This window comes from Peromyscus eremicus, chromosome 15 (genome assembly GCF_949786415.1).
Source record: "Peromyscus eremicus chromosome 15, PerEre_H2_v1, whole genome shotgun sequence".
Classification (NCBI taxonomy): Eukaryota; Metazoa; Chordata; class Mammalia; order Rodentia; family Cricetidae; genus Peromyscus; species Peromyscus eremicus.
Window position 1 is genome coordinate 60,598,716 of NC_081431.1, and position 70,641 is coordinate 60,669,356.

Here is a 70,641-nt window from a genome sequence, read left to right on the forward strand (position 1 = left end):
CTTCCACCTGCTGCTGGAGGAGGCAGATGCTTTTAGCAGCCAGCATCTGAACAGCTTTCCTCCTATCTACCCAAGATTTCTCTCCAGGCAGAGCAGACGTTGCTAGCTGGTGGATGACAACAATATTTTCGATGGTGGATTCATTTGAATAAGATCCTATTTACTTGTTTCCCATAATCTTACGTATTTTAAACTCTAGACTTTTTAGGATAAGAATAAAACTGTCTGTTTAAGCAAGCCTTAGTAGAGTTTGGTGTTCCTTGCAATTTGCACAGTATATACAATATGCAATATTTCTGTGGGCGGGGCAGTGGTGGCACATGCCTTTGATCCCAGCACTAGGAAGGCAGAGGCAGGTGGATCTCTGTGAGTTTGAGGCCAGCCTGATTTACAGAGTGAGTTCCAGGATGGGCTCCAAAGCTACACAGAGAAACCCTGTCTCGGAAAACAAACAAACAAACTACACACACACACACACACACACACACACACACACACACACACACACACATTGGGGCATGTACCAGTTAGTTTTTGTCAACTTGACACAGACTAGAATCACCTGTGAAGCAGGACTCTCAGCTGAGGAACTACCTCCATCAGATTGGCCCGTGGGCATATCTGTGGGACATTTTCTTGGTTTATGATTGATGTGGGAGGGCTCAGCACAGTGTGGCCAGGACCACCCCTGTGCAGGTGGCCCTGGGTTAAATAAGAAAGCAGACTGAGCAAGCCAGTGAACAGCACTCCTCCATGGCCTCTGCTGCAGTTCCTGCCTCCAGGTTCCTGCTTGAGAGTTTCTGCCCTGACTTCCCTTGGTGATGGACTGTGATGGGGGAAATGTGAGCCAAATTAACTCTCTCCTCCCCAGGTTGGCTTTGGTCGGTGTTTTACCACAGCAATAGAAAGCCAGCTAAGGGAGTGGGGTACAGAATCTCACTATGTTGCCCAGGTTGGCCCAGGAGCTGAGACTGCATGCACACCCCACACACCTGGTTAGTATAGCTTTTGAAAACCATATTTTCAAAAGAGAGATGGCCAGCCCTGCCTATCCTTTCTTCTGCCTCGCTACTGGCTGTTCACCTCTTTATGAGACCATCAGGTGTTTTAGACAGGCACAGTAACACAGCTTCACAGAGTGCAACATAAACAAAAGCAACACCCCTTAAAATAATATTCCCCAACAGGCTCATGAGGCTCCTCTCTGAGCTCACAGAAGAAACAATCACTGGAGAGGGGAGCCTCTCTGGTGGTGCTGCCGGCATGCTCTACAGGAAGCCCAGAAACACAGCTTTCTCCAGCCCTCCTCCATGCTCCGAAAGGAGAGCTTCACTCATGCACCCAGAAATTATCACAATAAACCCAGAGATTCACCAAGCTGGACTAGAGTCCGACATTTTTTTTTTCTTTTCAGTCTGTCTTCAGTGTCCTATCTGGGGCAAACAGACACTTGTTTACGTCTTCCCAGGAAAAGTCACAGAGTACCAACAGAAATCGGAAAATTCATCCTCTTCCCCAAAGGATGAAAACCAGAGATAAAGTCAGGTGCCATCACGGAGCAAGAACCTGTCTGAGTCTGAGGGACTGCAGTCGAGGAGGGGCAGACTTGTGCCTCAAGGTCACTGTCATCACCATGCCAAACTGGAAATGTCAGCACTGACTGGAGAGTTGGACACATTTTATTGAGAATATAATTTTCTCTTTGTTTCTATGTTCTGTACTAGCAAGTGATCTGATACAAGAATGTGAAGCCTCTTTGTTTGGGGAAAACGGGGGGGGGGGAGAAGAGGTGTGCAGGGAGGAAACAGGGTAAGGAGAGAGGGAGGGAGGGAGGCCCAGGCACTTTACAGAAGAGCTCTCTGCTCTGATGTGTTAGCACATTTAATGATGGCTTACTTGACTTACAGACCATCATGCACACAGCCCTTGCTCCTCTACCTAGCTGAACCCACACGCGGCCTGGAGAGCCAGTACAGGGCAGGGAGCGCACGGGGCAGAGGGGTGCGGGGGCTGCCTGGCTGTAGCCATGGCCCTTCTGCTTTGCCCCGAAAGGGTTTAACGCAAGAGTGGCTTCTTTTCCACGGTTATATAGACGAACAACACAATGATGAAAATGCCAAGGATGGCCAGCTTCAAGCTCCATGGGATGCTGTTCCCAGGGTTCTGGCACGGGATGCTGTTCCCAGGGTTCCGGCACGGGATGCTGTTCCCAGGGTTCTGGCACAGGAACCTGGTCCCTGGGCTCTGGTTCCCTTGGCAGGAATCCTCTTTGGTAAAGCACCCATGCTGGATCCTCGGAATTAGTCTTGCAGCACACCTGTGGAAACATTTCAGAGGCACCTAGGATTGTAATCAGCTGCTTCTTGATCGTCTTTTAGAGTAAATGTGTGCAACCCGGTGGCCCGTGGGAACAGCCCTCAACCCACTGAAAACCTGTGCTAATGTCCTCATCCATCAACCCATGTCAGCCCAGAGGAGGGCTCTCAGTGCTACAGGGCATTTCCTTCCACTTTCACTGGCCTTTGAACTACTCCGTGCTGGCAAAGTCTGGCTCCAGGAACTTAGCGACTCCGAATCCCCCAATGGGAAGCTGTACACATGACAGGGAGTCAGAACAGGCCCTGACCTCCTTTCTGCACAGACTCAGCACCACCTCCCAGGGTGCACATGGAAGTGCTTTTCAATCTTCCTTAAACTTGACATTTAAAGCAGCGAGAGGGTTTAGCGTTAAGTACCTGCTGGACCACCTGTGTGACCTTTGACCTTACGTTCCGGCTACTCTAGTCCTGCAAGACCAGCTAATGTTTTCTCAGAAGTTAGAGAACTTCAGCCAGGGAAGGCAGAAAGGTCAGAAGTCAAAAGTCATCCTTTGCTAAAGAGCAAATTCAAAGCAGTCTGTGATAATATGACCATGTCTTAAACACGCCCTAGCCCCCCATAAAATAGTTATGGAATTTTGTAGAGCATTAAGGGAGTTGTGTGGTTGAGTCATTGGTTGGTATTTGGAGACTGAACCCAGGGCCTCATGCTCTCTCACTGAACCACACCTAAGACCCCACTTCTGAGTAATAAACTCACCTGTGGTCTAACTTTTATCACAGCCATGGCCCTTTTAAAATATGAGCTCTTATCCAGTTTCCAAAACACAACCAGCAACAAATCTCTCCCGATGAGCACAAATGAGGCCTTGGGTTCTGGTCTGGGTTCCTTGAGACTTTTGACATCCCATCAACACACTCCCCCTTCCAACACCTGTTTTCTCATCTCCAAATACGAATGATGATGAGATATAGACTTTGGCTTTGAAATTATGTGGTCTCAAGTCTGTCTTCTCTCTCAGAAGGTTCTCTTCAGGTTCAAACCCTTCACAGACCTCTGAATAATGAATCCCACCCGCCAATGATATCTAGGTCTTTTTATGCTACCGAAGGTTTTACCTGAGGCTGGGAATGCAGTTCAGGGTAGAGCTCTTGGCTAGCATGCCCAAGACCCTAGGACACAGGATTATCAGGCTTTACCTGACTCCCTTGGTGGGTTTCTGGCTCAGGTAGATGTCTAAGGTCCCTCTTTTACTAGGAGAAGCCTCGGGTTTCTGTTATAAAAAGAAAATGCCAACAATAATTTATTTGCAATGTCTTATAACTTGGTTTTTGTTCTGGAAAAAAAAAAATCAACCTGAAAACTGGCCCAAGTTTGAGGCACACCGGGTAGTTTAATACTTGAGTTTGTCTTTCCTCAGTGGTCAGCAAAAGCACCCAGTGCCACGAAGTGATATTTTACTCCAGTGACTGGCAGGGGGTCAACAGACACCTGGATGGCTGGGGTCACGTGGTGAAAACAGCGTTCGGTTACTAAGCATGAACTCCGTTTTGTCTTTTTTTTTTTTAACTGATTTTTTACTTGGAAATTGTTTTCTCTTTCTTTCTTCCACTTAAAAAATAAACGCGTCATTTCCATGTAAATAATAGTTGTTGAAATAAATGTCTGTGAACAAGTACTAGAAAACGTAGGGAATGAACCATTTCTCTTTGCGAGAACATAACTTGGAACAACCGTGTTTTCTTTTTTCAAAGACTTATTTTATTTCTATTTATGTGTGTGTATGTCTATCTGTATGTCTGTCTGTCTTGTTTGTACAGGTGCCCAGGGAGGCTTGAAGAGGGTGACAGATGCCCTGGAGCTGGAGTTACAGGTGGTTGTAAGCTGCCAGACATAGTGCTCTGGGTATTGAACTCAGGGTCTCTGTAAGATCAAGATGCACTCTTAAATGCTGAGCCTTGTTCCAGCCCCTGTCTTTTCTTTTAATAATAATAATAATAATAATAATAATAATAATAATAATAATAAAACTTTGGGGACTGGAGAGCTAGCTCGGCAGTTAGGAGCAGTTACTGCTCTTGCAGAGGACCTGAGTTAGGTTCCTAGCACCCACATGAGGTGCCCATAAACTTACATAGGCACACACACATACACGTAAATAAAAATAAGCAAAAAGTAAATCGTTTTCAAAATTAAAAATACATCTTTTATGGTATTGTACTTTTGGGTGTCTGTCTGTGTGGTGTAAATTCCTGTATTTGCATATTTGGATGCCTGTGTGGAGATGCACGTGCAAACGCGTGTTAGAGGTTGATGCTGCCTGGAGCTGCCATCAGCTGCCTCCCTCAGCTGCTCTCCACCTGTGTACTGAGGTCCGGTCTCTCACCTGAAGCCACAGCTCACTGATTCAGCTGTCTGGCCAGCCAGTTTGCTCCAGGGATCACGGGTCTCTGCTTCCTGGGAGCTGAGGTTTCAGGTACATGTGAGCACACCCTCCCAGTGTTCACTATTTATGTGGGTGCTGGAGATCCGACCTCTGCTCCTCACACTTTTATTGCGAATGCATTACCCACTAAGCCATCTTTTCAGCCCATATTGTTCAATAAAATGAAAAGCCATAGCCTTTGGTTTCTTGTCTGTGAGACAGAGTTGTCAAGATGAAGAAGGTGTTAGCATACACAGATGACTAAAACCCCTCCGGGCATGGAGAAAATATTCAGTAAGTATTAATAGTAACGATTGTGTTAGTTATTATTAATTCTGAAACAGAAATACACAGAGGTCCTTGGGAGCAACAGAGACGGTCTCATCTCAGGTGTGCATAATTCAGGGACTGAAGTTTCTGGATGTTCACTAAAGCCTCCACTGAGGCAGGTTCCAGGTCCTTGTTGAGAAAATTCGAAGAGTGAAATACAGTACAACAAAGGGTGAATTTCTAAAATCTTTGATTATAGAGAGAGCTTAAAGACCAGCATAATTCCTTACTACATCCTAAATCTTATCCTTATACTCACAGGTAAGTGTAGCTACCTCCCTCATCAAAAGTTCTCTTACGGCAAATGGAGACATCACAGAAAACCAAGCCGGGCGCGACGCAGAGATCAACAGGCTGTGGGGAGCCCAACCTCATCAGATACTCTTGTACCACAGTTCCTGCATCGATGGCCGAAGGAACATCTCAGAAGAGATGGGTGGAAAGCTGGTAAGGGCCAGAATACCAGGAAGTCTGCCGGGAAACAGTCTCTCATAGAAATGGCCACAAAAACAAGGCCGGAACATAGGAACATTAACAGGGCACACTAACACGAAGGAGGGAAAATCCTACAGGTCCCACCCCTGGACGAGGAGCTACAGACAACAGCTGGGGGCTGAGGAAGGAAGACTGAGCCTAGCTCATGGTGAGCACCCCAATTGGTTATCCAATCAAAGTAAGCCCCCAAACCATATACACACAAACAACAAAAATGGACTTAGCAGGTTGTATTTATATATTTTCCCACACATATACATATAGGTATATTAGTAACAATAATAATTAGGGAAGAAGAGGCTATCGATTTGAAAGTGGTGGGGAGACACGGAAGGGTTGGAGAGAAAGGACGTGGGAGGGACCGGAGGAAGAAAAGGGAAGGAGAAAAGAACCGTCATTATATTTTAATTTAAAAAGTCAAATTTTAAGAGAAGAGTTTACTGCAGAAAGAGGAGCTCAGGAAAGGAAGCCGGCAGAGTCAGATGAGCACCCTACGGGAGGGGCCCTGAACGGAGCTGGGCTGTGCAGGGCTTTCCCTCGGTGATCACAAGTGGCTCACACACTGCTCACCACAGGAGAGTGCTCACACTTTGAAGTCCCTGCTCAGTAGGCATTGACCTTGGCTGCCCTGCTAGCCGCTAGCCTTGGCCAGCGTTGCTGGTCCCTGCCCTTGCCAGGGTCTGCCAGCCATCAGCTCACTGAGATGTAGCTGCAGCTCTTCTTGGTGAGCTCATATTTGGCTCCTTGTCTAGGGGTCTGGGGCAGCCTCCTTCCTGCAATAATAGTTGGAGGCTTTTCCCAAGCTGTTTCACCTACAGTTAAGAACACATGAAAAGGCAGCAGACTCCTCCATGTGTTCCTTGTGGGACATCGTGAGTGCTGGTGGCCTGCAGACACTGGCTTTGGTGGCCTGCAGACACTGGCTTTGTTTGGTCTGAGTTCTGGCTTCCTCCTACTGGTCACCTAAGTTACCTCCCACTCAGCTGCAAACCCTTTCATTTGTTATCCTTACTGCTTTCTTTCTTTTTCTTTCTTTCTTTTTCTTTCTTTCTTTCTTTCTTTCTTTCTTTCTTTCTTTCTTTCTTTCTTCCTTCCTTCCTTCCTTCCTTCCTTCCTTCCTTCCTTCCTTCCTTTTCTTTTTGTTTGTTTGTTTGTTTTTCGAGATAGGGTTTCTCTGTGTAGTTTTAGTGCCTGTCCTGGATCTCGCTCTGTAGACCAGGCTGGCCTCGAACTCACAGAGATCCGCCTGGCTCTGCCTCCCGAGTGCTGAGATTAAAGGTGTGCGCCACCACTACCCGGCCCTTACTGTTTTCAAACTGATTTTTTAAACCTTAACATCTGTTTTCACTGTAATAATTTCATGTTACTGGTTTTCTTTTTTTTTTTTCTTTTTTTTTTTTTTTTTCTTTTCCCTCCCCATGTGGTGCTGGGGATCAAACTCTAGTTTTTCCTCAGTTGTCCATTCATACTTATTATCCAACCCTCAGAGGATGTCCAGGCCTCTCGTTAACTACCATTCACCAAGCTCTAGGCCCCAGACACCACTGACTCACAGAGGTCTAGTAGAAGGACTACGTCCCCTTTTCCTGGTAAGGCTGTTGGTCCATTTTGGAGATTGAGACACAGAAAGGTTAAGAACCTTGACTGGAGCCACATAGTCTCATCAACTGAGAATCCTGTGTTCAAACCCTGTAGCAGCCTCCTCTGTACCTCTCGCTTTCTAAAACGAATTTCTGTAGGAATCTTAATTACTCTCACGCATGCACATCCCTCCTTGACTCTGTTTTGTGGCCCTAACCTATATACATCATAGTGTACTTAACTGGACATTTTATTTATCTACTCAGAAAACACTTGCTGTGTTTTTAAGAAGACTTATTTCTTTATCTTTCCATTCATTTAATGTGTATATATACATTCCTGAGTGTGTGAATACACACCATGTTTGTGCCTTGCCCAAGGAGGCCAGAAGAAGGTATTGGATCCTCTGGAACTAGAGATGGTTGTCAGCCACCATGTGGGTGCTTGGAACTGAACCCAGGTCTCCTGGAAGAGAAGCAAGTGCTCTTCACCACCTATCTGTTCTGTTTTGCTGACATGTCAGGAGGTCTGTGGATACTGAGACCACACACTCGCCAAGCCACAGACAGCTAAGCATGGAAAGTCACTCTGTAAGCACTCCATTAATTGGATCTTGGTCAGTTGACTCTCACAGCATTATGTCCTGTTTCTCTTGACCCCCTGGAATCCTGGGACTTGAACAAGAAAACAAGGCAACCAGCCAATCACTGAAGAGAGGACTGGCTGCCTCAATAGAACAAAAACCCAAGGCTGACCAAGGGGACATCTGACCATAAAACCAGAGAGGCTGGACCTGGGTATGTGTGGCATGTGGGACGACACAGAGGACAGTGACATCTTGAGGTTTCCATAGCAAAACTCTGGTCTCTGAATGCTCTCATGATGCTCACTGGAACACCAAACCTGGTGACTGGACTGTCACGGACCCATCGGCAGATCCAAGGGATTTGGCCTGGTAGAGCAAAAAGGTATGAACACCGGCCTATTTCTGACCAGAGCCATGGGAAGGCTGCGGTCTGTCTGTCCCTGCCTTCTTTGTCCTTCCTAGAGAGGATCTCTCACCAGGGGCCCAGGGGCCCAAACAGGGCCTGCAACTGTGCCCCTCTCTGCTCACGGGCCTGCTGGTCCCAGCCAGCTCCTAAACACAGGTTCTCAGGCACAGTCCTCCTCCAAGGTCCCCACAGCCACGTCTGCTCAGCAAGAGCATTTTGTGCTGTTCTCAAGGGTGCTGGAAGATCTTTTTGTTGAGTGAATTCCATTTTTAAAAGCCTTTGACTTAGAGAAAAATTTAAACATACACAAAAGTAGACAATAGTGTAGCGAGCCTCCGCACGTCTGCCGCACACCGCTTTTTTTCTTCAAGATAGAAATAGGAATGTTAAATAAAGCACTTAAGATAGAAGTCTATTGCAAAATAAAATTACAGGATTTCACGGCTCTCAGGCAATCAAATACTCCCTCCTCTTTCTTCCTGTCCTAAGTAGTTTTAGCTCCTTTATTCCTTTTTTTTCCCTTTTTTGTTGAGACGACATCTTGCAATGTGGGCCAGGATGGCTGAATCCCTGGACTTGAGCCATTCTTATGCCTTAATATCTGACAAGCTGGGCTACAGGTGTGGAACATGCACTTGTCTACCCTAGTTTTTGTTTGTTTTGAGACAGGGCCCCTTTATGTAGCCCTGGCTGTCCTGAAACTCACCATGTCCTTGAATTCACAGAGATCCTCCTGCCTCTGCCTCCTGAGTACTGGTCTACCCTATTTTTAAATAAATTGTCTATACAGATATATGTGTGTATATATATGTACCTCATTCACATATAGAATTCTTATGTAGTATGTAAAGGGTGTACTTTTTTTCTAATATAGAGTAATTATGGCCTGTCCACTTGAATGTGTATCATCAGAACTGCTAAAATACCAATAATGTTGTAAAGACTGTATCTCAGGAAAAGGGTTACCAATATGTCAACTGGCAAACAGTAGAAAATCTTATACACACAGCAACATCAGCTGTCCACACACTGGATCTTCACACAAATAAATCTAGAAGGAAATAACAAAAACAAAACTAAACCAGGTTTTGCAACAACTGGTATCTGTGGATGATTTATATTTCATCTTTTCTTTTCCCCCTGAGACAGGGTTTCTTTGTATAATCCTGGCTGTTCTGGAACTCACTCTGTAGACCAGACTGTCCTGGAACTCAGAGATCCACCTGCCTCTGCCTCCTGAGTGCTGGGATTAAAGACATGCACCACCACCACCCGGCTTTATATTTCATCTTTTTAAAAATTCCTTTAATGTTATAATCTGATCTCCTCCATAAACATCATTTACAATGGAACAAAAACAGACTGGAGTTCATTATAATAATGAGCGAGCCAGGATAGACACCCCGGCAAGATGGAATGTCCTCGCTTCCTTTGCAATTTTTATTTTTGTTTGAGACAAAGTCCCATATGTCTCTGCTTCCATTTCCACATGTGTGGACAAGCTTAATAGAAGCCCCTTCCTCATAAGCTAGCTTTGAGATTGAGCTTATTTCCATAGCTAGTATTACAAAGAGAATGCATGGCTTATTGTATCAGCACATCTCTGACGTCTTGTATTTATCACGACAGCCATGGCCTGCACTGGGCTCCTGATAAGCAGAGATGTGGTCCCGTATTTGAGACATATCCTTGGCTGGCCTGGAACACACTATGTAGGCCAGGCTGTCCTCAAACTCAGAAAGTGCTGCAGTTAAAGGCATGCACCACCCTGCCCAGCATATCTATGCCTCTTTTTCCCCATGTGCTGTGGGATGTCCTGTATGTTGTGAATATATGTTGCTATGATTGATTGATAAATAAAATACTGATTGGCCAGTAGCCAGGCAGGAAGTGTAGGATAGGCGGGACAAACAGAGAAGAGAGGCTGGGAGGTGGAAGTCTAGGGGAGACGCCAGCCTGCCGCCCAGGGAGCAACATGTAAAGGCAACAGGTAAAGCCACGGAACACGTGGCGACATATAGATAAACAGAAATGGGCTGAGTTAAGTGTAAGAGCTAGTCAGTGGTAGGCCTGAGCTAATGGCCCAGCAGTTTAATTAATCTAAGTTTCTGAGTGATTATTTTATAAGTGGTTGTGGGGTCCGTGGTGCTGGGCAGGACTCCAGCTAACCCAGGTCCAGAGCTGGAATCTATAAAACATTCAGAGCCCAGTGCTGGCCTGGGCATGGTGGTACATGCCTGGAATGGTAGTACACGGGAGGCTGAGGCAGGAGGATCCCTTTAAGTGTAAGACCATACTGGACTACAGACAGAGAACTTTTTTTTTTTTTTGGTCTCTTTTTATAGCCCTGGCTGTCCTGGGACTTGCTCTATGAATTCCAGGCTGGCCTAGAACTCACAGATATCCACCTGCCTCTGTCTCCGAAGTGCTGTATTTAAAGGTGTGGGCCATCTATCTTGCTGGAGATTGAGTGAAGCAAGCATAAAAGGATTGTAGAGCAGGGGGAAGGTGTGTTCTCCTTTGCTCCTTGACTCTCTTCACTATACCCCTGAAAGCAAGTCAGAGAATCTTGCTTATCAGAAGCCCAGTGCTGGCCATGGCCGTCATGAAAAACACAAGACATCAGAGATTTGCCAATGCAATGAGCTGTACATTCTTTCTATAATACTAGCTACTATGGAAATGAGCTCAATCTCAAAGCTAGCCTGTGAGGAAGGGGCTTCTGTGAAGCTCGTCCGCAGATGAGGAGACAAAGGGAAGCAGGGAGCATGTCAGCAGCTCGCTCTGGCTCCGGGGCTGGTGAGGGGCTGGTGCCAGGAGGCCGCCCCAGCTGCACAGCCGAGTCCTCGCTCAGCATCACCGGACCAGACAGTGTGACAGTGCGGCTCCATTAGGCGGTTGGAAACAGTATGTTCTGAACATCTATTATCTTCGGGATTCAGTGTACCTCGAGTCCCTTACTCCCTCTAAGATCCCAGGAAGTAATTATGGGCACTATTTTGTAGATGAAGAAATAGAAACTCAAGACGTTCAATGATTTGCCCGAACTCAATCAATAAAAGAATAGGTAGATTTTAAAGCTTGGTTTTGTTCTTTCTTTTTTTTTTTGTTTTTGCCTTCTGCGGCACTAAGGCTAGAAGCCATAGCCTCAAGCATGCTGGGAAAAACTTTCTGACTGAACTCAGCAGCTGCTCTGATACTCACATCTTAAACACAGATATTATGCCTTCAAACCTTTGAAGATTTTTTCCCCCTATTAGAAAATTTGTCATTGAAAACACACCAAAACATCTCTTTAAACTTTCCATTAATTAATAAATTATCAAATCATTATTTCCCAGTGGAAGCAATGTTGACAGCCATTTGTTCTGTTCCTGGGCATTTCTGGAATTTCTGAGAAACAGCCTTTTTCTTAAGACTTTTACTAATTCTGGCCTACTTAAGCATATCATTTTGACTCTGAAAGTGGATTGTATATGAGATACTGAATCACCCTGTGGTATATTCTAATTAACTACAAAACACTGGCTTACCGTCTAGGGCCAGCGTGAACAATAATCAGCCTGTATTCCCATTAAGGCCTTCTGCCCTGACTCACGTTTGGGGCTGGAGAGATGGCTCAGTGATTATGAGTAGGAACTGCTCTCCCAGAGGGCCGGAGTTTGGCTCCCAGCACCCGTGTCCCAGCTCTCAGTAACCCCAGAGCCAAGGTCTCTGGCCTCCATGGGCTCCACACACACAACCCCCTCAGCCCCAAGCACATAATTAAAATAAAATAACTCTTAAGAAGTACACTTGTTTTGTTTCATTTTCTTGAGACAGGGTTTTTCTGTGTAGCCCTGGCTGTCCTGGAACTTGCTCTGTAGACCAGGCTGGCCTCGAACTCACAGAGATCTGCCCGCTGGTGCCTCCCGAGTGCTGGCATTAAAGGCGTGCACCACCGTACCGAGATTATACTTGATTTTTGAAAATGGCCTAACTTGACAAAAGCCACCACTAATTGTCCACAGGGAAGCACAAGATTGCATTTTGAAATGCTTTTTATACCTTGGATGTAAAGCTAGTCAAAATTTCGTGGGCCAACACCTCCAGTCACAGAAGTGAAGAAAGGGGCTGGACAAATTTCTGCCCTTCCTTGTTCCTGTTCTTCTAGGGACATCTTGCCCTTGCACTTGGTAGAGTCAGGATGCTCTAGGGCTTGGACACGGCAGTCTCTCCAACATGACAGAGTACCTAGCCACTCTAGTTTGTTAATGCTATGTATGTACATGGTTTATATGTAGAACTGGACATTTACATAGATGATGTAGCAAATCTGAAGTTATGACCAGTTCTCAGAAAGTACAACAACAAAATTCATCTGACTTAGAGCACTCTAAAATTGGGTTAATCCCAAACCGGGTGCTGGTGGCCCACATCTTTAATCCTAGCACCCAGAAGCAGAGGCAGGAGGATCTTTGTGAGTCTGAGGCCAGCCTGGCCTACAGAGAGTTGCAGGACAGCCAGAACTATGTCATGAGACTCTGTCTCAAAAAAAGCAAAAACAAAAACAAAAAACAAAAAACAAATTTGGGTTAATCCCAAATCCCTTATTCACTAAAATGATTATAGCCAAAGTTCTCATAATAACATTCCACTTTTACTTTACTGGTTTTACCTGAATCTTTTTAAAATCAAGTTTCATTTAGAAGACAAAGCTATGCTTGTGCTGGCAGCATTTGGGAGGTAGAGGCAAGAGGATCAGGAGTTCAAAGCCAAGGTAGGCTGCACAGCAAGGAAGACATCACTCAGGGCCACATGAGACTCTTCTATAAAAAAAAAACCAAGACAGGGGCTGGAGAAAGGCTCAGTGGTTAAGAGCATCCGGTTTGATTCCAGTACACACCTCAGCACCCACGTAGATGCTCACAACCATCTACAGTCTGAAACTCCAGTTTCAGGGGATCTGATACCTTTTTCTGGCCTCTGCAGGCACCAGGTATATGCACATGGTACACAGACATACATGCCGACAAAACATCCATACACATAATAAAAACAAAAGCAGAACATGGCTGGAGATATGGCTTAGCAGTTAAGAGCACATAGTGCTCTTCCACAGGACACAAGCTCAGGTCTCAGCACCCATGCTGGGCAGCTCACAACCACCCGCAATTCCAGCTCCAGGGGATTTCTCCTCTGGCCTCCACGAGCATCCACATACACAAACACATAAATTTAAAAAATTAAAATCAAAACAAAGCACCTATACTGTATTCTTTTAATTTAAACAGTGATGTCTTAAATTATTTATTTGTATTTCATGTACATTGGTGTTTTGCCTGAATGTATGTCTGTGTGAGGGTGTCAGATCCCCTAGAACAAGAGTTATAGACAGTTGTGAGCTGCCATGTGGGTGCTGGGAATTGAACCCAGGTCCTCTGGAAGGGCAGCCAGTGCTCTTAACCTCTGAGCCATCTCTCCAGCCCCCAAGCAGTGGTTTCTGAATGACTTTAAAAGCTTTAAAAATAAAAGCATGAAATCCTGATGACATCACCATTCAAAGTGATTCTGATGAGGACTGCCTTAGCGTGACCAAAGGTGTCTCCTAAAACCTACATGAGAACTCACGCCCCAAGGTGAACTATCACGATTATCGGGACCAAGGAAAAAGTGCTCATGGCTCTCATTTCTAGTCCATATTGTAATAAAGAGGTCTTAGCCAGTGCAGTGCAACAAAGAGAATGCCATCAAGGAGATGGTGACCCGAAATATCCATGGAGTGAGCTTCCAGAAGTGTGCCCCTCAGGCACAGAAGAAATCCAGTAATTTTCCATGAAACATACAGGGTTTCCAAATGTGTGCATTTATACTAGTTGTCTGGGACAAAGAAACAAAGAATATCCCATATCGTATCATATCTGTGTTTATTTGTCCAAAAAACATGAGGATGAGTATTCAACACAAAAGCTCTACACTGTGGTAACCTGCTACCATGGTTAAAAAAAAAAAATCTATAATCAATGTGGATGAGAACTAACAGTGGCTGTCAGTACAAATCTGTCAAAGCGGTCAAACAGGGCTGAAGAGATGGTTCAGTGGTTAAGAGCACTGGCTGCTCTTCTAGAGGTCCTGAGTTCCATTCTCAGCACCCACATGGTGCCTCACAACCATCTATAATGAGGTCTGGTGCCCTCTTCTGGCGTGCAGACATACATGCAGGCAGAACATTGTATACATAATAAATAAATCTTTTTTAAAAAGCAATCAAACAAACAAGTGTATCTATGGAAGATTGATATGCGACAGGCACAACACTACAGATGGACAGGGATGGGCTATTCCATGGTGGGGTAGATGGATGTCTTGGCCAGGTCCAGACCACACCCTCAGATATACATGAAACAGGCCTGCAAAAGTCTTTGTGGAGAAAAGCTGTTGGTAGGCAGATTGCAGGAGCAGAGCGCTGACGGATCTGTGGGCTTCTTTACCTCACATATTCAGGATAGTGTGCTGGAGAAGTTGTAGCCTTAGAAATGGCAATTGATGTAATCCTCCCAAGGAGCCCCCAGAAAGCCATGAAGAGACAGTCTAGTAAGACAGAAAACGTTCTGCTAGTAATTGCCCCACTGAGACAGAACAGTCTGTCAGTCATTCGAATAGAGTCCGGAACTTCAACCTGTGTGTGGGACCTTCTACACACACACACACACACACACACACACACACACACACACACACACACACCAGGGATCCCCAGAGGTGAATCTGGACTTTTACCCACATCTGGCAGCCCAGCCACGTCCAAGAGTCAGAGGAGATTCTGAGCCAGCCAGGCAGGTGGCTCAGCAGGAGAACTCAGATTTCCTGGCCTGGGCTCCAGAAGCCTGTAAACATGGACTAAATAGCCATCAGCACCGAAATGGTACAGACACTGCCATTATCTCCCCAGGGATTTAAAGCAGCCACCATAACATGCTTTGCTGAGCATATCTGAGGCAAATAGAAAAAGATTCTTTTCAGAGAAACAGAATGTATGGAAAACAGCCAAGTGTGAATTTTAGAAATGAATTAAAAGAAAAGAAAGCTTCACTAGATGAATCAATGAATTCCAAGACAGAGAGATAAAAATCACCAAATGACAGAACAGACCAAGACACATGAGCTGGGTCTCAGAGTCATGGGGGGCCTTAAGAAAATATCTAACACTGAAAGAGAAGGACGGAGTGAGTCTGGAAGGAGGAGTCAAATAAATAATGGCTGAAAATGACCCAAACTCGATAAAAAGACATTGAGATTTGAGAGGCCAAGGGAATCACAGAGGGGAAACGCCTGGAGAAATCCAGTCAAGAACCGTCATGTGATTTCTGCAGACTTCTGCACAGGGCATCATGGAAAAGGTGAGGTGGAAGACTGCAGGGTGAGAAAGAATACTTCAAGTCGTATTCTGATAAAAACTCACAATATGTAAAGAGTTTTTACATCCCAACAAACACAAGAGTAAAATCCCCTTTTAAAGATGAGCAAAGGAAGCTGGATGGTGGTGATGGTGGCGCATACCTTTGATCCCAGCACTTGGGAGGCACAGGCAGCCTGAGTTCATGGCCAGCCTGTTCTACACAGTAAGTTGTAGGCCAGGCAGGGCTACACAGAGAAAACCTGTCTTGAAAAAAACAAAAACAAACAAACAAAACAAAACAAAAAAACTATGAGCAAAGGATTTGGAAAGACTTTCTTTCTCTGGAGGAAGGTACTGAAACAGACAATAAACCCATGAAAATCCACTCAGTATCATTAGTCATAAGGGAGATTCAAACCAAATGACCTCACCACCAGAATGTGTGTGTGTGTGTGTGTGTGTGTATGGGGGGAGTGTAAAATGCTTACCCAGCATACACAAAGTCAGGTTCAATCCAAAGCCAGGCACATTGGCACACATCTGTCAGGGCACAGGGATGGAGATAGGAGGATCAGAAGTTCAAGGCCATCCTCAGCTAGTAAAAGGCCAGACTTAGATACTTGAGACTCTGTCTTTAAAAGCAAACAAACTGAAAACAAGACAAGAAGAGAAGAGGGATTGGGTGTGGTGGCACACACCTGCAATACCAGCACTTGAAAGGCTGAGGCAGGAAGCTTTCATGAGTTCAAGGCCAGCCTAGACTACAGTATGAGATCCTGTCTCAAAAAAAAAAAAAAAAACCCAAAAACAACAACAAAAATGAACCAAAAGCCACAAGGCACTCAAAGGGGAAGAGAGGAGAAGGCAGAAGAAAAGGAGATGGATAGTATCAACATATGATGTACACATGTGTGGAAATGCTGCAATAAAGCCAGGAAAGCGAACAATTAACATACATCGGTAATTATAACGTCTTTACAACATGAATGACAGCAGGGAAAAGAACAAGTGTTAGCGAAGACTGGGGTGTTAGCTCACCTGTAGCTGCTGGGAATGTGAACCAGGGCAGCAGCCAGAGAAGGGAGCCTGGTGACTCCTTTAAACACCCAACTACCATGTGATCCAGCTAGGCCCCTGCTGGGTCCCAAAGCACTGCAGCCAGGTGCTCAAACGGGTGGGCAAGAGTGTTCACAGCAGCGCAATTACAACACCTCAAACTCCAAGGCACCTAAAGGTCCCCACACAAGTGCCGAATAGTAAAGTGTGGCTTAGACACGGAACAGAATATTCCAAGCAAGGAGGTACTAAGGGAAATGCTTGCAGCAGTGTGGATGGATCACAGAAATCCCGTGTAAGGTTAAAAGATTAGAGAGTGCAGGGGGAGACTGGGGAGTGCAGGGGAGACTGGGTAGTGCAGGGGGAGATGGGCAGTGCAGGGGAGAGACTGGGGAGTGCAGGGGAGATGGGGAGTGCAGGGGGGGATGGGGAGTGCAGAGGGGGATGGGGAGTGCAGGGGGGGATGGGCAGTGCAGGCTCCACTGCACAAGGGAGCTTTATTTCAGACCGAGGCGGTGGTTCTGTGTTTGAATGCACTCACCCTCCTGTGACTGTGCACTGTGGTGTTTGGGTTTCCTCACCATCAGTCACTTCCTGTTGGGAGCTGGGGAGATGCTCAGAGGGTGTCTTGGTAGCTTTTCTATTGCACCATGACTGAAGCAGCTTATAGAAGCCTTTATTTGGGACTCACAATTTCAAAGGTTAGAACTCGTGGCCATCATGGTGGGAAGCGTGGCAGCAGCCGGTAGACACAAAAGTGGAGTGGCAGCTGAGGGCTACCCCTTCATCTACAAGCACAAGGCAGAGAGAAAGACCAGGAATGGCATGAGCTTTGGAAACCCCAAAACCTGTCTCCAATGACAGGCTTCCCCCTGACAAGGCCACACCTCCTGATCCTTTCCAAGCAGGTTTGCCAATCGGGAACAAGTATTCAAATATATGAACCTATGGGGAGCCTCATTCAGACCACCACAGTGGGTAAAGCGCTTGCCAGACAAGCATGAGGACCTGAGTTCAGATCTCCAGCACTCATGTAAAAAGCCATGGCCCATCTGTAACCCCAACACTTGAAGGAGGCAGAGAGACAAGCAGATCCCTGGAGCTCTGGGGAAGCTACTGCAGCCAAATGGTGAGCGCCAGGTTCAGTGAGACCCTGTCTCAAAAAAATCAGGGCCCAGAACAACTGAGGAAGACATTCAACATCAACCTCTGGCTGGCCAGTGCTCACTGACCCCCAAAACTGGTACCCCCACCCATCACACACACACACACACACACACACACACACACACACACACACACACACCACAAATAAACAAACAATGGGTAAATCTGGATGAGAATCATATAGGTTTTCTTTTCGGGGACTTTCTATAAATTTGAAGTAATTTCAAAACAAAACTTTTTTTGCGGGGAGGCAGGTTCCAAGACAGGGTCTCTCTGTGTAACAGCCCTGGCTGTCCTGGAACTGACTCGGTAGACCAGGCTGGCCTCAAATTCAGAGATCCACCTGCCTCTGCCTCCTGAGTGCTGGGATTAAAGGCGTGTTCTACCACTGCACAGCACAAAAACATTTTTAAAAGAGTGAAAAGACAGACCAAAGTGAGTAGAAGGTATGTGCTACATCCATCACTGACAAATGACCGGTATCCACAATGTCTGAATCAAGCCTATAAACCAATAAAGTAAACAATCTAATAAAAATGGGCTAAAGACATGAACAGGCATTTCATAAATGAGAAAATACAAATGACCAATTAATATGAGAAAATATTAGTAATAAGAGAAATCCCATTTGCAATCACGAATAACACACCCCACCACCACATCTGATAAAAGTTAAGTCTAGCAGTCAGGTGGTGGCGCACAACTTTAATCCCATCATTCAGGAGGCAGAGGCAGGCAGATCTCTGTGAATTCGAGGCCAGCCTGGTCTACTGAGTCAGTTCCAGGACAGCCAGGGCTGTACAGAGAAACCCTGTCTTGAAAGCCTAAAAATAAAGTAAAATTAAATCTAGCAATGCTGAAGTTTGAAGATTTAGAATAGTATTGTTGATTTGTTTTGAGACAAGGCCTCACTATGCAGCCCTGGGCTGTCCTCGAACAACCTGCATAGACCAGGCCTTCTCTCTCTCCTGAGAGCTGGGTCTCAAGTGTGTGCCACCACACCCAGCTTAGCAGAATTTAATGTGTGGCTACTAGGACCACAGATGGAGGGTCCCTTTTCAAATCATAAGACATTTTATAACCAAGTATCAAAAGGTACTCAGATTCAACTTTTTGAGGCAAATTCCATCCACTTATTTGTATATATTAGCTGTGTGGACCTGTGTACCATTGGTGTACCAATCAAAGGAATCAATCCTCTGGAAAAGGCCTTTGCTCCCCGACACAAATCCTCTGTCAATGCCTAAAAACAGACACCAGGGGGAGCGATTTCATCACTAAGGCCACCTTTCTTCCCTCTTGGTCACTTAAGAGAACTGGGTGGAAATAGGGACTAGAAATTCTATTTCCAGTTTTTCTTTTAGCTTTCTATGTATTCTTGTACATAGAAACATCATCTCCTTCCTGTACATTTCCTCATCTGTAAAGAGAGCCAAGGAGCTTGTCAGGGAGGAAATTCCACCATCAATAATTATCTTCAATAAATCACATCTGGGCTCATGAGTTATGATGAATGGTGTCTAGTGCCCATGAAGCTGTCCCCGTGAGTGCCCTATGGGGAGGACAGCAGGAAATTCCTTCCGATAAAATGAAGATAGATGTATGTTCTCAGAAGGGAAATGATAGTAAAATCAGTATGGCTATATTCCTGGAAGGAAGGGACAGGAAAGACACACTAGGCCGTGTGCTCCTAATGGCAGAAAACCCCATGATTTGTTCAGTTTTAGGAACGTGGATGGATTTACCTTGATTAGCATCTTCCAGTTTTTACAGTCAGAGTTCGGCCTCCCCGGGTCTGCCTGCTGCCATGTCGTCTCACTGACCGGTGTCTTTTACACAGAAAGAAATCCACAGATTAGCAGGTAACTCACGACACACCACGGTCACATGAAATCCCCTCTCCTGGGAGGCCAGCGTTTTTAAGGTAGGATGTTGAGGTGAAATAACGTTCTTTGCCAAGATGGCAGCTGGCTCCCGTTAGCGTATGTCAAAGGGGAGAAGAGAAGACTTATTAAGTAGTTATAGAATGTGCAAATTTACACTTCACTTGAGCCCAGCTAGAGGAATATACAGCTCCTATTGGGAATAAGAATGTTTTTCAGTTAATTAACAAACTATTATAGTGATGTTTAACATCGGGCCTTCTAGAACATACTACTTGATCCACACACTTAACGGAAACCATTTACATTCCCTTGTCTCATTGGGCCTTCTGATAGCAACATTTAACCCTACACATGCTAATTGTAGGCCTACAAGGTCTCTTAGGTATCTACAAGGCTACATAGACATTAAGGCACAGAGAATAAAAATCCTATTAAAAATCCTATTCCATTTTAATCTTGGAATAACTTAAGAATTTGAAGGTTTTTCTCCCGAGTACCCGTGTACCCTGTACACTAAGGAAGTGGACAGAGAGGACAGGGACACAGGTGTGTGAGCGAAGAATGGAACAGCAAGGCTGTAGGGGGTTCTGAGTGTCTAGAGGTTGAGATAACAGAGCAGAGGAACTGGGGTGGCAAGTGCTCTGGAGCCAAGAAAGGGGCAGTGAGGGGAGGGACACAGGAGTGTTGCTACATGCAGAGGCCAAGAAGGTGGCAAGGGGGTGACGCAGAGGAGGCAGCTACTGCGACAGGGCGATTATCTACACAGGAGAAAAACGGAAAATTGAGCAAAAATATAAATACATCGATGATAATAGAATCCACAATCAGAGGCTAATGGAATTCAGGTTAGAGAAGTGACCCACTAAGAGAAATTGCTAGAAAGAACAGACCACTGAAGTGTTGATTGCTGTTGGAGACCAATGTTAATTTCAGACACACCTAGGTAAATTTCAGACCAATGCATCTGTACATAAATACAGGCATTATATATAGAACAATACATTTGTGCATTCTGAACAGGCCAGTAGTGATGCTTCCTCAGTCTTGGTTTCTAAGTACCACCCTGCTGGCCTACAAGGCCTGAGGTAAAGGGATTTCTGGGACAGGGGAAGAGCAAGGTAAGTCTGAAGTGTCTTCTGAGCTGGAAACTAAGAAATGATACAGACTTGTTAAAAAGTGTACCACATCCATCTTCACAAGGCTGTCTCTGGCCAAATCTGGGGTAAGTCAAGCATTAAAATGATACTAAGATGGCAGAGGCAGGTGGATCTCTGTGAGTTTGATGCCAGCCTGGTCTACAGAGTGAGTTCTAGGACAGCCAGGGCAACACAGAGAGACCCTGTCTTGAAAAACAAGCTACTAAGAAGGTTTCAGATGCAGCTCCATGGTGAGGTGTGTGTTTAACATGCTGGAGGGTCGATCCCTAGCAGGGACTTGTGTGTATTTGTACACATACAGCAAGTAAACTGCCTGTCTTAGGGTTTCTGTTACTGCAATGAAACATCATGACCAAAAGCAAGTTGGCGAGGAAAGGGTTTATTTGGCTTACCCTTCTAGGGAAGTCAGGACAGGAACTCACACAGGGCAGGAACCTGGAGGCAGGAGCTGATGCAGAGGCCATGGAGGGGTGCAGCCAGCTGGCTTGCTCCCCATGGCTTGCTCAGCCTGCTTTCTTACAGAACCCAGGACCACCAGCCCAGGGACAGCCACAATGGACTGGGCCCTCATCCATCAACCGCTAATTTAAAAAATGCCCCACAGGCTTGCCTACAGCTCAGTCTTATGGAGGCCTTTTCCTGTTTGGGGTTCACCTCCCTAGACGACTTTAGCTTGTGCCAAGTTGACATAAAACTACCCAGCACACTATCCCTGGGTTCTGTGAGGCATTGTCACAAATTATCAGGCCCGAGAAAGGGGTCATAGAAACCCAGACTTGAAGTTGGTTCATCAAAAGCACAGGAGAGCCAAGGAGTGGGATTGGAACCTTCAATGAAAGCAGTTTGGGAGACTGAGCTCTCAACCGTGGGACCTGATGCTAACTCCAGGTAGCTGTCGAATTGAATTGTCCATTTCTGTAAGAAGAATTGGAATATGGGCTTGTATCTCTCTCTTTCTCTCCTCTCTCTCTCTCTCTCTCTCTTTCTCTCTCTCTCTACACACACACACACACACACACACACACACACACACACACACATTTGGTGTCAGGAATAGTCCACAATTAAAGTAGAGCATACTAACCCAGCGGAATGAAAGCACTGATCTCCAAAACTGGCCCGGGCATGAGTTATAGGGAGAGACAGGCATTGTTGTGCCAGGATGAAGGACACTGAAGCAAGACAACTAGATATGCGAGGTGTTTCTGGGATGGGACAGTAGACCAGAAAGCAAAGGATGCTGCTGAGACAGTAGTTGCAGCCCAGCAGGGTCTGTACATTGGAGGTGAGCTCGGCCCCAGGTGGATCTCTGGAGTGTTAGAGGGTGATTTCCCTTTGAGGTCAGCAGAGTGCCCGCCCAAGGGCTGGAGGCTTCTTGTCTACAGTGTGTTCTCAAGAGGGTTCAGAGAGCTGGGCGGTGGTGGCGCTCGCCTTTAATCCCAGCACTTGGGAGGCAGAGGTAGGCGGATCTCTGTGAGTTCGAGGCCAGCCTGGTCTACAGAGTGAGTTCCAGGAAAGGCACAAAGCTACACAGAGAAACCCTGTCTCGAAAAACAAACAAACAAACAAAAAAGAGGGTTCAGAGACATAAGCCACCACACAGCAAAAATGATACGTGGTAACAATGCAGCATTGGAGTCTGGTGAAAGAAGACAGAGTACTTTCTACAACTCTCCTCACTCTGTAGCTGTAAAATTATTGCCAAGTGACTTAATTTTAAAATGTTCAAAGAAATGGAAGAGGATATAGGTAGAAGATTAAAGAGGAGTCCTCATTACCAGGGGGCACAAAAGCTTTTTTGTTGTTGTTCTAATTTTTTTGAGTCAGTATCTCATTATGTAGCTCAGGCTGGCCTTGAACTTGGAGTGCTTCTGACTCAGCCTCCTGGGTGGTAGGTTTACAGATGTGTGCCACCATGCCCTGCTTATACACACTAGACTTTTAAAGGTTTGGTCTGCCTCCGTTGCATACAGAAAGCAGTCTCTAATTATGCCTGAGTATTTACTTATATAAATATTCCTCTGGGCGCTCTGGTAAGTCATATTCTGCAGCACTCTGCGCTCAGCGCTGAAGATCTTGTTTCCATTACTTTAGTTTTTCACTTGTTACTCTGTATTGTAGCTAATTAAATACTGTGCTTTTTATGGAACAATCCCGCTAACAAAAACAATAGCCCTCATTTGTAGCTAAGTATCTTTTATTAGATGGCATAACTGCTCTGCTCCGAGCTATATCCCCAGCCTGACTTATATGTCTGAACTCCACCTCCACACCTCACTACAAGGCAGAAACCATTATTAGCCTTCTTACAGGTGGGGAGCTCACACACAGCAAGGGTGGGACCTAGCCAAGTGAGAGACAGAGCTGGGACTGAGCCCTGGCAGTCTGTCTCTAGCGCCCATACTTTTGATATGTCTTTTTGTACCTAGAGCATATTTTAAAGTTTTTTCATAGCTGGGCATGGTGGCATACACCTTTAATCCCTGCACTCAGGAGGCAAAGGCAAGGGGATCTCTGTGTGTTCAAAGCCAACCTAATCCACAGAGTTAATTCCAGGCCAGCCAGGGCTGTTATAGTGAGATGCTGTCTCAAAAAGCTTCCTTCAGCATAGAAACTATGCCTCTCTCTGTGTCCATGTTCTTCTTCAAGCAGATTTAAGATAATGTCCTGTGCCCAGAAGTGACCCTCAGCTGATAAGCTGAACCTGGGCGGAAGCTCCGTCTGTCTTCTGAAATGTTGTCCATTCACTAGACATAAGCACTGTCTCTCAAAGTTGTACTGTCTGTCTAAGGGGCAAAATAACAGCGTGGAATAGGAAATGAGAGAAAGAGGCCATACTTCAGTGTAGGACCAAGGTTCCTTCCAAAGAGGCCAGTAGGGACCAGGAAGACCCTCTTCATATGTCTGGAGTTGAATTGAACTCAGAGCAAAGACGAACCTTTCTACCTCCAACATTTTATGACCTAGAGAGAAAGCTCTTGGGCAAAGGGTTGGGGGAGGCTGACTGGAAAAGCAGATTCCTAGGCACAGGGTGCGTGTGAGAAGCTTGGGGTGGGATGTGTAGGAAAGTGGCAGAGATACTGGGGTTCGGGCCATAAAGACAGGTTATCTCTGGACAGAAGAAAGGAAGTCTTTGAAGGGGCAGCATAGCTCTGTCTCTCTCTGTCTCTCTGTCTGTCTCTGTCTCTCTGTCTCTCTCTCTCTCTCTGTCTCTCTCTGTCTGTCTCTCTCTCTCTCTCTCTCTCTCTCTCTCTCTCTCTCTCTCACACACACACACACACACACACACGAGAGAGAGAGAGAGAGAGAGAGAGAGAGAGAGAGGCAGACAGACAGACAGACAGACAGACCCACTCCCTACCAGCTTGCCAGCTGCCCTCTGGCTTTGGGCTATAGCACCCCTCTCAAGGTGAGGTGTACACACACAAATACTTCAGTCCTTGGGACTGACCCCAGATGACCACGTGCCTGTTCTGACCAAGACAGTCCTGCCTTCCTCTTGTTCCAGTCTCCCGGACTAGGAACCTCCATTCTTTCCTCATCCTGTTTGAGGTGATAAATCACACAGGCACCTTACTCAAGTCCCACTTTATACAAGATGCCAGTGAAGGCTGTCAGCACTGTTACAATCAACTGTAAATCCCTTTGAAGAAGGGGTGGGGGCTGAGTTATACATGCAAACCTAGCTCTCACCCCAACACTGGAAAGATGAGCCGTGTCCAGTCCCTGTCTGATGAAAAGTGCTACGGACTTCTACACGGAGACCTGGTTAGCTTGTCTTCTTTGCTAGGCATGTGCTTTACTACTGAGCTGGCTTTGTGAGTGGTCTTAATGACCAAATCTGCAGGCTAGGTAAGTGGTTTGACAAAATACATATTCACTCTGTTAAGTGGGGTGTTGCCACCGTCAAAGTCCAAGTCTCAAGATGGCTGTACTTCGCTAGGGACCTACGAAAATGAAAGGAGAGCGTATTGAGCAGACACAAAGCCTCCCTTCTTAGGCACTGACGAGATTATTTGGTGCAGACCACTGCTCCAAACAGTGTATACAAGTGTCTACATAAACACACTTTCTATCACCTTTTCGAGGAAACCCAAATGCTTATTTACATTTCCTTCCAGATATAAAGTGGAACAGATGTCGTGGGGGCCTTCTGAACAATCAAAATGCCTTATATAAATCCTTCGCAGTGAAAGCTTCTGTGCATCACCAGCTTTCTCTGTGATTCTATTGCCAGTTGAAAATATCGATGCGGCTTTGTCTCGGGTTTATGTAAAGCGAAGACCGCGGGCCGCTTCTTCCACTTTTAGGTGTTTCAAGTAAGAAGGTTGCTTTTTGTGCCGTTTCCATCTCTGTTAAGATCTAGACAAAAGGGTTTTCTGAGGAACTGGGGATTAGTGAATAGGAAGGATTCCTTTAGAGAGCCATTTAGTAGACTTTTGAAAACCCTTTTAGAAAATGCCATGCTCGCTCAAAATCCCTTCATCAAATCCGAACTGTTTCTGAATGGGAGGCTGCCGCTGCAGCCCTGTTTACCTGGGGTTTCTTTTCACTTATTCAAATTCAGCAGGTAGTTTAAATACCAGAATCCAATCGCAACTAACCTATTTGTTGCTAAGACTGTGTGATAGGCTTAGCGAGTACACTTTAGGCCCCTGGCAGGTGTAGGACCCTGGGATGGCTCAGCTAATGAATGGGGTAAAGTGCCGTTTCAAAGGGATCCACACGAGTGGCCTTTGAAGCATCTCTTACAAAATCACAGGGTTTTAACAGGGGAGAAAAGGAGCAGGCCATGAGAAGAGTGAGAAAGAACTCCAGGCAGGAGGACCAGCTGGCATGGGGGCTCAGGAGCTGCTGTAGCAAGTACACCAGGTGCATCTGCTGAGTGAGGAGGGATGAAAGCTACAGGAAGTACCCAAGTGTTTCCATGGGGTAGAACCAGTGCGTGGTGTTCTGACTGAGCCTCGGAGGGTAGATTGGGCCTGGGGAAAGTCAGGGGCAGGAACCACTTAGGGAGGTTTCACAGTTGTTCAAATAAAAACCTAACAATACCAGGGGAGGTGGGAAGTAAGAGGTAAGAAGAGGGAGAGAGAGGTTTCTGTAGGGCGGAGGTTGGGGATGGAGCCCGGGGCTTGTATATGTCAGTGGTTACAGCTGAGTTACATCAGCAGCCCCAGGTTTCTTGGTTGGTTAATTGGTTGGTTGGTTAGTTGGTATTTTTTTGAGATAAGGTCTTGCCGTGTAGCCCAGGCTAGCATGGAGCTTACTATCCTCTTGCTTCAGCCTCCTGAGTACTGAGACTAAAGGTATGAACCACCTGGCCCTGCCTGGAATAAGGTTTTTAAAAAACCCTGATTCCAATCTCTGGAATTTGGAAACAGCTATATGTAAGGAACTATGAGGAGAGGCTATTCCACCAGAGGTCTGGGCCTTAAGCCTGGACAGTGGTGGTGAACGGTAAACAGAGGCCTCCTGTGTGGCTGGATGGGAGTGAGAATGTGTTTGCTCCTCACGCCTATCCTGTCCAGTAGCAGGGGAACGGCCATGTGGCAAGGTATGAACACATCCCTCCCACCTGCAAAATGCTCATGATTGTGAGGGATCATTTGTTGAGCGGATGCAGGGAGGAAGGAAGTTTAGAGACTGAATAAATAAAAATCAGACACAGGCCAGTGCCTCAGGAGGGCCTTGGAGGAGTCATCACGGGAGGAAGTGACAGGGAAGCCCATAAAGATAGAAGAGAGGGCTGGAGCCAGAGGTCTCGGGCATAAGGACATTTAGAGAGTAACACGATTGTCAGGAAGGAAACCCTTGGAGGAGCAAAACTGAGAACTGAAAAAGCAGAGGCCCCAGGCAGACCTCAAAATACTAAGGGACAGCCGGGCGGCAGTGGCGCACACCTTTAATCCCAGCGCTTGGGAGGCAGAGCCAGGCGGATCTCTGTGAGTTTGAGGCCAGCTTGATCTACAGAATGAGATCTGGGACAGGAACCAAAACTACACAGAGAAACCCACAGAGGGCAGAAGAAGCCAGGAGAGTCAGAGTGTGAGTCAGAGTGTGAGAACTCCTCAGTCAGTGCCAGTGCCGCACTGTGAGGTGCTGATAGCACAGGCCCTGCCCACTGCTTGCTTGACAACCCCCAGCAGGCAGAGTCTGTTGGATGCAACTAACTGGTTTCCCCAAGGCATGCCAAGCAGTGGGCTGGGCCCCTCACATGCGTGGCCTCCAGCCTCGCTTGGGTGGGGGTTTGGCCACCCCTCAGTACCTGGCTGGCAAGAAGAGGAGACTAGAGACTCACGTTTATCCTGTGTTCACAGTGGGCCCAGACCCACGTTCAGTATGTGAATGTTGAGGGAATCATCGTGCAGGTGAAGCCTGAGGCTGGCAGAGCCCGTAGTGAGTCTTTCACTATGGGGTAAGAGGAACACTGATACTCTGGGTTCTTGGCTAGAACAAAAAAATCATTTCGAAAGGCAGAAGTTTTTCATTAAAAGATCAGCTTTAGACAAGGACTTCAGGACTCTAACACAATGCAGTGAGCTTCTTTATAGATCTGCAAATGCAAATTCCTCTGTTTAACATATGTGTAGAAGTATTCGTGCGTTAGAATTGTACATACTTTTTTACATCCCTTGCCTTTGTCTTTCGAGAATTTGATATTTCCTTTCAAAACGATATTTACTGCTGGATCTGGGGAAACAAAGGAAAATAGGCCATGAGAACTACAAGACAGCAGAAGAAATAAACACTAAGTGTTTTTTTTTCTCAGCTGTGGGGCGCTTTCATGGGGGTTGTCAAGCAAGCAGTGGGCAGGGCCTGTGCTATCAGCACCTCACAGTGCGGCACTGGCACTGACTGAGGAGTTCTCACACTCCCTCACAGTGCTCTTTATTGAGAAAAGAGCCTCCCTTCCAGAGCTGCAGGAGCGGACACAGGGACACGGCTGGCTGTCATGTTTGTGTGCCTCTGAGAGACAGAAGCCAGCAGGCTGGCCTCTGGGTGGCTGTTTTCAGCCCCGCATCGTCCCTGCAAACCAGCTGTGAGCCCTGTGTGTCCCCGAGTGTCAGGACACAAAGACTTTCTGCCTCCTCTCCAGAAAGGCACCCTGAAGAAGGGGAAGCCAGTGGCTTTCTGATAGAGGGACAGCCAGCAGCAGAAGGCAACCCATAGTGACACTTTGGGATGCAGGGAAGACACGTGCTGATGCGCGTGGTTCAGCCTAGCTATTCACAGAGGCACTTTCTTTTTCTTTGGCTCTTTTGAGGCAAGGTTTCACTACTTATTCCAGGCTCCACCTCCCAGCTGAGGCCCTCCTGTCTCAGCCTCTCCAGTGATGGGATTACAGATGGACTCCACCATGTTAGGCTAATATGGGCATTTCAAGTGAGATATCTGAGAAGTTTTGAGAAGAGGTTGGTGGCCAGGTGTGTTGTCTCACCTGTGATTCCATCACTAGTTGAGACTGAAGCAGGAGGATCACTGCAAGTCCAAGACCATCCTGGTCTATATGGTGAATTCCAGACCTTGTACTACATAGTGAAAATCTATCTCCCACTCACCCTCTCAAAAAAACAAAAGAGGTTGGACATTAAAACTACATCCACCCATTGCCCAAAACAATGAATGATAAGGAGAAAAATCTAGTCACTGGTTGTTTGTGTGACCTAATGAACTTCCTGTCCTTGCTCTCCTCCCCAGTCCCACCCCCAACTCCAGCGGGGGCTTTTGTGACCTTCTGGGTCCAGGCTGAGACAGGATGGTCCCGTATAAACTCGGGATCATTCCAATGGCACTAGAAGGCTTCTAGTGACAAGCTTGACCTGAAACACCCAATTCAGGCTTCCCATGGAGGACAGTTTTGTGACTGGGGCAAGTACTGGTGGCTGATAACCCAGGACTTCATGACAAGTGGAGTCTCCACCTCTGACCTGGAAGTTGATGTCTGGTAGACCCAGCCGAAAATAGTCAAGCTCCCCAATGGAAAGCAATTTTCTTCGATCCCAGAAGAAACCCGTCTGTGGAGGCTGTGTCCTGGGAACTGCAGGGCCAAGGGGTAGGGGACCCTTGGCTCAAACCAGCTTGAGCTGGCCACAGATTAGCTCTACAGCTTTGACTTCATGGGCAGCCCTGGACAGTTTCTGTGGACGGACAAGTTCCCTAAGCTTCTTTGGAGGGCAGGAAACAGAGAAGACCCCCGTCTGAGACAGCCCCTTGTCCCACAGTTTCTTGCACACTGGTCTACCTACTGGCCTGTGGGGTCTATCCCTAAATCCTGTTGTCCTTTCCAAACGAGCTGGCTGTGCCCATTGGAGAAATCTCTGTGTCCATCCAATATCAAGATTTTTTTTCCCCCAGAAAGCACTTGCACTGTTTAATTGAACTGTTAATAAGTGTGGGAAATTGTCCTTTTGTGTAGATCTCACATGCTCCAAAATACAATATGTTCATCAAGTATAGGCTATGAGGTAGAAAGCACAATTTTAAGAGGCAGTCCCGAGTTCAGGTCTCAGTTCTGTCACTATTTGTGTGTGTGTGTGTGTGTGTGTGTGTGTGTGTGTGTGTGTGTGTACATGTGCTTGTGAGCCCGGGGGGTCCTCAAGGCCCTGTGCACACTAGGCAAGTGCCCTATATTGAGCTACACCTCCAGCACAGCCCGTTCTGCCTTTTACCCTCAAACATACATTGAATCCCTGCCGTATGAGGCTGGACAGAGTGGTAGTGAAGCTAAATGGTCTGACTCTTCATGTCATAAACCAGTATGTGCTCATCTCCTAGGGCCACTTCTCAGTGATAAGATTTGGAGCTAGCCGGGCGGTGGTGGCGCACGCCTTTAATCCCAGCACTCGGGAGGCAGAGCCAGGCGGATCTCTGTGAGTTTGAGGCCAGCCTGGGCTACCAAGTGAGTCCCAGGAAAGGCGCAAAGCTACACAGAGAAACCCTGTCTCGAAAAACCAAAAAAAAAAAAAAAAAAAAAAAAGATTTGGAGCTAGTCTCTTGTCTTAGTTAGGGTTTCTTTTCTTTTTTCTTTTTCTTTTTCTTTTTTTTTTTTTCAAGACAGGGTTTTTCTGTGTAACAGTCCTAACTGTCCTGGAACTCGCTCTGTAGACCAGGCTGGCCTCAGATTCACAGAGATCTGCCTGCCTCTGCCTCATGAGTGCTGGGATTAAAGGCGAGCATCACCATTGCCTTGGCTTAGTTAACGTTTCTATTGCTGTGAAGAGACACCATGACCATGACAATTCTTATCAAGGAAAACATTTCACTGGGGCTGGGTTACAGTTTCAGAGATTTAGTCCATTATCGTCATGGTGGAACATGCTGGCCTGCAGGCAGGCATGGTGCTGGAGAAGGAGCTGAGAGTTCTACATCTTGATCCAAAGGCAACAGGAAGTGAACTGTGTCACTGGGTGTAGCTTGAGCATAGGAGACCTCAAAGCTCACCCCCAGTGACACACTTCCTCCAACAAGGCCACACCTTCTAATAGTGCCACTCCCTTTGGGGGCCATTTTCCTTCAAACCTCCACATCACTCCAGCTTTCTGACTTCAGCTAAGCACTGTGAGAGTTAAAGGGCAGAAGACGTGGGTGGCCCACACTAGGTGCTGTTTCCTTGGGCTAACAGGGACTCTTAGGAAATATATGTGGGATATGCAGTGAGGACCTCCAAGGCGATCCTCTGAGAGCCCTGGGGACAGAAACTGCTGTGGGTGTATGATTTATGCTGCTTTACACAGTGTGCCTGCTGGGGCCAAGGCCACCAGAAGCAAAGCCAAGGGATTCCAGGCACCACAGCCTCCCACCCACTCACTCATCTCCAAAACTCCTGTCAGCAATTTGTATGTAAGAAGTTCAGAGAAGTGTAAGCTGATTCATCCTTCTCTCTGGGTGTGAAATCACCTAATCCAAAGAAAATCACAGTGAAATGTATCAGTTTAAGACAAAGCAGGTCTTGAGACCTCACAGGAGGCTGGAACCCTGCCTGTAGGAGCTAATTTTAAGGAATGCACACACATAAGCTAGCTCTAGTTAGGTAAAGGACGTGCACACTGGCCAGTCCTTCCCCCAACCTCTTATCCAGCCCTGTCTTCTGTGTGAATACAACATTGCTGTTCAGATTCTTCTGCAGCCCAAGGGCTTATTTTGTAGGCTCTGTGCAAGCTCTGTGAGAAAGAAGAGGCCACACGGCTATTTCACAGGTCAGCATGCACATCATCGACAGTGTGTAAGTCATGCTGGACAGGGTATTAATAAATGGGAAGCTGCCATCTGGCAGCACAACAGACATTGGTACCTTCACTGTCATCGCTGTCCTCAAATCCATGCAGCTTTTTGGGTCTCTTCATGACAGGTAGTTCACAGGGAGGCTTTTTGGGTCTCTTCATGACAAGTAGTTCACAGGGAGGCTTTTGGGGTCTCTTCATGAGAGGTAATTCACAGGGAGGTGAGACCAACAATTGTACTAACTTTTTTTCATACATTTTTCTGGTGGAAGCTGAGAAACGACAAGGAGGATTAAACTGTTCCGTGTTGTATGCACAGGGTGCAGAAGTTATCTTATAACCCAGACCTTTCTTCTAGGACCGGACATTACTGGCTAATTATGGCTTTTAGCAGTGAAGTGGACCCCCACAGCCATTCAGAGTCACTTTTACCATTATACAAACAGGTAATGTCTACAGATTATCAATAACCAGGTACTGGATACATCTGAGAGCAAACGGGAGGGACATGGTTGTCTGTGAGAATAGATATAATGAAAATACAAGGCACATCTAAAAACCCAAGGCGACTAATGGAATAATTGGATTTTCAGCATTGAAACAAAACAAAATAAAAACAAAACAACAACAACAAGACAAACAAACAAACAATCCCCCCCCCCCCCCGGCCTTGTATTTCCCAATCTGTAAGGACCTGGGGCTGTCTGTGACATCTTGCTTCCATATGGCTGTTTTCCTTTTTGTATTTTTAGTGAATTTCGCTGCATATGTTGCTCCTACTTTTCCTCTTCCGATTTAAACTTTGGAAGTGGTTTGTAAGCCACGAATGAATCCCCCCTCCCCCCAGGAACTGTAGACATACGTAGTATTGGGCCAGATGAAAATCCAAGCTTCTTCAGTTGCTTATGTAACTCATAGTCACTCAGACACTGCACATCCACCATGGTGACGGAAATTTGGCCTCTGACTCCTTGAAGCAGGAAAATATTAAACTCATTGAGACAATTTCACAAATAAATACTTCAGCACCGGCGCGAACCGCCTTACCCCTTCTGCTCTCCCCTAGAGAATCCTGCTGGGACTGGCAGTCTTGAGGCAGAGCTTGGGAGGCTTCTTCTACTCTACCCACGGTTCTTAAGGGTCAGTGATTTCTGACTTTACTACTCAACTAATGTAAGAAAATTTACATGGGTAAAAATGAGCAAAATATTTCCATGATGCTCTGGAATTCTACTCAGGATTCCAGCGCCCCCAAAGATAAGCCGTTAATTAAATACAAAAGAGGTGAGAGGGATTTGTTTTCAGTGAGCTAGAAAAGTTATTTATCGCTGCCCTTCTTTTCCTGAGACTACCGGGTGCTCAGAGAAGTCCAGGATTGCAAGCTGTGGTGGTTTTCGTGTGTGCTGTTTAACACTGAGCACAACGAGATGCAGTTTTCAAAGGATTAAGAATTTTTACTTACATGTATTTTGTACATATGCACTTGTGTAGAGGGGTGGGTACCACAGGGCACATATGGAGGTCAGAGGACAACTTGGGAATCACCTCTTTCTCCACCATGTGGATCGACAGGCAAGGACCTTTACCTAGTGACCTACATTGTCAGCCTAATGGTGTTTTCTGTTTTTTGTTTTTAAATTAGCCACTAGAAAACACTGTGGTTGATGGACTGGCATTTGGAAAAAGTCAACGCTTAATTCTTTGTACAGATTGAGTTGTATAGGTTTGTGAAGTCTTGATCTGTCTAAACCTGTACAGCCTCAAGTCAATGAGTTTTATCACCTTTATCTCTTGATTCCAACCGCCAAACTGACCCCATCACCCACCGAATGAGGTGGAGAAAGGTAGAGTCACTCATCTGTGGAGCCCTCTCAGAGGCTTGCCATGCAAGACTTGTTTATTGCACCTCATTTCTAACAGGTCTCAAGGATTTTAATATTGCCGTGATAGCAAGCTAAGCGCTCGGCACGGGAAGATAGAGTCCCATTTTAAGAAATGACTTTGCTTTTATTGGTGCTCAGTCAATGTCCAATTAGGAAGCACATCGTAAACAAGCTAGAAAAACCCAGGGACTTGTGACCTATGACAGAGTGCTCAGGAACGCTTGCTTGGGTAATTTTGTGCTTCAAACTATGCTTCTTTTTGCAAACATGGTCTTGGTTAACATTAGTTTCTGCCTTCTCCGTGTGTTTGGGAAGCTGGGTGAACCTTTCCAGAAATCAGTCTAATGTTGGAAAGGAAAAGGGCACTGTGGCTCAGCAGCTCAGATTTTTATTTATTTTTTATCACTTATTTATTTATTTGGTACTGGAGGCACACTTAGGCAGATCTGGTGACATTTGTTCCAGAAAACAGCTGTCTGCTGTTTCCCTGGCTTCCCAAAAATAACCTTCCAAAGAGCTCTCATCAATTTCAAGTGACATTAGACAATCGCCCAGAGGGACACACATATGGAAGACAAATATTCAAATGAAATCCAACTGGATGATTAATCCACTCACCCCTTCACATGGTTGTCTGAAGTCTATGCAGTCAAGCTGGTTACCAGGGCTGGGTGAGTCTCACCCAGGGGTTGCCATGGGCAACTGTCCCTTCTTTGCCTGTTAGATATGGTGGTAATCACAATGACAGTGTGACATCAGCAGCATACCTCCACCCCCGCAACACTGATGGGGAAATTAGATGACGGATTTAAGCTAAGTTCAAACAGAAGGAGGCACTGGCCAGCTGCAGGGGTGGGGGTGCGGCGGCCGCAAAAATTGGAAGAGGCTACAAGTTACCATCGTGCACAGGGCGTAAGGAGCAGCACACGGCTATACGGTGCCAAGAAATGTGGAGGAGAAATGGGAAGTCAAATGAATGCCAGCAGCCAGACCGCCATCTGCAGACTGGCAGGAAGATAGGAGAGTGGAAGAGATGCGGGTCCACGTGAAGGATTTTTCAATTAAGAGACTAAGAGCCAGGTGTGGTGGTGGCGCACGCCTTTAATCCCAGCACTGGGGAGGCAGAGGCAGGTGGATCTCTGTGAATTCGAGGGTCTGCAAAGTGAGTTCCAGGGCAGCCAGGCCATGGCTATTACATAGAAAAACCCTGTCTCGAACCCCACCTCCCCCCCCCCAAAAAAAAAATGAAAAAGAAGGAAGAGGAAGAGGAGGAGGGGGCGGGGCTGGAGGGCTTGAGAGATGGCTCAGTGGTTAAGAACAATGACTGCTCTTCCAGAGGTCCTAAGTTCAATTCCCAGCAACCACATGGTGGCTCACAACCTTCTATAATGGGATCTGGTGCCCTCTTCTGGCGTTCAGGTATACATGCAGACAGAGCACTCATACATAAAAAAATACATAAATAAAACTAAAACAAAAAAAAGAAAGACAGAAAAAGAACAGAAGAATCAGGGGCTGGCAAGCTGGCTCCCTGGGTAAAGACCCTTGCCACTAAGCCTGATGGCTTGAGTTCCATTCCTAGGACTCACATGGAAAGAACTGACGCCTGAAAGTGGTCTGTCCTCCAACCTATACACACACACACACACACACACACACACACACACACACACACACACAGTGGCATGCAAGTGTCCAAATGTACAACACATGCATATGCAATAGATAAATGTGATATTGTTTGGGTTTTTTTGTCTTTGTAGACCAGGCTGGCCTCAAACTCGTTTGTCTTTTTAATTAAAAGAAAGAAAAGAATTGGGATGGAGGGCATGTTCTGACCACACAGAAGTCTCATAGTTTGGGCCTCTTTAAAACACGTTCGTGTCTCATTCCATTCTCTGGATACCCGCAAGACAGCTGAGACGTATATCACCATCCCATGGCAAAGCGGAGATCTTGTCGTTGCTTTATTTTAGGGAAAGAGCCGTCGTACTAGTAGCTGAAGCCTTTCAAGAAAAACTGCTGTGGTTTTTCAAAACAATTATGCGAGACAAAATGTAACTGTGAGAAAACACAGTGTGTTCATTAAACACCAGGGGAAAGGAAACCGTCTGAGAGGGTCTAGAGGAAACAGAGGAGCCAGCCTGCCCAGAGTCGAACCCCAGCTCCATCCCTTGCCATCTGCAGACGACTGAGTTCCCCCTTTATCTGCAGAGGCAATGACAGCTGGAACTCTCCTCATGAGACTGACATGAGGCCTCCATGAATTAAAACGCATGAAGTACTTGGCACCCAGTAAAGCCTACGTATTTCCATTATTTTAATTATTTGTGAGCCCTGGCCTCAGAGTTTCCATATCCAGTCCTTTCCACCTGGAGGACCCATCCCTTTACTCTGCTCACGTAGTCCTGCGACTTCAGCCTTTTCCAGGCCCTGGGAAAGAGTGGAGCATCTTGGGGCGGAGGGCTAGGAAAGCTGTCTCGGTGCTCCCAGACTGTGACTCCAAAGTTTTGACTAGAGCACCAGTTTCCAAACACATGACGTGATCATTTATCAACATCCAAACACTGAATTCACCAGACAAAGACTTAGAAAATTGACACATTCGTTTCAATCAAAGCAAATAAATGATAGGCTTGCCTTATTAGGATGCGGAAGCATTTTGTTTACATGGCCCAGAATTGCTTTCAGCAAAAATCAGCCAGCAGGTGGAATCGCTTCCATTTTAAACAGTGAGACTGTTGGAACGAGACAGGCATTTCTGAGTTATTCTCTTGGTCAAACCCCTGGAATTTGAAGGCAGTAGGGTTAAACTCGGCCGACTTCAAGCAGCATCTCTGGGTTGAGCTCCCGTTCTGTAGTTCATCTTCAGACAGACCGTGCTCATGCATATGCATGTTGCTATTGTCGACACTGTTCCATCGGAGAATTCCTGTGCCCCGTGAAAGCCTGAAATCGTTGGCTTCAGTGTGCACAGCCTTCTGTCAGTCTTACCCGTGAGGTTCTGGGCACTGGCTTGTTTTGTTTTTATTCTCTCCATAGCTGTGAAGACATTTTATCCCATTTTTTTTTTTTTTGAGGTGAGTTTAATTGCCAATCGACTAGGTATTCAATATGATAAGGTATCTAAATCCTGAGTTTCCTCCTTTCATTAAAATGTAGATCCAATTTTCTCTTCCCTTAATGCCACATGCTGTTATTAAACCAAAATAATGGAAATAGTAAAAGCCAGATGTCTCTTCAGTCTCGGATTTGATACGGGGCACAATTTCCTCTCCTCAAGCCTAATCTGCCAGTTATTTACTAACCCCATCCTTCGGAAGAATACACAATTTAAATGTAAATGAAATTTACATAGGGGAGCAGCTAGTAGATTTGCAGTTTCAATGGCCAATAACCGTTTGCAAAGGGGGAAATCAGCCCAAGCGAAGACCAGCAGCTGTCAGCCTCAGGTTGAGTCATTCACCGTCTCTGAGCTCCCTTCTGAAGTCACCTGCCTCAGAGCCTCAGCTACAAGGCAAAGGGCTAGAGCCGCCATGACCTCAGGTATTCCAAACTGAATTTGCCGCTCCTCCGGGAAGGCTGGGTGAGCGTGGGTTTCCAGGAGCAAAGCCCACTGTCGTCACCTTTGAAAGCCAGAACCGACGAAACCGACGAGTTTCTCTCAACAAGTATCGACTGTCTCATAGCAGAGCCCACATGATGCTTGGCTTAAGTCAAGGAAAGGGAAAGGAGACAAAAAAAAAAAAAAAAAAAAAAAATCAAAGCGTCATTGAAGAGCTCTGCATCTCCGTTAAGAGAAAAGGATACAGACCATTAAAAGAAAATAAGATAAGCGTCAACAGGAGAGCCCCCCCAAAGTGTCATTCAGGCAGAGACTTCCAGACACAGAGTGCTCTGGGACAAGGAGCCTGGAGGACAGCCAGGAGGGGGGTGAGTGAGAAGGAAAAACAGTCAGGCTGTGTGGGGTCCAACTGTGGGGGATCTCGCGGGCTACAGTGAAGGGGCTCGGCCGTTTGGTGCATTTAGAAGTTTCTAAGTGGGATGTGGCTCTGATGTCCTATTTAGATTAAGCAGGATGACGATAAGTGCAGGGCGAGTGGGTGAAACAGTCTAGAAGCTATTTGAGGGGCTACCACAGGCACCTGGAAAGGACAATCCTGGACAGGACACCCGAGTAGACGTCTCTTCTGCTCTCTCAGAGAGGCTCCACCTGTCCCTGTCCCTTGTCTCAGAAGAGACCATACCCAGTGTGGTCTACACCGTCATACACTTCAAAAGTGAATCTGCATAAGTCTACTCAACCTTGGCTACACCCTACTTGAAGGCTGCAGCGACGCAGATAATCCACGTTCCCTTTTGTTTGGCTCTGGGATTAATTACACCTTTTAAAAATTTGCCTTCCTAATCTTTCTTAGGCTAATATTAAAATTAACTAATAGTCTTGGAGCCCCTGCCAACTGGGCAGGGGAGAGGGGCAGAGGAGGGTAGAAGGTGAGATTGATGCCACTGAAATTCACCTTGGATCAGCCCAGGAGGCCTGCTGGGGACTGTGTGCTGGCAGGGGTCTCTAAGGTTCCAGACTCCTGCCCCCAGGCAGCCGAAGCATCTGGCATCAGGGTGTGGCTAAAGGTGAGAAGGGGAGTAAGGTGGAGTGTCTGCTCCCAGGGAGCTACCTGTACCAGGGAAAGGGAATAAAAAAATGGCTGACCAGATGGTGAGGGCCAGGAGAGGACTTCCTGTTAAGAGACATGGAGAGAGGAGGAAAAATTCCCAACAAATATATGTGAAACAAAAGAGAAAGTCACATCATGGCCACTGTATAAACGCAAAAGCAAATGTGCTTTTAACAAAGCATGTGCTGGAGCTACAGGGTCGGCTCACCAGCAAAGAGCACTTGTTGCTCTTATAAGGGACCAGGGTTGTCCCCCAGCACCAACATGGAGACTTACAAACATCAATAACTCCAGCCCCAGAGGATTCGATGCTCTCTTCTCACCTCTGAGGGCACCAGGCAAAACACATTAGACATAAAATAAAAATAAATCTTTTTTTTTTTTTAAGCATGTGAGCTTCCTTATTTAGATATTTTGTTGTTGTTGTTGTTGAGACGGAATTTTTCTGTGTAGCCCGGGCTGTCCTGGAACTCACTCTGTAGACCAGGCTGTCCTGGAACTCAGAGATCCGCCTGCTTCTGCCACCAGAGTGCTGGGATTACAAGGGTGTGCCACTACCACCCGGCTTTTCCCTAGTGCTTTCAAACAAGGGTCCACTAACGCAAGGAGTCCTCAGAGTTGATTAGTCGGCAGTCGGGACCCAGAAAGGCAGCCAGCCCCAGCAACTCCAGTCAATGCTTTGCTTGTTGGACTCCACAAAAATTGTGTTCTTTTGGGTGTATGTCATTAATTCTTTGAGAATGTCATATGAGCATACAATGGATTTTATTCACATGCTCCCCTAACTCCTCCCAGATCCACCCCTTCCTTCCTATCCTCTCTCTCTCTCTCTCTCTCTCTCTCTCTCTCTCTCTCTCTCTCTCTCTCTCTCTCTCTCTCTCTCTCTCTCTCTCTCCCACTGAGTCTAAAGAATGCTGCCCTTATATTCATGGGGTGGGGCCATCCACTAGACATGGTTGACCCATCAGGGGCCACACTCTTAAAGAACACTGACCCCTCCTCCAGAAGTCATCCAGTGTCAACAGCTCTTCAGCTAGGGGGGGAGCTTGTGAGCCTCTCCCACCTCCATGCTGATCGACTTAGTCCTATACAGGCAATACAGCTGCAGTGTTCATGAGTACAACGGTCCCATCCTGTCTAGAACACACTGGTTTTTGTTTGTTTGATTTTGTTGTTTTGTTTTGTTTTTCTGATCTTCCCCATCCTCTCTTACGATCTTTCTGTCCCCTCTTCCATAATGGACCCTGAGCTTTGGGAGAAGGAAGCATGATTCGGATGTCCCGCCTGTGGTCTTGTACTCCATAGACACCTTCTACACTTCGCTCAGTTGTGAGTCTCTGCATTGACCGTCTTCCGCTGCACACAGAAACAACGTCTCTGATGATGTCTGAGAGCTGCACTAACCTACGGGTATCGAGATGGGAATGTGGAGGGCAGTTTGATACCATGTCCATTTAGGAAAAGAATAACTGAGGCCAACGCGCTCCCAAGCTATTGATCCTCTGTCAGGTTTACAGGACCAAGTGTGAGTGTCCTCTTGTGGAGTGGCCCTCAGATCCAATCAGAAGGCAGCTGGTTATCCCCCTAACACTCCTACCACTATTGCACCCACGGCCCTATCTTGCCAGGCTTCTTGTTGTTATTGTAGCTCATAGGACGCACAGTTGAGTAAGGTTCATGATTACCATCCTCCCCAGCAACCTGCCTAGCTCCTTCCAGTACTATGGAAGCTAGCCCAAAGGGAGAAAGCGTCCTAGACAACACCAGCTTGATTTCTCCATGTCCTCTGACCACAGTGGATGGTGTCTTCAGCAATAGGGTCTTTCCAGCAAGTTCTGATGGACAGCCAAGAGCAATGGCAACAGCCTATACTTGGGGAGTTTATGGGGAACCCTGAAAATAGTGCACTCTGAGGAAAGATTTCCCTGCCACAGAGAGATAGGAAGCTACCCATCTACCCTGCTTTCCAAGCCACTCCTTAACAGTGAAATGGTTCTGGCCTCCTGGCCTATCGAAAGACAAATGAGACAAGACTCTAATGCTGGTAAGTGATTGTCTTGGGGGTTCACAGCCCACAGCCAGAGATTTTTGGCACAAAGTCACATGCAAGACGTTTAAGAGAAGCTGTGATTAGAAGGCCATCTACAATGGGGCTCTAGATCCCAAAGACGTTACACTCTAGATCTTCTTGTTTTGTTTTGTTTTTGTTTTTTTGAGACAGGGTTTCTCTGCGTAATTTTGGTGCCTGTCCTTGATCTCTATAGACCAGGCTGGCCTCAAACTTACAGAGATCTGCCTGGCTCTGCCTCCCATGTGCTGGGATTAAAGGTATATGCCAAGCCGGGCGGTGGTGGCGCACGCCTTTAATCCCAGCACTTGGGAGGCAGAGCCAGGCGGATCTCTGTGAGTTCGAGGCCAGCCTGGTCTCCAAAGCGAGTTCCAGGAAAGGCGCAAAGCTACACAGAGAAACCCTGTCTCGAAAAACCAAAAAAAATAAAAAAATAAAAAAAATTAAAAAAAAAGGTATATGCCACCACTGCCTGGCCTTTCTTTCTTTCTTTCTTCCTTCCTTCCTTCCTTCCTTTCTTTCTTTCTTTCTTTCTTTCTTTCTTTCTTTCTTTCTTTCTTTCTTTCTTTCTTTCTTCCTTTCTTTCTAATTCAAATAAACAAGGAAAAACGTAAGTAAAAAGTCAAAGTTCATGGGCTGGGGACATAGCTCAATGGAAAAGCTTCCTCTCTGAGGTCCTCAGCTCCACCCCCAGTGCATGCTCACATACACTTAGAAGGAGAGCCAAATCGCCGCTGATTATGGCTCAGGGTGGTTAGGAAGCTTTCTGGAAGCAGGGATGAGCATTCTACGTAAGGGCTTTAGAGAAGCCAGTGGATGGGGTTGTGATCGTTTGCAGAACACTCAGGTTTCTGGAGAAGGTGACAGTCCCAGGCTCTTCTGTTTCTATGGTCTTTCTATTATGGGGCCGGCTACTGATGATGGGAAGCACCTGGAGATGTCCAGAGGGCACGTTGGTGACAGCTGAGATGAGTGATGGCAATACCCAGCAGGACAGAGCAGACAGAGAGCAGAGAGGGACATTTATGGGTCCCTCCGCCTCATCTCTTGTGACTCCATGAACAGTGGTGGAGGGATCGCAATGGGCTCTGGACTGCCAGGGTCTCCTTTGCTAGAGGGGGCACCAGAGAACCCTAGGACACGGCTTTGGAGAAGTTAGGGACTTAGCCTTGGGTGACATAGCCTCATTTACAACCTGGGCCTTTTGTAACACTGTCTCTGTTTGTATCACTCAGGGCCAGGGACACTCCTCGAGGAGATGACATGTCTCAGGTGCTTGTCACAATCAGCGAATGCTCACTGTGGGAGGAAGGCACATTACTATCCCATGGCACTAGACCCTTGGTGAGAGGGGATGGATGCCGCTGCCCTCTCCTCTGCCTAGGAAATTCAAAGTTGCTCCTCCTCATTGTAAAAGCCAGCCCAGCCAGGGAGCTGCTTTCTCTGAGTGACATCAGAGAGAGAATACACTAGAGGAATGGGTTCATACCCCCCAGAAGCACCTGGAGAAAACAACACCATTTAGTAAGAAACAGACCAAGGTATTGATGGCATTGTGGGACATCTACTCCTGTCTTTTAAACTGCAAGGGGACTTAAAGTGAGGCTTGTCACAGCCACAGAAAGACAGTAATAGCAGAGGCAAAAGAAACCAGAAAGTAGCAGCAAGGAGGGACAGAGGAGGAACGAAGTCTCTGAACCTGGAGTAACGTGAGGGGCCTCTGGTTGGACACTGTTCTCGAGAAACACACCAGCGCCCTGGTCAGTTCTGCAGTCACCAAAGGAAATGGAAACATCGGTTCCAGGAATCCTAACTGCCCCTGGGACAGAGAAGCGTGGATGTTTCCTGAGCACTGCAAGGGTGGAAGGTGGCTGACAGCCCGCGAGGCTGACTGGTAGGGCTCAATCTGCAAAAGGCCTCAGAGCGCACCCAGGATTTCTGTGGCTTTGTTCTGAGACGGCGGGAGCTACTGACAGTTTTATGGAGGGCTTCCGTTTGTCCCCATGATTTTAAAACAACTGAAGTGTATTCGGGCACGTAAATGACACTCACGTGTAATGAAGCCAACAAGTAGCCTTGCTTCAGTAGGTGTCAACATCTTGTCACCAAAGGGCTTAGGACAGAGGAATGACGCCATGACAGTTGCATTTGAAAGGATGATAAGGATGCTGCAGAGCCAGGTACACGGGCATCATTAGGCTATAGTAGTCCATTCATTTATTTTTCAGTCATTCATTTGCTCAATAAATATTTCCTAAATTTTACTACATACCTGCTGCTGTTCTTGTTGCTATGGATTCAAGTGTAAAGAAAGTCTGAGGTTCTTGCCCCCTGGAGCTTTCAGCTTAGGAGGAGAAAGCAGACCAGCAAGCAAATGGAGTGAACTAGGTTTCAGAGAGCAATGTGGAGACAGGATGTTGGAGAGGAAGGGGTGGCCTGGGAGGATGACGCCTGTGGTCCAGGATTGATGGGAAAGTCAGGGTGCCTAAGAGCAGCACAGAGTAAGGAGCAGAGGGGCCTGGAGAGGCCAGGTGGGAAAGGACCCTTACACTCAGGCAGTAGCCGGTGGGAACAGTCCCCCGAAAGGGATGCGGAGGAAGAGCCAAGAGGAATTGATGATGGATCCAAGGCAGGGTGGGGAGGCGGGTGCATGGACTCAGATGTGTGCTTGAATGTCTCAGTAGATGGGGGTGCCTTTCCTCATGACAGGGAAGAGAGACTATGGAGAGGTTTAGACTCCCACAGGGCTTCCTCTTAACCCTTCACAGTGAGGTCCTGGCAAGGGAGGTCACTCTTACCTCTATCCCCAGGTCCCCCAGTCAAGAAACCAGCTGCCACGCATCATCTGGACCAGCAGTTACCACAGGCAATTCCAGATGCTCCCCCCCCCCCAGCTGAAACAAGAATACCTCTACCTCCACCACCTAGAGCAGTCAGGATACTTTTTTAAAAAAGATTTCCTTGAGTCAGTTTCTAATGAAAATTGTATAGAAGATTGCTTTACCCCTGAGACTCCTTAGTCCCCCCCCCTCTGTCCATATGTATGGAAGCCAGAGGTCAACCTCAGATGTCATTTCTCACTTATTGTCCACACTGTCTTTTGTCTTTTATGTAGCCCTGGCTGTCCTAGGACTCTCTCTGTAGATCAGGTTGGCCTCAAACCTGTAAAGATTCGCCTGCCTCTGTCTACCAATTGCTGGGATTACAGATGTGCACTACCACACTGAGATGTTTGAGTCAGGGTCTCTTTCTCTCCTTTGTTTTGTTTTGTTTGTTTTTAAATTTTTATTAGTTTATTATATATACAGTGATCTGCTTGCATATATCCCTGCAGGCCAGAAGAGGGCACCAAATCTCATTACAGATGATTGTGAGCCACCATGTGGGTGCTGGGAATTGAACTCAGGACCCCTGGAAGAACAGCCAGCACTCTTAATCTCTGAGCCATCTCTCCAGCCCCTGTTTGTTTTTGTGAGACAGGGTTTCTCTTCATAGCCCTGGCTGTCCTAGAACTCACTCCGTAGATCAGGCTGACCTCAATCACAGAGATCCGCCTGCCTCTGCCTCTCGAGGCGTGCTCCATCACCTGGTTTGAGTCAGGGTCTCTTATTAGCCTGGAGCTCACCAGCTATACTAGGCTGGCTGGCCAAGGAACCCCAGAGTCTCTATATCCCCAGCACTGGGATTACAACCACACATATGTACCACCACTCCCAGTTTTTAAATGTGGATTCTAGGGATCAAACTGAGTTCCTCGTAAACTATCTTTACAATCCTCTTCTTAGGCGGGGTCTCACACTGTAGCCTAGCCTAACCTGAAAATCACAGGGTAGCACAGCTGCATTCAAGCTCACAATAGTCCTTCCTCTGTGTGTGTATATAATATATACATGCATTCACATGGGTGTGTGCACATGTAATCTCTCTCTCTGTATGATATGTACATGCATTCATATGGGTGTGTGCACATGTAAGTGCAGGCACACATGCACATCTGCTCACGTGTGTGGAGTGAGAAGTCAGCAGTTGATGTCAGGGGTCTTCTGGGGATTCTGGGAAAGAATATCAGAAGCTGTATCTCTTCACGTTATTTTTTAAATTTATTTATTTCTATTTTATGCACATGACTGTTTTGTCTGCATGTATATAAACACACTGTCTGTACGGCACGTGTGCCTTGTTCCCATGGAGGCCAGGTGAAGATGGAACCTGAGTTTGAGATGGTTGTATGCTGCCAGGACGTGCTGGGAGTCACACACAGGTCCTCTGCAAGAGCGTCGAGTACTCTCAGCTCCTCAGCCATCTCTCCAGCCCCTTTATTTTTCAAGACAGTCTCTCACTGAACCTGGAGTTCACTGATTCAGCCAGACTGATGGTCAATGGGGTCAGGTACCTTCCTGTCTATGCCTCCCCAGTGCTGGGACAGCAGACACAGGCAGCTTTTACACAGGCCCTGGGGTGCAAACTCACATTCTTATGCTTGCACTGCTCAAGCCCTGCTTCATTTTTTTAAAATTATTTTTATTTTACGGGTACGGTGTTTTGCCTGCATGTATATCTTGCCAGAAGAGGCCATCAAATCATCTGCAATTGGAGTCACGGACAGTTGACGTGGATTCTGAGATTCAAATTCTGGTCTCCAGATCCCTGTTGGTTTTTTTGAGACAGGGTATCACTACACAGTCCAGGGACTTCTGTATCAACTTGCTTAGTCTTCTGAGTGCTCCCATTGTAGTCAGGTGCCAACATGCTGGCCCTTTCTTCCTTCCTTCCTTCCTTCTTTCCTTCCTTCCTTCCTTTAAATATTTTTTATGTGCATTGGTGTCTGTGTGAGGGGAGGGTGTTGGATCCTCTGGGACTGGAGTTACAGACAAACTGTGAGCTGCCATGTGAGTGCTGGGAATTGAACCAGGGTCCTCTGAAAGGGCGGCCAGTACACTTAACCGCTGAGCCAGCTCTCCAGTCCCGATGCTGGCCTTTTCCTGCTGGCCTTTTTTAAAGGACGGATTACAAGAGGAAAGGGGTCCTCTGAAGCCAGGTCAGTGTCTCCTGCCATTCTGTGTCACGGCTTATGCTACTGTCCCGTTATGCCGGGAGGACAAGGATGCCAAGAATTAAAAGGAGCAGGGGTTTGCTGGGAGGCTACGTGTAGGCCTGGGCTGGAGAGAAGTCCAGAATCAGAAGATGTTCTCAGCTCATGCTGTGACTGGCGTAGCAGACAGATTTATTAGAAGAGGCAAAAAAAAAAAAAAAAAAAAAAAAAAAAAAAAAAAAAAAAAGCGGCCTGTGATGATAGCTGGGACCATAAGGAGGCAGAGACACCTCCCCACCCCCAACACAACCCAAATGGAAGATCAGTGGCAAGGAGAGGCGCCCGTCCCAGGAATCAGCTCTTCTGTTCTCTCTAGCCTGCTTTCCAGCCATTAACTGTCCTTGTCGCCGCGCCTCGTTCTTGAAGGACATTTTTCTCAGCTGTCTATTTCGGTGTTTGTTGGGGGAGGGGGGCATTTGGGGTCATTGTCTGCAAATGAGTCCTGGACAGCAGGAGTGTGCTGCTCTGGCTCCTCTGCCTGTCATCTGTCACCCAGCCAGAGCAGCCTGCAGCTAGGCCTGGGACTGCCTAATGAAGACAGAGAGGTGGGCTCTGGCTGTGCACAGGTGTCGATTCCCCATTAGTGGAGGTGACATTCCGAAGCACTCCTCATTACAGAGCAGACATTGGACAGGCCTGGGACACGTATTGATGGCAGCAGGGCCAGCCAGCATCTGTCTCAAATCCCACGGCCCCTGAGGAGTGAGCAAGAGACAGAAGCGTCCTGAGTGTCAAATCCACGGGGCCCTCTCTCTGCAGAGAAAAACGAATTCTCGACTGGCCTGACACTGAGGAGCAAGACATTCTTTCTGCTACTTGCTGACCCAAGGGTCCTTAGCTTCAGGCCCACCCCAGTGCTGACCAGCCCATACAGAATTCATGTAGAAGAGCTTTGCCCTCCAAGGAAGGGCTAATGGGGCCAGTGGTTGTGGGCCATGTCTGGTCCTCGCCTTCAGGCTCCGATATAGAGGCTTTCTTGGAGATGGAAATGGACCCACGTTGTAGCTCGGAGAGTAGGGTTGCAGACAACTTACAGGTGGAGGGCTGTCAGGGACCAGGGCCGCATGGACAAGATCAGAGGGAGCGAAAACCGGACAGACGTTCCTCTCGTCCTTGCAGGCATGTGTGGTTAGTTCCTTTGGGACAGGAGCGACCTGTCCATCATCTTGGAAATACAGGAGCTGGGTGTCTGCAGCTTCCAGAGCCAAGACTAAAGTGGCCATAAGAAGAGCTGCTACATGCACGCACACACCCCTCCAAACCCCAGGCGCCACCCTCCTTGGTCCCAGGCTCTGCGCACGCTCATTAGGCCGCCCCCGCACAGCTTGATTTTAAACTTGTAGCAGACGGAACTCGACTTAAAAATAACTATTTTGACAGTTGGGATGTAAATATGTGAGTGACGCGTGGGGCTGTTTTTCCTTCGTGCTTCCCCCCATCCTCGGTGCCAATCCTAGCCCCTGCTCCGCGGAGGCTGAGATGGCGAGAGCGCCTCCTGCAGGATGCTAGGCGCACTGCAGCCGAAGAATTCCCTTTCTACTTAACCACACCTTGCGGTTGGAGGCCAATGTGTTTGTATACTATGTCTTTGTCTATTACCTGACAAAGGAGGTTGTTTAGCCACTCTTGCTTTTGCTGTTGTTTTGAGATGGGTCTTGCTAGTTACCACAAGCTGCCCTTGAATTCACAATCCTTCTGTGTCAGCCTCCCCGGTGCTGGGATTAGGAGACGTGCACAGTTATCCTCACACCCCCATACCTATTTGTCCTCAGCTCAGTTTGACCTGTATTTATTGAGTCTCTCTACACCGAGCACTGTGCTAGCTGCATTGGAACAGATATGTAAGCTAAGGAAGTACCCACACATGTTACCTGATGGTCCTCACAAACACTCAAGAGGCTGGCGTTACTGTCTGCCTTCTCCAGGTGAGTAGCAGAGGTGTGGGACATGAAGTGACTTCAGTGGGCTGCCACGACCAGTCGAACACTGAGACGGGACCTGGGGAGCCTCGTCCTCACCAACCTTGTGAAGGGAAGAGCAGCAGTCACTCTCTCCAGAGGTAGGGAACGGGATGGACAGCATCAAGGTCTGTCTCTCTGAACACCAGTGTTTCATCTAAGATAAAGCCAGGGCCATCAAGGACACTTTGGTGTGCCAACCTGCTGTCTTACTCTCTTTCTTGTCGGGCAATAGAGGGTAAGGGGGGAGGGGAGTGTATGATGTCCTAGGGAGTTCCAAACTCTCTCTTTCAAAGAAGGGTGAGTGAAAGCAAGGAGGAAGCGGGCCAGAGAGTAAACATGCGTGTGTTCGGGTGTTAGTGGCCCAGCCAGGTACGATTTTCAGAGCGTGTTCATGCTCAGAGTCCAACCAGCTGGTCCGTGCCCCCTTCCCTGTATGTGCAGACAGTGTCCTATACCCTCGGCTAAGTGTCCACTGATGTTCTCAGGAACTTTATGAGCACCATGTGCATGCATGTGCCTAAGAGGCCAGAAGAGGGTGGTGGATCCCCTGGAAGTTACAGGCAGTTATGAGCTGCCTCCTGCAGGGGCTGGGAACTGGACCCAGGTCCTCTGCAAGAGCGACGAGTGCTCTTGATCACTACACCATCTCCCCGGCCCTGCTCTCGGGTTCTTTCTCTCTTTCCTAGCAACCCCTGTCCCAGAACCTCTGATGCAGTCACTAATGCTGGAATAAATGTCTGTCAGCCATTCAGCATTCACCTCCCTCCTGGAGCCTAACCCCGTGGGGGTCAAAGCTTTGTGTGAAAGCACTAAGGAGAGGCCAAGAGGCAGATATAGGGAGAGGAGAGAAACTTGGGAACAACAGGACCCACCTGTGATGTAAGAGGTCCCCGCAGCACCTGATGGCAAGATCCTGCTGGATTTTGCCAGTGCATTTGGCCTCCAAGGCTCAGCTCCATCCATCCCCTCCGAGAGGCCTCTCCCGGCTCTCAAGCACTTTGCTTGAACTCTGCCTAGAGGATCTTGCATCCTTTGAGCCTTGTCCCGTTGCTTTCTGTCATATTGAAGCTTCTAAGGGGGTGGGGGTGCTGGCTGACTTCCCGTTCCTCCTGCAGTGGCTCCCACAGCGCTCTGCTCAGGGTCAGGACTCAATACTGACTTAATGAGTTCAGTGGACAACAGCATTTGCTCAGGGTAAAAGCTGGGATGCAGATAACGGAGGGGCTGGGCGGTCATGAACCAGAAGCACAGGATGTAGGCCTGTCCCAGGCAAGCCTAGGAACACTTCGTGAATTCTTTGTGCCAGGCATTAAGGAAACTGAGCTGGGAGAAGAGAGCCACCCTGGCCATGAACAGTCAGTGCACACTGCTGTACAAAAATTGCACATCGCCTGTAATCCCCAGCTATCGGGAGACCCGAGTTAATCAATTCATCTACAGCTGTTCCTTCCTTACAGGAGACGGGCTTTGAGGTTAGGGCTGATGGCTCAGGCTCTCTGTCCCTTCTTAGGGCCCCATTTCTTCACAGTAGTAGAATCTCTGCACTGGCCCCTCAATCCAAGTGGACTCTCAATGCAATAATTCTTTTTTACAGCTCTATTGACATACAATTCATACCGCCTGGTAACCTTTGTTACGAATGTGCCTCCATCTTTCTTTCCTTGCAAGACTGACAGTCGTGCATCCTGTCAATAGTTCTGAGAAGCCCAAGTAAAGATCTTTAGTTTATACTGAAGTAGCTGTAAGCCATGAGATCCTAGTGCAAGTCTAAACCACGGCCCCTTTGCCCACCCTTTCCAGCACCAGTCAGTGTGACCCACTAGTTCCCTGAGGTGCTAGGAGGCAGGAGGCTGGCTTTCCCTCAGTTTACAGATAGTACAAATAAGGCTCAGCGTACCTGAGCCTCAGGTGTCCCCCAGTGCTCCCCCAGCCCTCATCACTCGTGTATACATTCCTGACTTTGCTACCCAGCTCCATTCTCCCTCCTCTCGGATCGGCAGGGACCCGTTTGACGTCTGCTGCTGTGTATTGTAGTGTGAAGCCAACGCGGATGCCCCACATGCCTCGACAACATAATTCACTCGCTGCAAAGGGACGTAATAAAGTGTGTTTATTACAGCAATTATCGGCGCAGAATCTGCCAGCATGCTTTCCAGTGGCAACCAGAAAAGTGCTTACTCCAGATGCAGAGATGTCGGAAACCGTGCAGCTAGGGCCAAAATGAAATCAACGAGGCTTGGTAAATGGGTCTCAGTCACCCTAGGAAAAAGAACCGTTCAGGAGTCAACTCAACCGAAGCAGAGGTTAACAAGATGTAGATTGCGGTCCGTTGGATTAAGATCTGGGCCTGTTTCCAGGATCAAAGTATTGGGGGACATACACAGAATGTACCCCATAACCCAGCCACCCCACATGCTGAGTTCACATCTCACTGACTGACATAGGAGCATATAGATGGAGACCATTAGCACCAATGATTCTCAGGGATTCCCTACCACTGTGGTGGAATTCGGGACACAGGAAGACAATCAGAGGCATTGGAGGAGAGGCAGAAGAAACAGCTAAGAACACCTGTCACTAAATGCTGCCTTCAAGAACATCATCACGCTACAGGGTAAACATGCAGCTCAGCTGGAGAACACTTGTCTAGTGGTCCTGAGGCCTTGGGCTTTGTCCCCAGCACCTTGCAGGGGTATGGAAGAGGGACCTCGATTTCCTGAAGGGAATATGGCTAAATTAGAGGGAGTCTGCTTTCTAGCCTGGGGAGTATATGCTGTCTTGCTTTGGGCAAAATGACTAGACAAATGCATTTGTCCTAGCTCTTTGGTAGAGGGACAGAAGGGAAGTCATTTAAATTCCACAGCAACATCAAGTTATCTGACTGCTGTAACCAGCCAAGCAGAGTTCTTCATATATTGCTTGTGCCAACAGGAGAGTCCTCAGAACACTGGGTGTCCCCAACAGAGGCAGCAGTGTGTGTTTTGGCTCACTGAGTGGACACCCGGATGGTGGTCACCCAGGTTGACCATAGTTCTGACCTCCCAGAAAACACAAAACTGGTTATTGAAGCCAGCAAACCAAATAGGTCCCCTTGGTTAAGGGATGACTTAAATGTGCCCCCCTCCCCTCAGCATTCCTTTCCCTCCTCTGGCCTCTTCGAGAAGGTGCTCCGCTGGGGGATGAGGGCAGAAGGCAGCTGGGCTCTCTGGAACAGAGAAAGTCAGAGCTTTGAGCATCATGAACAACAGGATAAAAATAGCAGCGTTGCCATGGCAAGGGAGGCTGGGAGAGTCCTGAGGATGTGTCTAGGTCCTGCCATCTCCCCTGCTGGCATCCCTCCTGCCCCTCATATGGAATGCAGGAATGAAGGGAGGGGGGGAGAGAGGCCGTCCCAGCAGGGAAGGGGGCTGACCAGAAGCCCACTGGGAAAATCCCGGGAACTTCAGAGCCTGGGTGCTTCTGCCAGAGCCCAGACTGCCCATGTAACAGGGCCCCTGCTACTGAAATGTCTTCTTTGGTGTAAGGCTGTTCTGAGCAGCTCCTAGTTCACCCTCCCTGTCTGCTTTCCATGTGAGGTTCTAACCCCACAGGAATCTAGAAAAGGGGCATGGTGAGCACTAACTACTCCAGAGCTGGCCTGGGGGACCAGAGGGTTTGTTCTGACAAGCCAGGCACCTGGTCCTGGATCGTTTAGCGACATGTACTTTGAAGCTTTTAGGAGCAGGTGGTGATGGTTATGATTGTTCTTCCTGTGTGTTGAAGATACAGCAGGGTCATTTCTAGGGAAGACTCTGCTTCTTGGGGGGCTGTCAGCCCAACCACTTGCCAGGCACAGCAGTAACCTTCAGGATGAGTGAAGAGCAGCAGCTAGGAGGCCACTGAATGCAGCGGTCCGGACTCCCTCTCCCGGTGAAGCTGGGAACCAAGGGTCCATCTCCAAGTTTCAGCCATGTCTGGCCACATCCAATACAAGGTGCTCTTCATGTTGGGTAGGGAAGGCAGGTGTGGGACTCATCCGTGGGAGAGAGGAAGCAGTTTCTGTGGTCAGGAGTCAGTGGAGGAACCCCAGGGGAAGTGGGAAAACTGTAACTCCCCACACAAAGGGCACCAGTGCCTCCTCTCCTACCCACTGCTGTGCAAATCCGGCCTGAGGGACGGGGGAGGAAGACTCCATCATCTTAAAGATGGGCCATGGACAGCTACCCAAAGTGAACTCAAGCAGATGTTAGGCCCTTCTGAATCCCTTCAGTATCTCTGCCGTAGGAGCACAAAGATGGCAACAGTCGTGGCCTACACAGGGCCTGGTGTCCCAGCCCTCACTGGAGGAACATTCTAGAAGAAGCTGTGGCCGGGACTTTCCCTCATACTCCAACACTTCTTAGATCTGCCTGTGACTCCAACCTGTCCTCTTCACTGTGCTGTGTCCTCAGAACACATCCCCTGGGGCACAGGACACCTGACACCCCACAAAGCCTGAACTCAAGAGTACATCGGTGCAGTCCCTTCTATCCTTGAAGAACCAGTCCCGGAAATAAGGCCTGACTCATCCAAGGTCACAGGATCACTGGTACTCAAGCAAGGCTAGAACCCAGGAGACTGGCTTTTGGCTCAGGGCTCTTTGCATCTCATATCTCTTTTTCAGTTAAATTATTGCTTTTTATTTTCATCTAAAAATTAACCATTTCTTTATATATTTCTATGGATCCATATACTACATTCAAAATGCCTGCCTACCTCCCTTAGGAGCGGAGAATGGAAATAACATTTTAATGAACTGTTTTGAACCTAAGACAAGAAGCCCTTTGGGGTCCTGGGCCAGGGAGAGGGCATCCAAGTCCTAAAAACCTCAACAGCCATTTATATTCACACACTTTCCACTGACTAGTTCCATAGCCCAAGAGGGGGAACGCAGAGCCCATCCCCTAGGGAAGATGAGCACCACGCTGTAAGAACCGAAGGTGTGTGCACACCTGCGTCACCCTGAGAGCAGAGGGCCACCTCAGTAGAGTCTAAAAAGACCCACAGGCTGGCCTTCCCTCAGGCAGAGTGAAGGAAACATTAAGCAGAAAACACAAAATTGACTGAGCCCAGCCAGAAGCTGAAGTGGGAACAGGTTTCCGGCTGCTTCCCAGATGCCGAGAGGGACAGACTCCCCATCTCCCTGAGAAAACAGTCAAAATAATAAGTGTGCATTTGCTAGATGCTGCTACTGCCTCCTCCTCCTCAAGCCACGCCTTCTGCGGCATGCCTACACCTCACCTCACCGGGGATGTAGGGAGCACGGACAGCTGTCTGTGAGCAGCAGGGCTCGTACACTCCAAGAACCTTGAACCACCCAGGTCCCCATAGTAAGGGCTCTGAGATATCCAATGTCTCTCCCACACCAAGGGCACTTTTGTGGGGTAAGCAGCTCTCTGAGCCAGCTCTCTGCCAACCCCTGGGGCTGCCTCCCTGCCAAGGGCTGTGAAGCGAGCACCAGAGAGCTGCCCCCCTTGTTACCCTTCCCAGACCTAAGTTCTCCATTCTCTGACCTGTTCTCTGGGTGAGCCTATGTGGTTGGGACATAACACCCAACGCCTCTCAGTATTGAGGATATGATTTCATCCTCCAGTTCCAGAGAGACTTCTCTGATTGCAGCCTGGAAGGCAGGTCGCAGCTGGCAACACTCGGGGAGGGATCTCTGGCTTCAATAGCAAAGTATGCCCCAAAAACTTTTCCGCCATCTCTGCCTCACCCAAGGACTCCACTGTCTAAGAGGAAACCGGATCTTTGCTTTGTTCCTTGTGACCCCACTGGCCTTTGCTGCAGAGGCTTGCTGTTTCCCTGAGGGAAGGATTTGTTTAGGATTCTTTGAATATGACAGAAAATAACAGACAGTAGGTGACTCAGGTGGGAAGGAAGACGCCAGAAGCCAATGGAGAATAGAGAAGCCTCTTGGCTGTGCTCACGCTCTACCAAGACAACCTCGATCCCAGTGATTATGCACAAAGCCAAAGAAACAGCCCTTCTCTATTTGCTCAGAGGCCCTCACTGAGTCCAGGCCTTCCTTCATCTCGGACCCTCCTCCGGCCAGGCCTTTGTTTATCTGTTCTGTCCCGGATGGTGGTGGGAATGGGACTCCTTTCTGTGCTGAACTGTTTCCATCAGGAGAGCGGCCGGCTAGCAGACCAGAAGCTACAGAAAGGATGTCTATTGCTAGAGTTCCTTCTTCGTTCCCGGCTCTCCCTCTAGCACCCGAGAGGCCCAGGCACAAGGCCAAGGCCAGGGAGGAAGGGGAAGGGAGAAGAGAGGAAGGGGAAGAAAGGAAATGCTTTCTGAAGTCCTAGAGATGAATATGGGACACAAGACCCTGAAGCAGGAGATTGACAGCGCGCTGGGAAGATGAGGGGAAAGTCAAGGGAAGTCCTAGGGTTCCCTGATCCAAGAGTCCTCTGAAGGTACCACATGCCAGCGTAATACCTTCTCCAGCTTTCCAAGGAGAGGAGAGGATAAGCAGGGGAGGAATGAACAAAATGGGGGCAGTGGTCTGGCCTAGATCTGGGGGACAGTCCCTGAGGGGCTTAGTACCTGGGGAGAGGTCTCCCCACATCTATGTGCTGCCAAAGAAGTGAGGACTATACGGAACTGGTGATCCAGGACCAGAACTGAGGGAAGACTGGCCCGTGACACCCAGAAGAGTCACCCCACTGCCTGGCCCCTGAAATGTCTACCTCTGGCCTCCGACCTCCGACCTGGCCCAGCTGGCCCAAGAGGATGCAGGGAGGGGACTGAGACCTTGGGGCCCCAGCAGAGACTCCATCTTGTGCTTGGAGGTAGTGTCTCAAACATCAAACTCTCCAAGGCGTTTGTAGGAGCAGCTACTTTCCTCTCCCAAGGTCACATTAGCCTCATGGGAGACGTAGCCCTGAGACGAGCCTGGGAGCCTCATTCCTTGCCCAGTCTGGTGAAGAAGGCAAGTGGTGGGTCCTGGAAATCCCTTTGTGTAGCTGAGGCCTCGCTCCAGGAACACAGAAGACTGGAAGCTAATAGGGGTGGCCATAAGAAGGCTCAAGAGGCGGATGCCCTCACGGCAGTCAGACTCCCGTTGGATGAAGACGGAGGCACAGGCACTGAGCTCCACAACAGTGAGCAGCCTCAGGCCTGGAGCCACTGGGAGCTGACAAGGAGGCCCTGGTTCTGCTCACACCGCTGTTTCCCGCTCTCTGTGAACGTCTTCCTTCTTCCTCTTCATCTTGCAGAAGCCGTGAAGACCACAGAAACAGGCGAAAGTGAACTGGGGCATGCCCTGGGCCAGGCGGGGAATGCTCACCAGATATCTGTAGGGAAAGGCAGGGTAGGAGAGTAGGAGAGAAGCAAGAAGAGAAGCAAGCTGGGGTTATCGTTCCCAGAACCCTTGGGGCTCCCCGAGGCTGCTGCCTGTCGTATCGTCAAGTAAAGGAGTTCCGCCACCAAACCACAGCTTCTCATTTCCTGCTACATGTGGAACTGGCATCACCTTAAGAGGAAGGCCAGCCGGGCAGTGGTGGCGCACGCCTTTAATCCCAGCACTCGGGAGGCAGAACTCTGTGAGTTCAAGGCCAGCCTGGTCTACCAAGTGAGATCCAGGACAGGCACCAAAACTACACAGAGAAACCCAGAAACCTTGAAAAAACCCAAACCCAAACCAACAACAACAACAACAAAAAAACCAGGAAGCCCAGCTGCTACCTGTGTTGTCCCTGGCCTTCCGCCTCACCTCATCCCCACACAGCTGCAGCTGATGAACAGGAAGCACGCAGGCTTAAACCAGTCTCTGGACATGCCATTTCATGCAGGTTCCAATATCACATGTGGGGGTGGGGGTGGGATGTCCACTGGACTCTTGAGATCACACATCCAACACTCCAGATGCGGGAGTTTACAGGCTGAAGAAGCCTCTACTTACATATCTAGAATGGAGTCTCAGAGTCTGTCCTTCCCTAACAATCCCAAGTTGTCTGAAACTCCTAGAGACCCTTACAAGGGACACAAGGCAGCACACAATCCCTCTAATGCTGTCCTGGTCGTGTGGAAAGCAGACAGAAAGGGAGGGCCTCCAGCTAACAGGCAGTGTATTTAGTTCCTGCACGGCACAAAGGGCCGGGAGGGTGGCATACCTTTCCTTCCTCAGGTAAAAGGCCAGTCTGAGGTGAAGGTTGAGGCCGGGGTAGGCCTGAGGTGGAACACAGGAGTCTGGCCAGGGGTTATGGGCCCAGGCTGGGGAAGCATACTCTTTATCCACTCATTTCAATTCTCCTTGTGTTACTCATCGGTATGGTCGTCATCCCCCCACCACACCCCCCTTTCACGTCTCTGCCCATCCTGTCCCTAAACAATCCTGCTGTGAGAGGGAAAGAGACGCCTTCCAGTCAGCTTGGAACAGGAAGGTAGGCATCCTACCCAGAGGTCAGGCCAGCACCACAGGCCTGCTGGGAATGGCTTCTCTCTCTAGGAAGAACACCGGGAGAAAGCCGGTGAGGGTGAGCAGAAGCACAAGGCACCCGCCTCCCCCTCATCTCCTGCAGAAATGGTACAGTTGGTGCCCTGCTCACTCAAGGCACACCTGTGAAGTAGCTTTCCGGTCTCTTGAGGAACCAGGCGGGACCCATGTGGTGACTGTCTGGACAGTTCCTGGGGAGCTCCTTTGGGACAGACTTCCAACGTGCTTGTCCTGCACAGCTGAATGCCTTCTATGGAGCTGGTCCCGTCAGGATCCACCCCCAGTCCCGGGTAATACATCCAATCACTGTAATTAATAGGGATACTGCATTTCCAGTGACCAGCTGGATGGGCAGGAGGCCCAGCTTGAGTCAGCACGGGTAGGAAGGCAGGCTGCTATTTAATAACCTGCTTTCCAGCACCACTTACACACCCACTCTGGTGGAGTATATATAGTGAGCAGAGAAGTCTCTCGGATATATATAGATAGAACCGAGACACAACTACTATATTTCTAGATCTACCGACTGCAGCAATCTCTGGATCCCCCTCATGACAAAGCAGGGGTGGGGGCCGTCCACGCAAGGTCCTATTTTTGACGCTGAGGTGGGCATCGATCTCTCTGGGCCTTGAGTCCATTTTTTTCTGAATACCGGGTGGCTAGTCAGGGCTTGACATTTACAGCCCAAACCTGAGGGACTACGTGGGCACTGGGAGTCCTACCTAGATCTGGAGGGGAGGGAGAGAGCCAGTGGGGTCCCTTGTCATTGGTAACTAATGCACACACTCCATGCTGGGGTGCAGGTGAAGGGTATTATCCAGAAAGCACTCTCAAGTCACCAGAAGAAAAAAACAGCAACGGACACACACCACGGAGGACACCACAAGGATTGCCTGGGGAGGAAACCCGCTCTTGAAACAGCGTGTCGCCCCCGCCCCACGGCCGGTCTAGCGTCTCTCAGTCCCAGGACACCCTCTTTCCTCTTCCCCTTTAATGCCTGTTCTTGCCCAGAGTCCTTAGGGGATGATGAAAACACTAGTTTTTACACACACACACACACACCCCATGGAGAAAGTCGGGGCAGGTGTAGGAGGAACAAGGGTTTATGGGGCACAGGAAGAGAGCCCCTTGCGACCGCTCAGTGGGACTCCTGGGTTCTTTGCTCCCAAAGGCAGCAAGATCAAGGCAGAGAGCCAGGCTACTCTGCCCAAATATTGACCCTCAAGTCCTCCGGCTTCTCCTTCTCATCCTTGCTAGGAGTCCCATACAGGGGTATAACCCCGGCAGTCCGGGCACAAAGGCCACTGGACTTAGTCCCCGAAGTGGGTAACGCATGGGGCAGAGAATTCCAGTTGGTGTGTCTGAGTGTTATGGCTTCATTCCTTTTCTCCCGAGGCCCCACCAGCAGGGGCCCTTGAGAGCCCCACTGCCAAATCTCTGCACCAGTGTTCTGCCCTGGCAGGCATGCACGCCCTTCCCTGCCTGCATCCTCCACACTTGGCAGTTAAGCTTTACTTTCAACATGGGCTGGAGGCCTCCTGGAGAAGTCAGATCCCATGACCCCCCCACCGACTGGGTCAGATAGATCCTGGAGTACCCTGCTTCATCTCTGCTCCGGTGGGAACCCCCCACTCCGTTCTCACCCAAGCCACTGTTCAAGAGTGGGTAAGGAATGGACAAACGGCCATCGAAAACTCCAAAATGAAGAGGGGGCTGACACTGGCCAATGCTCCTGTTGCCCCCCCTCCCCCTCCAACTCCACCTGGTTCTTTTTAGCTCAGTTTAGAATGGTCTGGGGTCTAATGACCAAGATGGTCCTCTGCCAAGCCTGCTTTGTGGGAGCCAAACAGAAGAGACGCCAAGTCACAGATCATCCATCCTTCCAAGCCAACGATAGACCCCCCCTAGCCTCTCGACTCATCCCTGCCTGCCTTTGACCCTCACACCACATTCCCTGTCTGACCCTCCCACCTCAAGGGAACAATCTGAACATGTGCAGGAACCAAGGGACAAGAAAACATTTCTAAAATGAGGGAGGAAGCCGGGGCTTCAGGCTGGCAGAATTAAAATTCTTCAGTGTCTCTAGAATTTTGGCAATGTCCTCCATCAAAGTGGGCGGTAAGGGGGGTATATGGTACTTGAGTGTTGGGACAAGCCAGGAATCTCTGACGATTGTTTCTTCCACCCCAACCCCTCATCTCCTGAGGCAGGAGAAGAGGCATTTCCAGCAAGACCCACCCCAGGTAACCAGCAGAAGTGACTCAGTGAGGAGGGGTGCCCTAAACCCCGGGGAAACAATGCAGAACCCTCCACCCCCTCCCTTGTGCCCTCCGCACCCGAGCCTCAGTAATTAAAATATGAATTCACCTTCCCTCCCAGAGCCATTCATCCCTGCAAAGGGAAGCAGCTGCGGCTTAGGAGACCGGATTTGGGGATTAGCTCGGGCGGTGCAGCAGACACACCAGGAGAAAGAATTCAAAAGGAAGGGGGTGAATTGGGTTTTCTCCCACCTCCTCCCTCTCCTCTCCCCTCCCCAGCCATCTCCGAGCTTCACACCCACCCCTTCCCCCAAAGCCTGGCCTCCAGGTTTCTGGGAACTGTAGTCTGCAAGGCAGTGTTGATAAACAGGCAGACCCGGGGTGGGTGGTAGCACAAACTACAGATCCCAGGGCCTCTTCCCAAGGCTGCCATCCGCCAAGCTGGGCACAGGGCACTCGTCTGGAGAAGTCTGTGTTCTCCTTGGAAGTTAACCCCTTCTTGGACTGTTAGGGAAGGAGCTCTGTGGACCTGGAAGCCTCTCTGCCTTCCACGGCCTGTAGAGGCCGCAGTGCCTGGCCTGCAGGGACAGCCAGCCTTCCCCCCTCTTAAGTGCCTTGCTTGTCTACCTACAGAAAAAGAGGAAAAGCCCCCTCCTCAAGACTACAAGGACAGCAAAGGATTTAATAGTGGTTCTGAGGGACTTAGAGGGAACAGTAGCTGGGAGCAAGAGTGAGACAAACAATACTCCTCAGTGATAATGTCTTTGCACCCTATGTAAGGGGCTCAGCAGCCTACGACTGACTCCCGGCACGGGGGAGCCAGGCACCTGATGCAGACTATTCCCACCAGAAGGTGTAGTCCCCTAGAAAGAGGGAACCAGCAGTCGTCCCCATCTTCTTTGCATTTAGAAGTGAAGCTTAGCAATCAAACTCCATTTCCACTAGACACAGACAAATACCACCAGAGAAATGTACCTGTCTCAGTGTAGTTAAACATGGACCTGTCTCCCTAGGGAAGCCTCACGCTGGGTCGAGCTGATGACTGTCGGAGACTTAGATTGCTCAGTTATGATATTTTGGGTTTCGGCTGTCTGCAGGCAGGGACAGGACAGACTGCAGGGCTGCTCTGTGAATCCTCAGGGAAAGAGGGCACGAGGCCAGCTTGCCTATTCAGAGGATCTCAACAATTACGGAGATACGCCATTGCAGATCTTCTCCAAGCCAGCCCCACCCATAGTGGCAAGGCACAAAGGCTGCCGGCAAAAGGAGGCCCAAGGTTGTGATCCCAGGGCAGCGCCCAACCCCCAGCCCCAGCCCACAAGGGGACCACCTCTCACCTTTTCCCCCGGCTCACCATTCCTTCCATTAACATTTATGTAGAGTCCTACTATGTGCCTTGCTTCACAAGAGGTAGACTCTTTGAAGCCTTTCACTTGCCCCCTACCTGGGTGCTGGGGTCTTCCTGGGCAAACTGGAAAAGGGGGTTCGTGAGACAGGCCCAGAGGCAGAGGGCAGCAGGGAGCTGACTGTTCTGCTCAAACTTTCCAGTTAGGAGGTTCCTAGAGCTGAACAAAACACCAGGCGTCTGGTCAGCGACTCTGGGAGGGGACTGGCTCAGGCTAGCCGCCCCCCCTGAGTCCTTCCACTAAGCCTAGCCAAGAGGGCAAGGAGCTTGATTGAGCCACAGCAGAACTCCAGCTGGTGTGGGCTTTCGCTTTCCCTCTGTTGCTCTGATTTACCTCTCTGCCCACACTGAATAAAAGAAGTCAGTGATTGCTGAAGCGTGAGAGAACGGAGTAAAATTTAGGGCCATGCATCCCCTAGAGACCGCCAGGGACGAAGTGCTAGTGTGCTTGGTACCACCCAGACTCAGGACACTGGTTTGACTCCCACAAAGCTCCAGCAGTGGGTAAGATCAAGGTTCTTGGCACCCGACAATCTGGGTTCAATTCCCATCTCCGTTCCTTACTAGCCATATGCCCTGGGACAGTCTTCCAGCTCCCTTATCCTTTATATTTCCTGTCAATAAAATGGGCTAATAATAAACAGGACTGTCTTGGAGACCAAACAGGTTAATATAGGTAAGTCGGCTAGAACTGTAGTAACTAGGCACTTGGTAAATGCTGGATGGGGAATGGGAGGCTCTAAATAAGACAAGGTTAAGTAACCGGCCTTCTGATTCTGAACATGCTTCAGCAGTCCATGTTAGACTGGAATGGGGAGCCCAGTGTAGGAGGAGGGGTGATTCCCTCGTCATTCCAGCCAGACTGCCCGCTTTATTTCCATCTCTGTAGTTCCCCAGGATGGCCCCGATGGACTCAGGCAGTTTTCTGAGTGCGACTAGAACCAGGTTGGTGGAAGAAGCAGGGAAGGCATTGCTCTCCAGGAGCCCAGCAGAGGGGCAAGGTAAGGACCAGAAGCTAGGGACTCAGGGTTCCAGCGTGGTACCCTGGGGAGCTATGGCCTTCCCAGGTTTATTCTGCAACATGCTATCACCACCACCACCACCAGCGTAGCTGGCCCGAATGCTCCCATTTCAGCCTCAAAAGAGCCCTAAGCATCGGGACAGAGCGGCTCAGGATGTCAAGCTGGAGGAGAAATAAAAGACCAAGACTACAAATCAGAGCGTGGCTGGACAGAGGAACAGGCCCGAGACTTAAGGCTGAAGCTGGCCCCCACATCTCCACTAACCCAGGCCTCAGTAGCTCCATAAGAGGGAACCGACTCCTCAGTAAGGCCTTCGTGCAACCTGACGCTTCTTCCTCTGGCCTAACCCTTCAGAATGAAGGGACCAGACTCAGGAGAGGAAGTGACGTGGCCAAGATCACACAGCCTAGCCCCAAATCCAGAGTTACTAATGTGCCGACCCCTCCCTCTGGGGCCCTCTGGGGCCGGTCCTTAGTGAGTGTGGTGGTGCAGGAGCTTGCCCCTCACTGTAGCCCATGGCTTTTAGCCCTACATGAGTTCGGAACAGCAATCACATAGGAATGAAAAGCCATAGGCCACAGCAGAGCTGAGGGGTCCAGTGGCAGCACTCTCAAAGAGCAGGAAACTGGGGAATCTCACACCTCCCTCCTCCCCACCTTACCTCCCCGGGAGCCCAACCCCCCCTACACACACCATTGCATTCTCTCACCACCCCCCACCACCTGGTGGGCCCCAAGAATACTAAAGCTACGGCAGTAATGAGTTTCCAGTGTAGCCCTTCAAAGGCCCCACACAATGGCCCTCGTGGTGGGTATGGGGAGGTGCGGCTTCCTGGCCATAAAGGACCTCCTCAGATTCCTCTAATTAGCATCCAGCCCCTTCCCAGGTCCCTAACTACCCTCTCCCCTCGCAAATAAGGGCAGTCTTTTCAAGATGTCCAGACCCCATAGTGGGCTCCTTTTTTTTTTTTTTTTTTTTTTTTTTTGGTCAGGCTTAATTAACCCTTTCCAGTACAGCAGTGTGCTTTGTTTAGAGGAGCAAGGGTTGCACTCCCCCCAGTTTAGGGGTGGCTCATGCTTCCCAAACTGATGCGGGGACCTGCACCATTCCCTAAACCAGGGGTTCTCAACCTTCCTAATGCTGCGACCCTTTAACACAGTTCCTCATACTGCGGTGACCCCCCCCCAGCCATAAAACTATTTTGTTGCCACTTTATAACAGTAATTCTGCTAGTTATGAGTCGTAATATAAGTATTTGATATGCAACCCCCAAAGGGGTCGAGACCCACAGGTTGAGAACTGCTGCTCTAGGCTTACAGGTGAGAAAGGGTCTGGGCTGAAATCCCCATCAGCTGAGGGCAGCCAGCTCTGAGCAATCCATCTGGGGAGTTGGAGGGAGGGGTCTCGGGACCCTGGGAAAAGTATGTCCTAAATACAAGTTAATTTCCTCTTCTCTCTCCCACTGTGGGTCAGCTGTAGGCATCTGCCATGAAAGAGTGGGTCCCCAAAGGCGCCTTCTCATCTAAAACCAGGAAGGCCTCAGGGGACTCAGACCTCCAGACTCAGTCTGAACCTCTCCCAGGGACCCCCAATGGGGGGAGGCCGGCCCAGATCAGAACCTGACTCTTTCAAGAAGTAGCTTGCACCCTACTTTAGCCCCAACCCCAACCTGTGCCAGGGCCGAGCAAGCTGGGGTAGCTCTCTGCAGGAGGCATGGTGAAGCAGTCCTCTTAACTGAACTCCCAGCATGCACCAACAATACACCACACACACACACACACACACACACACACACACACACACACACACGCACACACGCACACGCGCACCAAACTCACCGTACCTTAATGAAGCGTCACCCAGCCTCACACCTGAAGTCACCAGCCCCTCAGCTCGGTAGCCTCTCATCTCAGTCCTTTCGACTGATCCCTAGAATCCCAGCCCTGAGACCGACAGGAAGTTGTATGTATGCTCCGGGCCAAATGTCCACAGTCCCCTCCAAGGAACAGTGGCCAGGGGCTGGGATGGCAGGTTCACCGGGTGGGCCCCCACCGTTCCCTTTACAATTCCAGAAGAGCCACTTCCGGCTTCCCAGGCAGCTACTCACTCCTCGGCTCACTCCAAGCCCCGGGCCTGGCCCAGGCCTCCTCCCTCCTCCACCCACTCTTGGCCAGGCCTAGCTGTGCCCAACTTGCCTTGACTCTCTGGTGACCCGCCTCTCCCCCTAGCAGACTGGTGGGGGCGGGCGGTCAGTGGGCGGGCAGGCAGGTATTCCTTCAATTCCGACTTGGGCCTGGGTTAACAAAGGTCTCATTGAGCCTCTGGCTGTCTGGTCGGCGAAGCACAAACCTCTTGTATCTCCTTGCTTTTGATCTCGCTCCTCTGAACCAGCCGAGTATTACTCACATCCCCTGCAGGGCTATTGGTGTGGAGGGGCTGTTTGGGCCCTCCCTCCTCTGCCATTCTCCTTTTTCTCCTTCCGTCCCCTGCCACTTCTCTCCAGCTTTCTTTCTTTTTTTTTTTTAATGGTTTAATTTTTGGCAGGAGACCTGAGGCAGCTCCCTGCAGCCCCCCCACCCCGCCCCACCCCCTGCCTCTTTTCACTCCTCACCATACACCCGGTTCCCACTTATTCCCCTGCCTCAGAAAACCCGGGTCAGCACGGGTCAACCCTGTTCCTCCTTCAGACAGCTCAAGTGTGGCCTCCAACTCCCGGCCATCGTAGTCGGTCCTGACTGCCAGACCCAGCACACCCAGCAAACCCCAAGAAAGCTCTGGAATCGGGGTGCTCCCTAAGCTATTTCTAGGACCAAAGGGCTAGCGGGGCTGGAGTGGTGGTGACAGACATTTGGTCTCAGACTCTGGCCCGGCTGGACCTCACCTGAAATACGGAGGAAGGGCGGGCAGGTTAAGTGGGTCCCACCTCCCTTGGCCAGGAAAACCCTGAGTCCTCAGGTCTGTTTTCCGCCCCCAAGGCAGTACAAGGCCACAGTTCTGTGACAACCCAGGGATTCAACCTTTCACACAGGTGCCATTTCCGCCCTCTGATCCACCCCTAAACCTAGGGCTCTGCTAGTGGTGGGGGCCTGAGCCCGGGTTCCCAAAGGCACATTCTTTGTACCTAGGGGCCTCTGTCAGGGCCCCGGCAGCTTCTCCCTGTCCCATCACAGCCTCTGGTCTGTCTCTCCAGCGTTCTAAGAATTTCCGGGAAATGACTCAAGAGCCCGAACCCGGGGCTGGGGAGAAGGCTCAGTAGTTAAAGCTTTCGTCACCAAGTCTAGAGTTTGGTCTCCAGGTCGTCCTCTGACCTCCACATGTACGCTAGGGATCACACGGCCACACACAGACACGCTGTAATTTTTACAGTTCTGCATCCTGTCTCCGTCACCGCTCTGCAACCTTAGGCGGAGCGCACCTTCTCTGCGGGAGGTCTCAGGTGTGCTACTCTGCCAGGCTCAGGACTGGGGAAAGTTGTCCCAACAGAGGCCCCATTCTTCCTGCGGCTGGCTCTCAGTCCCTCATGACTCCACACATTCTTGGGCCTCTGATGAGAAGCTGAGACATCGGCTTTGCCCTGCTCTTGGCAGTATAACCCTGTGGCCTGCGGCAGGTGCTGGGGGGAGGGCGGGCAGGGGCCAAAAGAAGGCAGGGAAGAGAAAAGAGATGGGGGCCAAGGGCAGGAGGCCGGATGGGTGGAGGAAATGGTAGCGTCGGAACAGAATCACTGTTCTGCGGAATCACTGAGGGAAACTGCGGGGGATGGAGGGGAAGGTACATGGAAATGTTAGAACATCTTCCACAGGCAAAAGAACGCCTCTTTTTTGAGTGGAAACTCTCGTGCACGCACCCACCGTCTGTTAATTACGCTCAGTAATGTTAACACTACAGTTACTGCTAAGAAAACCGAGGCTTTCTGGGGATGTTTTTTCTCTTTTGCTAGAGGGGTGTGTGGTAGGGGAAGAGGGGAAGGGGATAGACGGGGAGGGGGAAAGAGGAAAACACGTGGAAGTATGGGATGCTGAAGCTGAGAGGTGACGGGCACTGGAGAGAGCTAGGGAAGCAGAAGAGTGAGGGAGCCTGTGTAGACTGAGGAAGAAGGCCCAGCATACAGGCCTCAAGTGTCCCTGACCCCTGGCCATTCCCTCAGGAGCCCACTGCCTGTTGGGAAAGCAGACACTGAGGGCGGGTGAGGTGCCCTTTCCTCACAAACTCTACACGAACTGGAGAACCCAGGTTGAGCTAGAACGGAAGCCTGATTCACTGGGAGAATGGTAGCTCTTTAGGAATTACCTCTCATAACAACACTTCCCTTCAAGGGCCTCAGGCTACTTCTGGGTCTTGGACTTAGGACGGGTCCAACTAAAGATAAGCCAAGCAGAGCAGGCCTCTCAAAGGAGAGAGGTGGGGATGTGCCAACAAAACACCCGCCCTCCACAAGAGAGAAGGGCCAGGGACAGACTGGGCTTAGCCCAAGGATAGTAGAATGGCACCCTTCCCACAGTGGGTGGGGACCCAGTGTTCCCAGAAACAGCCAAGCGCATGTGCGTAAACATTCTCCAGATCCACACTGGACACCCAATAGGCCCATAATAAACGGGATGCCTGTGTGGAAGGAAGTCTTTCATAAGTTCAATTAACCAAACCTATGGTCCCATCAAGATTCAAGAGTCCACAATGGAACTAATTCTCAGAGGTTATTCTCAACCTATGTGTCTTCTGGGGGTACTTTGGGCCCAGGAGACCTGCCTCCTCTGCCCATGGTGGCAGAGCAATGGGACATTGGGACGATACTAAGGCACTTGCTGTCACCAGCCTGCGTGCTTGTAGGTCCCAGGCTGTGGGATGTGATGAGGAGCAATATAGCAATCCGATTCCACCCACCATGGTGGGAGGCATTGCTGAAGGTTCAAAGGATCCTCAAGAGATTCAATCTGTTGCCTCTGCTCCAAATAGACCTCCCAATTTGGAACTGTGCTTGGGATGGATCTGTGAGTACAGCCTTGGCCCAGCACAGACCCAGACTAGGTCCTGAAGGACCTGTAGGTTCCTATACACTGTCCTCCAGACCAGAACCAGATCAGGAATTACCAGAGGACAGCACGGCCTCCCTCTCCCTAGGCCTAGACTAGGTAGCCTTTCCCATGGTTGGAGTCCGACATGCACACCCTCCATTTCTACCCCAGCTCAGGTTCTCTCTCACCAACACTTTGAGAGCCCCCCATCCCCCGCCCCGGCGGAGGTGGATGCTCATCCACTGAACAGGAAATCACAGTGAAGTCAGACATAAATTTTCTTTTGCCCAGGGGCTTCTCCAGTTGACCTTTTCTGAACATTTCCAGGCAAAGAGAGGCAACTTCTAACCTAGCAGGTCCTTGAGATCTTGGAGAAGGGAGAACAGGAAGAAGAGGAGGAGGAGGAGGAGGAGGAGGAGGAGGAGGAGGAGGAGGAGGAGAAGGAGGAGGCAACAGCAGCCTGATAGTAGTCTCAAGCAAATCATAGTAGAGAAGATGGGAGACAAGTCTCCCCAACCTTGGTACCACCAGCCTCCAATCCTTACTAAGCTGTTGGCTGGGTTATAGGAGGAAGAGTACAAGGAGGAGCTTCCATCACCAGGGTTCAAGCTCCCCAAGCACAGAACGCAGGCTACAGTTTTGGTTCCCAGTCAGCCATGCTGCTGGAGAAAAATATGGTAATGGTCCACTGGCGAATTTGCATGCAGTTTGCCTGAGAATATCATGAATAAATATCAAATGGTTCTCATCTCTGCCCAGGACTAATGCTGCCCTTTCAGCCATGTCCCCTAATCCTCCAAAGATGATGAGGTGTATGGGGACAGCTACTCCTTCAGTGAACGAACATTAAGTATATACAATGGGTCAAACACTGTGTAAGACCTTTGGATGGGACTCATGGCTGTACCAGTGAAGGACAAGCCATGTACGTGACTTTAAGGCAGAGCTGCTCTAGGTCTCTCCACCAATCAGTTTTGTGACATGACTCCAAGGGACAGGCCAGACTTGACCACACCTACTCTCGGGTCTCTGTGTCCTCCCTCATCATGCTCTTAGGAGAATGACCCTGCTTCTGAAGCCTGCATCCCGGACAGTCATATCTTTGTATGTGTGGTAAGAAGGCAGAGGCTGGAGGAAGTGCTCAGTAGCCCCTTGGAGGAAGCCTGAGAAGGGGTGAGTGAGTCTAAGAGCCTGCATCTGAGACAGCCCTGATGGAACTGGGACAGTTTGGAAAGCAAAAGCTGTGTCCAGCCTTGTGCCTCAGCTGGGGCACCCTTGAAGGTCTAAGTCCACAACCTGGCACCGTGGGGACTTCTTGGAGGACAATCCCTTTCTCACAATGCAGAACCCAGTCACCAAGGAGCTGACGTCCCCTGCTAAGTTCGCCCTGAACTAAGTTGTTCACCGGCAGAGGAAAGTACCTTTGAAAATTCAGCAGGGAAAATTAAATCAGATCAGGAGGGAAGACTCTGCTAATGAAGACTGAGAGATGAACCCTGGTGCTTCCAAGGGGAGGCTGTGGAATGTTGGTTAGGAAGGAGGGCTCTCCCTCTGGCCCCCTGGCGCCCTCTCCTGATCAGTTCTGGAGAGGCAGGGGCCTTCCTTTGGGGGCACTATGCGTGTTCAGGGACCCTTTCTCAGGAAGGGGAGTATCCTCTCAAGGCTGCTGGGCCCCTACCACAGCCAGGGTTCCTCCTCCTGGGTGGCTTCTCTCCGGACCTTGTTAGGTATGCAAGGGCCCTCAAAGGGGACGAGGGGTGGGAGGAAGCTCAGGGCGCAGAGGTCCTACCAGACCCCCAAACCACAGTGACTGGGAAGGAAGGGTTGGAGCGAGAACGAAGTAGGTGGTGTCTCCCTCCTCCCGGGTACACGTTCGCCCCACATTCGCTGGAGTTGGTTTTGCACTGGACATGGGCTCCTCCCGGCCTCCTTCACAAGGGCTTCCAGGACCTCTTTCTGCTCTTGGGGTACCAGACACCGCTGTTTCTCCCCTCTAGGTGCCAAACAAATGCACGGGTGCCGCAAAGTCCCGGTCCCTGCCTCAGTCACAGCCCCTTCTTCCCCGCATTCCACCACGCAGCAGCGAAGGAGAGAGGGAAGCTTTCACTCAGAGAGCGGCTTTCACTCAGCCAGGGGAGGCAGACTCAGCTTCGGAGAGCGAGCTCCCTCACATTCCCTCCTGAAGCCCACTAACTGTGAAATCCTTTAGAAGGAACAAAGGCCACCGAGCCTGGGTGGGGGGCTTCCTCTCTGCCTAGCCAGGGCAGGGGGTGGCACAGGCAGCAGCGGGTCAGATCTGGCTTTCAGGTGAGCCTTGCCGGACGGAGGTGGAGGGGGCCCGCCCAACCCAAAGCAGAGACGCCAGTCCTCGGCGGCTCCCGGCCCCCCAACCCGGCCCGCAGAGGGGTCGCCAGACTCCCAGCACTTTCTGCCTGTTTTCTGCTCAGTACTCACAGTTCGGATGCTGAGCCGGCTCCTCTCTCGCACTCACTTCCTTTGTCTCCCTCTTTCCCTCTCCCTCTCCAACCTCTCTCTTCCCTCCTCGTCTGATTCTCGGCTGTTGCTTCCAGCGGAGAAAAATAATTATTCTTCTCAATGGGTTCGCACGGGGCGCGCGCGCGTACACACACACACACACACACACACACACACACACACACACATACACACACGCACACACACGCATACACACTGCCCGGGTACCCAATCAATGCACAAATCTTCGGGGTCCCTTTAACCTCTGCGGATGACTCCAGGAGTTAATTATGAAGCCTATTTCGGCACGGCATAAATATGCATTAAGGGATGAAATGACAACCGACGCGCTGAACTTCAGGGAACTGGCATTTAGACAGACTTCGTCTCGCCCCCGCCCCCCTCCCGCTGGCACCTTGGCCCCACAAACCACCTCCCAAGCCTCGCGCCCTCCGGGGCTCGCAGGGACGGTCGCCGGCTCCTCCCGGAACTCGCCGCACCCTCCGGCGCCCCCTGCGGCGGGGCAGACCCTGGCGGGCCGCTCCCTCCAGTCCTCGGCCCGCAGACCGCCCGGTCCCGGCCGGGGTGGGGTTTCCATCTGAGAGCAGCCGTGAGCTGCGTCCCGGGAAGAGCCGGAGCGGGCCGGCTACCTGCCCGCACGCCCGAGTTCTTGCGCGGGCGAGAAAGACCGCGAAGCGGGTCCGCTCTCTGCCCGCGCGGCCGCCTCGCGCCTTTGGGTCCCGACCCGCGCGCGCGCGCACACACACACACACACACACACACACACACACACATACACACACACGCGCGCGCGGCCCTTGCACACGCGCGCGCACACACACACGCACACTCACACGCACCGCCTGGCGCGCATCGGCACTCCCGCGCGCGCTCACGCCCGCTCACACTCAGGCTGTAACAAAGGAAGGGGCCAGCGCTGCCTTACTTTTCTTCCGCTTCTCTTTTGCGGCCCCCTAGCCCCGGGCCGGCGCCCGGCCCACCCGCCCTCCACGCCCCCCGACGGCGGCGGGCGGCTGGCAGCCGGAGCGGCGCGGCGCAGCGGCAACTTTGCGCCCGGCGGGCGGGAGACAAAAGCGGCGGCGCTGCCGGAGGCCGCGCGGCCAAGGTGTGCTCGCTAATTGTCAGGAAATGTGTGTGTGTGTGTGTGTGTGTGTGTGTGTGTGTGTGTGCGCGGCCCGAGCCCGCGGGCGGGGGAGGGGTGGCCGCGGGAGCGGGAGAGAGGACGAGGGGACCACCCCACCCCCAGCCCACGCCACTCGCCCGCGCCCGGCACCCGAACCGGGATTAGAGAATAAATTATCTGCTGTCTTCTCATTGGGCCGCGCTGGAGGACGCCGTCGGCGGCGCCGGGCTGGGAGCTCGCCCAGCTCTTTGCATTCACTGCACAGCTCCGGCTCGCCTCCCTTCGCGGGGGCTGAGAGCCCAGGGCTGGGCTCCAGACACCAGAGGACACCAGCCGTCTGGCCAAGCCACCCCTCCTCCGAACTAGCCTGACCCCCACTCCCTTCCCAATCTGGCTGGTGTCTTGGGGGACAGGAGACTGGGGGAAAAGAGACCTCGGTATCTCTCCTCTGTCCCTTCACACCCACCCCTCCGAAGGAGAAAGTGCTGTGTAGCTGGGGACCAACACATTGGCCTCGCCCATCACAACCAGGGAGGGTTTACAGAGCTTCAGTGACCTGGGCCCTGACCTCCGTTCCCACAGGCAACAATGAGAAAAAAAAAAAAAGAGAGAGAGAGAAAGAAAGGTTGTTCCCATCTTCTCTCCAGCCTGCTCAGCTCCAACCCAGTCTAGCTGCACACTTCCTGGGCCTGCCTTGGACCCTCCAGGGAAGAGAATTTAAAACTGCCTGCTCAAGAAATGCCCTCTAAAAGCTCCTTGCGAAGAATCCATTCATTTATTTAGCAAGCAACATTCAGGACCATCCTGTGTGGTGGCAACTAGGGAGGAATATACCAAGCTAAGAAGCAAGACTAAGGAGGCAAAGCTCAGCCTGGGCGGTGGTGCTCCTCCTGTGTTCAGGCAAGGTCTGATCCCCGAAACAGGAATGACTCCATCTAGTCATTCATGCAACAAACGATCTAGCAGGTCTTACACGCCAGGCTCTGGAGTAAGCATTGAGGATGTACTGGTGTCCAGTCCTCTGGAACACACAGTCTGGCGGCAAGATGGCCACTGGTGTGATAGGAGCTAATTAGGAAGTGTGAGTGTGTGTGTCTGTGGTGTCTGTGTGTGAAATGAGCCCAGAAAGGTTTCTCTGAGAAAGGGAAGCTAAGGGATGAAAGATGAGATGAGGAGGGAAAAGAGAGAGCTCTAAGCGGAGGGACTTGTAGGTTCATGAGCTGCTGGTAACTGCTCATTCAGAGGTAACCAGATGTCCACCCGATAGACAGGATGCGCAGAGGCAGGGAGGCCTGGGGGAACTAGGGGTCCTTAGAGTTAACCTTCAGGGTCTGCAAACTAACACCAAATGGATGCCTGCGAATCCAGACACCCCAGGGGCTCACACCACTTCATCCGGTAACACTGGGCCATCCCACGGGAGGAGCCACCGTGCACTGGCCTGGACCCCTTTCCATGAGCTGGGATCGTTTGCTTGCCCGGCGCTTCCTCCTTTGTTGAGTCTGGGTTCTCGCAACAGTCCTATGACTAAGTTTCTGTCCTGCAGATAAATGAGAAACTGAGTCAGCTAGAACAGAATGGCCTGTTTGGTACCACGCACAGATTCAATGCCCAAGCAGAGTGTGTGGCTTTCTCTGCTGGTTCTCTGCTAGCACTCAGTGTGTCTCCCCCCGGCTGTCAGTGAGACTGAGGAGGGCAGGGCCTAAGGGGTCCTCTGCCTCTTCCAAAAGCCTTCGTTCAGCACCTGGGACAGGGCTCTCAACAGCCTTTTCTGCCCCAAACTGCTGCCGGGGAGGAGTCTAGTCTGCCTTGAAAGAAATGGGATAATTCCAGAATAAATTTAGGCGCAAGTTGGTGTGGACACTGGATGAACTTTGGACTTTGGATTTGCCGCTGTGACTACCCGCTCTTCACTTAGCCTTCCTGAGGCACATAGTTCATTCCTTCATCAGCCAAACGGTACTCACAATATGTGGGAGGTTCTCATGAAGACTGAGGCTGTAACGTGTGTGGAGTATCTGTGGAAAACACACAAGCTATTGGTTGGAAACAGTAGTTACTTCTGGGAAGGACTGGGTGTGGGGCAGGGCCTACCTTTTAGGGCTTATTGTTTAGTAGTTATAAGGCCTGTATTACCCTTGCAAAATAAATAATGCAGCATTTTAATGAGATAGTAAAAAA

The 70,641-nt window shown here is 49.5% G+C and overlaps 2 protein-coding genes and 1 long non-coding RNA gene across 4 annotated transcripts; 1 reads left to right on the top strand and 2 right to left on the bottom strand.

The window, feature by feature from the left end:
* Nucleotides 1–1,865: 1,865 nt before the first annotated feature.
* Lemd1 (LEM domain containing 1) lies at nt 1,866–33,597 on the bottom strand. Of its 2 annotated transcripts, none has more exons than XM_059280729.1 (6): nt 33,508–33,597; nt 31,869–31,976; nt 31,078–31,278; nt 27,406–27,476; nt 3,519–3,592; nt 1,866–2,317 (listed from the first exon to the last, which is right to left on the bottom strand). In XM_059280729.1, the coding sequence occupies exons 2-6, from the start codon at nt 31,948–31,950 to the stop codon at nt 2,056–2,058; spliced, it is 690 nt and encodes a 229-aa protein (XP_059136712.1). In that variant the 5' UTR covers nt 31,951–31,976; nt 33,508–33,597; the 3' UTR covers nt 1,866–2,055. The 2 variants fall into 2 exon arrangements, 1 of the variants encoding a protein (XP_059136712.1); XR_009383241.1 differs by having other exon boundaries at nt 2,209–2,317; nt 3,438–3,592.
* Nucleotides 33,598–33,707: 110 nt separating this feature from the next.
* On the top strand, nt 33,708–35,546 carry LOC131925232 (uncharacterized). The gene is made up of 2 exons (XR_009383190.1): nt 33,708–33,969; nt 34,866–35,546. It is a non-coding gene; the product is annotated as an uncharacterized LOC131925232 (long non-coding RNA).
* A 17,955-nt stretch (nt 35,547–53,501) lies between these two features.
* On the bottom strand, nt 53,502–56,768 carry Blacat1 (BLACAT1 overlapping LEMD1 locus). The gene has a single exon (XM_059280750.1). It carries the CDS (start codon nt 53,966–53,968, stop codon nt 53,867–53,869), a length of 102 nt encoding a protein of 33 aa, XP_059136733.1. The 5' UTR covers nt 53,969–56,768; the 3' UTR covers nt 53,502–53,866.
* Between the last annotated feature and the right edge of the window lie 13,873 nt (nt 56,769–70,641).

What these genes read in the sequence shown, in the direction of transcription:
- Lemd1 (XM_059280729.1), bottom strand. Translation starts at nt 31,950, where the DNA reads ATGGTGGATGTGCAGTGTCTGAGTGACTATGAGTTACATAAGCAACTG. An exon ending in TTCATCTGGCCCAATACTAC is followed by an intron (nt 31,279 to 31,868) that starts GTATGTCTACAG and finishes GTCGTTTCTCAG; the next exon opens with CTTCCACCAGAAAAATGTAT. An exon ending in AAGGCAAGGGATGTAAAAAA is followed by an intron (nt 3,593 to 27,405) that starts GTATGTACAATT and finishes TTTTTATAACAG; the next exon opens with AAACCCGAGGCTTCTCCTAG.
- Blacat1 (XM_059280750.1), bottom strand. Translation starts at nt 53,968, where the DNA reads ATGCCCCAGTTCACTTTCGCCTGTTTCTGTGGTCTTCACGGCTTCTGC.